This window comes from Bombus bifarius, unplaced genomic scaffold (assembly GCF_011952205.1).
Source record: "Bombus bifarius isolate JDL3187 unplaced genomic scaffold, Bbif_JDL3187 scf7180000008502, whole genome shotgun sequence".
NCBI classification, from domain to species: Eukaryota; Metazoa; Arthropoda; class Insecta; order Hymenoptera; family Apidae; genus Bombus; species Bombus bifarius.
The window spans coordinates 11,419-83,507 of NW_022884690.1; the positions used below are offsets into that span (position 1 = coordinate 11,419).

General features: G+C 38.8%; 2 protein-coding genes across 3 annotated transcripts in view; both read left to right on the forward strand.

Annotated features, from left to right (window-relative positions):
- Window positions 1-3,986: 3,986 nt before the first annotated feature.
- On the forward strand, window positions 3,987-20,870 carry LOC117213147 (putative fatty acyl-CoA reductase CG5065). 2 transcript variants are annotated; one of them, XM_033458497.1, is made up of 8 exons: window positions 3,987-4,075; window positions 18,412-18,674; window positions 18,777-19,093; window positions 19,193-19,440; window positions 19,678-19,861; window positions 20,124-20,309; window positions 20,402-20,656; window positions 20,728-20,870. In XM_033458497.1, the coding sequence occupies exons 2-8, from the start codon at window positions 18,429-18,431 to the stop codon at window positions 20,804-20,806; spliced, it is 1,515 nt and encodes a 504-aa protein (XP_033314388.1). In that variant the 5' UTR covers window positions 3,987-4,075; window positions 18,412-18,428; the 3' UTR covers window positions 20,807-20,870. The 2 variants fall into 2 exon arrangements, with proteins under 2 accessions (XP_033314388.1, XP_033314389.1); XM_033458498.1 differs by having other exon boundaries at window positions 3,995-4,082.
- Window positions 20,871-59,189: 38,319 nt separating this feature from the next.
- The window catches only part of LOC117213149 (phospholipase B1, membrane-associated-like), a 13,467-nt gene continuing 567 nt past the window's right edge, over window positions 59,190-72,089 (forward strand). Inside the window, exons 1-5 of the mRNA XM_033458499.1 lie at window positions 59,190-59,319; window positions 67,526-67,621; window positions 68,019-68,230; window positions 68,319-68,495; window positions 69,019-69,314. Coding sequence (XP_033314390.1) covers window positions 59,190-59,319; window positions 67,526-67,621; window positions 68,019-68,230; window positions 68,319-68,495; window positions 69,019-69,314 — 911 coding nt within the window. The remainder of the gene's footprint in view (window positions 59,320-67,525; window positions 67,622-68,018; window positions 68,231-68,318; window positions 68,496-69,018; window positions 69,315-72,089) is intronic.

Below are 72,089 nucleotides of genomic sequence, written 5' to 3' on the forward strand. Positions count from 1 at the left end.
CAACGGTAGTGCAGTGGTTAGCGCCTTAGGTTAGGAACGTGTTAAAATGAGAAGAAACATACAGCAGTACCTCAGCAGGCAACATCTATAGCCAGCAGCTACAATCATCACGGACAGCTCTTATGCCTCAGATACTTTTGAATGTGATAGATACATAGAGAAACTATCGTCAGCATCTGTATCAGGAATATCGAGATCATGTAATGAATCATGAAGATGAAAATTATGTAACTGTCGATAAAGACGACGATGCATCTTTCACCTTGGATATCAGTCCGTGTTTATCACAACATTTTAGACGTGCATATACTTTAAGTTTATGTATTACAATTGATTGCATGGCGGCAATGTATGAAAAATGTGATACATTGCTCTTAATTAACAACAACGTTATGTCCAAATGGAATGCATTACGGAAATGTATCACACGTCCCAAGTTTGTCAAAATAATGCAAAATACATTAAGACATACTTTGAACAGAACTTGCTATACGGGAATAGCAAGATGGAATTTTCCATGCGATCTCGTTGCAAATAATTTTTAAAATTCGTGAGAAACTTTAAACGCTAACATAAAGGGCACTGAATTTGAATATATCGGAGAGTATCTACAACATCTACTACCACTAGTAAAAGTTTTAGATATCATCCAGGGAATAAAGGGAGTAATTCTATAGCTCTCCTTAAAAGAAATATTTGTGGCGGCACGCGACAGTAAACATTCCAGCGGTTTCTGCCCCGTGGCTCGCCACACGCAGACCCTATTCTTCGAGTAAGATGATTGCCAAATGTCGATGCGTCTCCGCAGTACATGTTCGGCTAGCCTGAGGGCCCGTTATAAATCTTAAGATTTAGTTGACTAAAGTCATTCAGACAGACAAACAATCTTTGTCCCAGCTACGGGAAGGTAGGAGAGACCTATTTTTCAACTAGCGGCTTCTCCCACTAGCTACTTTCCCTCGAGGGCAGCTAGCATCTTTTTCTAACCACCGATATGGAGATTGACCAATTAGCAGCAACGCCAATTTCCCTTACTTTCTGGACGAAGGCTTTTCTCGACGAATCCGATGATCTCGTGTCCTTAGACACACCCCATTATAGTTTTCCTCTGTGGCATCATCGGGACGGGAAAGTCATTCTCTCTCACGATCTCATCGACGAAAAGAGTAACCCCTTACGACCAGTGAATTTTGTGAGCACGTTCATCTATCATCCCGTCGACCGCGGATTCGTTATTGAACCTAGGATCATTGTCATTAGTTTCTCGAGTACCTAACTACCACGGTTACTTGTCCGGTTCTATAATAATCGTATTTGCACTAATCAATGTCTTCTCTATTGCATAATGACAACGTGTAACCCAAACGAAGATTCGTTTCACGCCCCTAACCCTAATTCTAATGTAAACCCGACATATATATGCATAATACATAGTAGCATTCGTGATAAAAAATGCAACTTTTCTTTGTCATATGCATTGATACCACAACTTTTCAAATAGATATTACTGCGTGATTTCTTCAAACAATTTTGAAAATTTCTTATTAACTGTCGCATTTTCGTTCAATACGTTGAAATTCTTACTCACAAATATTTGTCTGTTTTTAACCGTATCCGAGATAATCCTTTAAGGGTTAAACTTTAGAGGATGGTTACGCCTCATAAATTTGATTTACCGCAACTAACAAAGGATACGTGTTTAATATTTCGCGCTGTTCTTCAAGTCTTAAGTTTTATTAAAATCTGAGTCTGCTTATTCGGGATCTTTTCTTGTTAGTGAAGTTTCGTTTTGATACCATTATGTTTTGCAATTATCGTGGCATTAAATTATCAAATTGATAAGTACTTTACTTAAAATATTTTTCCATGTTTTTAAGGATATCTTCTTTAAATGATTTTATGATGATATATGGTGAATCGATATTTTTCGTTTCAGGTAGTCATATGTTTTCAATAACGCACATATTGCGGAACTGTTCTCATGCGTTTCTAAACATGATACAGAATTAGGGCTCGTGTATTAGCATTGTACTTTATAGCATTGTGTATCGTGTATTATTGTGTTTTGGATAGTTGTCTTGTATCAGGATGTAATTGTCTTTCAAAATTCATATTATTACACATTGATGCATATAATTTTTATAAATATTTATACACGTTTTAACCTTCTTTTTTGTACGTGGAGAAATCCTCATGGACACTCTGCTGTTCTAATAATTGCGTAACAGTAGAGTAGTGTCGGACTCCTACCGACTAAAACTCCACGATGACCATCCTACGCGTATGACAGGAGTGCTCCAGGAATCTCTTATGAATTAACTTCTGTTGCGCCCCCTTCACGCGTTCTCTTGTTCTAGCAATTCCTACTAATTCCTGACTATTGAATTCGGCGATAGGGGGGGGGGGCATTGCCCCTAGCGCTATCGCTCCTTCTATTCGTGGTCCGCTGGGACGGCGATGGAGCGGCTGTAGATCGCTTGACTGCCATCCTCCTCCATCGTTTTATCATACAAGGGTGAGAGTTTTCCTTTCTCTCCTTTTCTGCTCGCTCCTTCGCGAGCATAACTCGCTCGCAGAAGAGGCGGACGGCCTCGTATTTCTGTGACCCTCTCAACATCGCCTCTACAATCGCTGGAGGGGGGGTCAATGTTCCTCCTATGGCGTGGCGCAGAGTGTAGCGGGGCAGCACCCACGCCGGACAGAGCTCCAGGGTGTGCTGCGCTGTGTGCCTGCCCTCTCCGCAGTGGTGGTAGATGTCTGTCGTCACCCGTCCGATTTTTCTCAGGTACTCGCCGAACACGCTGTGTCCAGTGAGCACCTGGGTCATCCTGTAGGTCAGCGGGAGGCCCCGGCGGCTTCTCCATGTCTCCCAGTTTGGGACAACCGCCTCCACGACTCGATGTTCGACTCCCTCGTTGATCAGCTGGGTTCGCCACTAGTCCCACGCGTCCTCCTCGGCGGTTCCTAGGTCGTTTGGGGTCGCCTGCTCGGTCATGTCTTCATACACCTTTTAACCTAGGAAGTACTAACTGCACGAATATATATTATACATATGTGGCGGCACGGGCCACGCAACTTTTCAACGGCTCCGGATACAAAGCGCGACGCCACCAAAGCGCAACACCGATGTGCCCAATCTGTCATCGATATCCTCACACTCTTTCCGCCGAATTCTCGAAAGAGCATACTGGTGCCAGCCCAGGCGGCACATCTTATGAATGCACGCGAGTGGGGATATCGATGGGCTACGAAGGGAAGGATCTGCGCGAAGAAAAACAAAAAGCATAGTCAGTCTGGCTTGCGTCATTAGAAGTGTAACTCCTCGGTCCCTTTCGATAGCAACGCGACGAACGACATCTCGGTGCCTATCGTTATTTGTTAGTTGTTGCCTGTTGTCCGTTAAGTGTTATTGTTGAGTATTATTTGTTAACTCTGATTGTTGATTAGTTATAATAAATTGTTATTCGTTAAAAACACCAAGAGTAGTTCCTTACGCACCTATCACTATCCCACCTCACATATATTTTTATCATAAGCTAGGTACTTATTAATATTTTCACAATAAGAAAATGTACCGAATTTTTTTTGATATTATTTTGGGGACTTGTAGGAATATGTATACATTTTCCATTTCCTAAGAATTTCTTACTAAACGATGTTGTACCATAATTTTTATTTTTGTTACAGCATTACATGAATACGTTTCACACTGATGGTGTGTTACTTAAACTCGGCGGAATAGGTACTTCGTAATATGAAATGGAATTTACAATTCAAATATTTTCGACATCATCTTAACTAAGAAAATGTTATATGTAATGAGAATGTCATTAAAATTGAAATGTTTAAATGTATTTTTTGCTTGGTTCTGGAGATAAAAATGTTAATCGAATCATTCATGTATGACGTTATACAGTTTCAGTAGTAGGGTGGTGTTATTAAAAGCATGAGTATCTAGAGGAGCGACACATCGAATATCGTTACAGTACAGTGATAGACTTATCGGGATCTACTGTCGTGAAAACGGATTACTGTACGATCTTTGGTAAAGAATACGCAGTGGAAGTAGCAGCAGGTAACAGGTGATTCCTTGTTATTCTGTGTTCAATTGTGTCGTCTATTAATTGTTTTCATCATTAAAAATGTCATATATATCAAAAATATTATCAGGTAATGTTACGCCATGCGGCTTACCATAGTTCATATTCTCAACTGTCGATCGCGGCACTATAATGTCGCAGACGGATGGTCGCGTCTGCCCGGCAAACAAACATTGTAGTGGCAAGCGCATGGTTCATTAAGCAGGGCGACTTCCAGAAACGTCGACTCCTGGCCGTTATTTTACCTCGCGTAAAAGAATGTGGCGTGATCCGAACGTAGTGGGGGTCGCCTTCCAGAAAAAACAAAAAAAATCGAAAGGTGTTCGGAACTTTTCGAGAAGTCGAACCGTCAACACATCTCATATATCGCGCATTACTTATCAACCAAAACGCAGTTACATTTTTTTTGTTCCATTTATATCTTTCTAGTTAATAAGTTGTTGAAATAAACATTAATTTATTTGTGTTAATTCTGTGGAATTTCATTGAACTACCCTTATTATCATAATCGAAATAAGGGGATCGATCAGTTCGTGGCGTCGATTATTTAATCGTAACGGGAACTTACAACTCTCGTTGACGTGCTATCTCGCGATCGCGTCTCTCCGCGAACGGTCGAAGCAGGTAATTTACTGCAATAGCTTAAATGAAATTTTTGAATTTTAGAATATTTATTTTGCATTTTACATTTTACACAGTAAAAATGGTTCATTATTGTGGTTATTCGGTTATATACAACCACTCATTAGAGTTGATCGAAACATTCGCCTTCGTGTGATAGTTGCATGAACCTCCGGATATTTGTTGGCAAAAGTTGAGTTTAAGAATGGTTTTTCATATTATTGTTAGGACTGTCTTCGATCTTTCGTGTTTATGAAAGGTGAAAATACGCTCCGCGGTGAATACATTAAACATACGAGATACTTGTCATATTATATTTTAAATGGTAAGAATCCATTGTTTGTAGTAAAATAAATTGAAGCAAATGCAAATGAACTGAAATATATGTCGGAGTTGAAAGGACATCAGAGCCTTCCCTCTGGAACTTCGGGAAAATCCCTTAACACCGTAATCTAGATTCTATCATAGGCGTAATTAAAGAATTGTCGTCATTCGATCCGATTTTATTTGATCGCGATTTGCGATAATGAGCTTGGGCTCGAGGCGACAGCCAGTCGCCGAACGTAGCCGCGGTCACGGGATGAACGCTTTGTCTAACAAAGGTATGGAGTAATCAATAACTCTCCTTAAAAGAAATATTTGTAGCGGCACCCGACAGTGAACATTCCAACAGTTTCTGTCCCGCGGCTCGCCACACGCAGATCCTATTCTTCGGGTATGATGGTTACCAGATGCCGACGCGTCTCCACAGTACGTGATCGGCTGCTCGAGGGCCGTTATAAACACTAAGATCTAGTTACCTAAAGTCCGTCAAACAGACAAACAGTCTTTGTCCCAACTCCGGGAAGATAGGGGAGATCTATATTTTTCAACGAATGACGTCTCCCACTAGCTACTTTCCCTCGAGGGCGGCTAGCATCTTTTTGTAACCACCGATATGGAGATTGACCAATTAGCAGTGAGGTGGTATGTCGTGATAGGGTCGGAAGGAAAACTCAGATTTATTGAACGATAAATGTTTATTCACTCTAATGTCAATGAGTACACTTGACGCAGGATTCGCGATTATATTCGGTTCGCGAATGCGCGGTTATTAGATAGAGCTTGGATAGCTGCGATTCGAGATACGCTGCGAGTGCGGACAATGATTGCACGAGATGTCGAGAGCTTAGATAATTATTCGGCTCGAACCGTGTAAGTATAACGATCGTGATATGTTGACTCGCGGTAATAGACTGACTTTTTGTCGCGATGCTGCTGCGGAGGAACACTCGTTGGGATGTGTCTAAGGATGCGAGGGCATCGGATTCGTTGAGAAAAGCTTTGGTTCGGAAAGTGAGGGAAATGTACGTTAATGTTTATTGGCTAATTCGTGTTGGTCGTTGGAAAAGGATGCTAGCTGCCCTTGAGAGGGTGTTGCTAGCGGGCAGCATCGTACGTGAGAGATAGCGGATTTCTCGTGTGTCCCCGTGGTAGGTGGTCGACTTCGAGACTGATAAACAAAGACTGTTTGTCTCTTTGGAGGACCTTAGCTAAAATAAATCCTAAGATTTATAGCGGTCCTTAGGCTAGCTGGAAATATTCGGTACGAATGTATCGACATCTGGCAATCATCTTGTCCGCAGGTATAGGGTCTTTATGTCGTGCGTCACGCGACGAAAACTGTTGGGAAGTTTACTGTCAAGTGCCGCCACAGCAGCAACGCCAATTTCCCTTACTTTCTGAACGAAGGCTTTTCTCGACGAATCCGATGATCTCGTGTCCTTAGACACACCCCATTATAGTTTTCCTCTGTGGCATCATCGGGACGGGAAAGTCATTCTCTCTCACGATCTCATCGACGAAAAGAGTAACCCCTTACGACCAGTGAATTTTGTGAGCACGTTCATCTATCATCCCGTCGACCGCGGATTCGTTATTGAACCTAGGATCATTGTCATTAGTTTCTCGAGTACCTAACTACCACGGTTACTTGTCCGGTTCTATAATAATCGTATTTGCACTAATCAATGTCTTCTCTATTGCATAATGACAACGTGTAACCCAAACGAAGATTCGTTTCACGCCCCTAACCCTAATTCTAATGTAAACCCGACATATATATGCATAATACATAGTAGCATTCGTGATAAAAAATGCAACTTTTCTTTGTCATATGCATTGATACCACAACTTTTCAAATAGATATTACTGCGTGATTTCTTCAAACAATTTTGAAAATTTCTTATTAACTGTCGCATTTTCGTTCAATACGTTGAAATTCTTACTCACAAATATTTGTCTGTTTTTAACCGTATCCGAGATAATCCTTTAAGGGTTAAACTTTAGAGGATGGTTACGCCTCATAAATTTGATTTACCGCAACTAACAAAGGATACGTGTTTAATATTTCGCGCTGTTCTTCAAGTCTTAAGTTTTATTAAAATCTGAGTCTGCTTATTCGGGATCTTTTCTTGTTAGTGAAGTTTCGTTTTGATACCATTATGTTTTGCAATTATCGTGGCATTGAATTTATCAAATTGCTGAGTACTCCACTTAAAATATTTTTCCATTTTTTAAAGGAAACCGTCTTTAAATGATTTTATGATGATATATGGTGAATCGATATTTTTCGTTTCAGGTAGTTATATGTTTTCAATAACGCACATATTGCGGAACTGTTCTCATGCGTTTCTAAACATGATACAGAATTATGGCTCGTGTATTAGCATTGTACTTTATAGCATTGTGTATCGTGTATTATTGTGTTTTGGATAGTTGTCTTATATCAGGATGTAATTGTCTTTCAAAATTCATATTATTACACATTGATGCATATAATTTTTATAAATATTTATACACGTTTTAACCTTCTTTTTTGTACGTGGATAAATCTTCATGGACACTCTGCTGTTCTAATAATTGCGTAACAGTAGAGTAGTGTCGCACTCCTACCGACTAAAACTCCACGATGACCATCCTACGCGTATGACAGGAGTGCTCCAGGAATCTCTTATGAATTAACTTCTGTTGCGCCCCCTTCACGCGTCCTCTTGTTCTAGCAATTCCTACTAATTCCTGACTATTGAATTCGGCGTTAGGGAGTGTCATTGCCCCTAGCGCTGCCACTTCTTCCAGTCGTGATCCGTTGGGACGGCGGTGGAACGGCTCTAGGTCGTCTGACTGCCATCCCTCTCCATCGTCTTATCCTACAAGGGTGAGAGTTGACATGTTTCGTTGTAACATAACTCGTGATCTCTCAGCTAATGCTATTGTATGCAACATTCCGCTGCATTTATTCACATTTGCAGAAATAACATTCTTGAATGATCTTTTTCTATATCTAGCGAAACTCGTCTTACTGAGTAAGTAATGTGTATACAATGTGATTATGCTATCTCATTTTTGTATCATTTTCGTCCATTAATTTTGCTGTCGGGAATATTCTTAATGCTGCACCAACTACAAACTCGCAGAATAGAGGAATTCTCCTTCGCTCGCATAGTATTTCTTATTGAGGAATTGTTATATCGCCAAATCGTAAATTATTTAATAGGTCCTTCTGCCTTATATTCGTGACGAGTTCGGAGATTGAAAATTGGTACCAAGAATTAATATCTGCAATGTGACTGTAATAATCGCAACTGTAGTTGTACGAAACAACAATGTTCTTTTACCGGGGGTAGTTATATGTTGTCACCAAATACAAGTACATTTATGCGACATAGTTCTTCGCTGGTCATAAATACTTACAGTCTGTGTTCTCAATCCTGATTTGCATAGTTTACCTTGGCTCGTTTACCTGTTATGTAGAGATGGATTTTTGCGGCTTCATCATGACATAACCTCGTCTATATCTAGATTACGAAGGTCTAGGCTACGTCGGCGCTATCGCAACTATCTGAATAGAAATTTTATTAGGTATAATTTGAATTTTATAAGAGTATCTGTATATACGAGGATACTCCTTTATGTAGCCGTGATAAAATTAATTAGTCATATACCGATGATAAATTGTATTAGAGACTGATGAATATTCCTAATTGTTGCATTAAATGAAAATAAATAACACGGAATTGTAACGATAAATAAACATGTAATTGAATTTTAGACACTTTGTATTAATTTAACTAACCAGTTTAACAAAACATTTAATGAAAGCCTCTAAAACACATTTAAAATACAATTACATTAAATAATTAAATCGCAAGCAGTGCAAAGTCATGGTATAGGTAGAGAATATTGAGAATATTTAAATAAAAAATTAAACGTTGAAATTAGATCACGTAGATGCTATTTTCGGCAGAAAGCAGAGCTGTAGACTCTTCGTAGATGCAACGACTTTAATGATACCTTATTCCTTCCATTGACTTCTTAAGTAGACATAAATTTTTAGCTCATCACGAATGGTGTGCTAATTTGATGTTTGATTTAGAGTAATACTGTGCCCGTAATTGCCCTGTAGAGATTTAAAGCCCATGGAAAACGCCGTACATAAGTAAATTTTAGTAATAATTATATTTGTAATATTTGTTATATGTGAATGGTGCTATAGTACGTAAATGATTATCTTTCATGTAAAACATACCATGCAATGACTGATTATACGAACCTCCCACTGTTTAATTGCTTACACTTAACTCTAGTTCTAACAGCAACTCATAGATGGCGCATGTCAAGTTTCGATTGTGGTAGCAGAGCGGAAACTTCGTCTCTGACAACACAAACAAAGTACAGAATAGGCAGGACATGCAATGTCTTTTCACGTAATTCATTCCGGGGATCACCTGAACTTACCTTTTTTGTGTTACGTGCAACGTTATCTATTGAATATAGCAGCAACTTGGATGAACATTAAAACAGAAAACATCTACAAAAATATAAGTAGAATATAGAGAGGATATCTTGTAATCACAGAGAAAATATAGAATTTTACACTTGCACGTACTTCTGCCTCAGAAAATCGCAACGCAACCTATGAACAACACAAAATGACAAATTACGCTCAGTGAAAAGAGCAAGAAAAACAGCAACGAGAGGTATAAAAGAGCAAGAGGATAAACAAAAACCTGCCTCTGTGGGTAAATATTTATTGATCGATCGAGTACATCATGAATGTACTAAAACTAGGGATCAAATTTTGCGTAATGTATCCATGTCTTGAGCAATACCTTACATTTCATACGATGTCTTGCGATATCTTGCGATATCTTGCAATATCCCACTGTGCCCCATGTGTGTGTTACTGACTTTGTAAAAATAATAGATAATATTATATTTACTCGTATAGTATCTATTATGTTATTATGTTTTACGTTGTTTTAATAACGAGGAACCAATTCTAGAAGAAACAAAACCAATGTATACCACAGCAATGAGGAGTGTTGGTACATGTGCTTCTGGCTTATCTTCAGAAAAAGAAATATATCTATTAATTTTTGTTTCTAGACAGAGAAAATATCTAAAAATCTTATTATTATAAGATCATGTACAAAAATTATCAGAATAAATGAGAGGAAGTTTTGCGAGACAATTAGGTCGGCTTGTAACAGAAAGATTTTTATGACGTTCTACATGGAAACCAAATACGCGTCTTCGTACGTATACTTACTTCCTAGTGAGACTTAAACGTTAATCGATAACAGGATGACGGAAGTTCTTATGGTCCTTCGCTCTTCTGTTTTCTTTGCCTCTTTCATATTTACATTCTACACTGTCAAAAATTTAAGCAAGTAAACTACACCAACATCTAGAAGTATCACGGACACACACCTCAAATCTTTTCAGTGGCGCCTCTTTTATTTTCGTATTATTTCTTCCATCATTTCGCTTGTTTCCTCGTTTTCGAAGTCTAGTCTATTCCTTCTGTTATTCATACCTTTCCTTTTGTACACTGCTCTTCACTTTGAATATTCGAGCTAGTTGTTCTACATTTCTCCACCCTCATCGGTAAGTGGTCTGATTCTATTATATCTTTAGTTCTGATTCTTCTAACTTGGTGTTTTATCATTGGCTGTATTATTACATAATCGGTTACTCAAGTGTCCTTCTTGCCGATGAAACTGTAATCCCCTACATCGTTTCCTACCATGTTCCCGTACAGAATTTCTCATCCGAACAGTTTCGTTCCTTCTGTGCATTTATTTTATACTTTGGCTTCCTCGTTTCCTCTTCCTCTTTCCTTGCTTCATAACGGACCACCCATTCTTATCCTTGCGTTGAAATCTTCTCCGCCGGTTTTTTCGTATCTCTACTCTACACTATTAGTATTCTTCAGATTTTATTCTGTGTTTTTATTTTACATACCTGTATGATTATGGTTTGCCCCAATCTTTCGAAATATTTATTAACTTTCTATTAACGTAAATTGCTTCCTTGCCTTTTCATCCTATTCTTCTTCACCATCATTTCTTTTCTTTGTTGCCATTTCCTTAATTGTATTATTATCATGCTGCTTCTGCTTTCCCATCCTATCTAGAACGCGACGTCTTCAGTTTCCACCTGCATGGTTTGTTTTATTGCTATTTTTACCATTCCCTTCGACCTATTGGCATATCATTTGCCTTAAGCATTATGTTATTGCTTCTAACTCTTCTCCCTGCTCTATCTATTTTAATCTTTCCATCAAATCCTCCTCTGGTTCTTTTTAATTTTCAATGTTTGTATCCTTATCTCTATTTCTGCCTCTTTCCTCGCCTCTTTGAATTATTTATTTATGATAGCAATTTATATCGCAATAAATCAATAATCCAAGGCATTATTGAACAAATTTAAAATATAAGAATATGGAAATAGAAACAAGGAACAATGAGACGTCCACTGTCACGTACCGCTCTCCCTGTGACCATACACCGTACAATAAGCAGCTCACGCCTAAGGATCAAGTACCGGCATCAGCAAGGTAACCACGTGTTTAGCAGAGTACAACCTAGTATCGGCAGAAACTAATACTGCAAAAAGAACGCGGTAACAAGGACTAGTTAAAGAAAATGGGAAACTTGAATAATACTTCCACGTAAATCACATCAGCTGCAACCCTAATATTTCTGGAAGGATACCAACAGAACCAAAGAAAGTAATCACGTACCAAAACTTCGCTCTAGCATTGAATAATCACGTAACAATTAGCCCATCATAGCCGTACTATAAATAAGTGTAGTCACTTAGAGACAGTAGTCAGTGAGTTAAAAATTTGTCCAGACTCCAGTTATCAAGACGTCACTCAGTTAAAAATTTGTTAAGGGTTCAGTCATTCAGTCAGTATGAGTCAGTTGAGTCGAGTACAAAATTGGTTGAGAGTTAATACGAAGCTGTGAATTGTTTTACAATAGTCTTTGAGTAAGGAAGTCAGGAAGTAAAACCAAGCATTTAAAATGAAAACAATCGTCAACGATTAATATAGTCAATCATCTAACAACTACACTACCTTCGTACGGTAGTCCAAGAGTGCGATCGACACCACATATAAGCAAGGTGAGAAGATAAACATTGTAACACTTTCCTTTTCGATTTCGGACTTGCACCACATTTACTGGAGTAAAATTATTTATTGACTATTATTGTCAACAATCAAGCAGATATTGAGAATATTTAATATTCCAAGAAAACTTTAATCCTTCCCTAGCTATTACTCTTGCACAGAGCGGCTAATCCGAAATTGAAATTGTATTTATCAATTCTATTGATACGCTAGTTAACGCTAACTATACAGTTATATTAACGAATTAAAACATCAAGGGTACAGCAGTTTGGAATCTAAAGTCCTGATCGGGGCGCGTGATTGGCACGAGACTCTGTACATCGGCGAAATCGTAAAGGCCTGCGCGACCCGTGTTGTGCGTGGATTGGGCCTGAGGGTTTCTCCTGCGAAGTCGGAGGCCATCTGGTTCTACGACAAGAAGAAGCGAGGGACTCCACCGCCCGGCCTATGCATAAACATGGCAGGCGAAATCGTCCGGATGGTATCGCAGATGAAATATCTGGGTCTCGTCATCGACAGCCAGTGGACGTTCGAGCCGCACTTCGACTCCCTGATTCCGAAGGTGTCGGCGGCTGCCAATGCCTTGTGCGGCCTGCTACCGAATATCGGCGGGGCGGGAGCTGCGGTGCGCCGACTTTACGAGGGCGTCGTTCGGTCCCGAGTGATGTACGGGGCCCCAGTATGGGCGGACGATCTGATGGCGAGTCGTCGCAACATCCTGCTCCTGAGGAGGCTGCACAGAGTAACCGCCATCAGAAACATTAGGGGATACCGGACGGTGTCCCGCGCGTCAGCGACCGCTCAAGCCGCGTCCCCCCAGTGCTCCGGGCGCTGGCGCTCAAAAGGAGATACGCCCGTCGGAGAGTATGACATCCGGGAGAAGATCTGACCGAGCAGGCGGCTCCAAGCGACCTAGGAACTGCCGAGGAAGACACGTGGGACCTGTGGCGATCCCAGTTGATCAACGAGGGAGGCAAACATCGAGGCGCGGAGGAGGTTCTCCCAAACTGGGAGGCATCGAGAAGCCGCCACGGCCTCCCGTTCACGTTCAGGATGACCCAGGTGCTCACTGGACACGGTGTGTTTGGCGAGTTCCTGAGGAAAATCAGACGGGAGACGACAGATATTTGCCACCACTGCGGAGAGGGCAGGGACACGGCGCAGCACACGCTGGAGCTTTGTCCGGCGTGGGAACTGTCCCGCTACACCCTGCGGCACGTCATAGGTGAAAGATTGACCCCCTCGGCGATCGTAGAAGCGAAGTTGAGCGAGCCACAGAAACTCGAGGTTCTCCGCCTCCTCTGCGAGCGAGTTATGCGGAGACACAAAAAAATTTTTAATTTATTCATCATCAAATAAATATTTTTTATTCATCATCAAAAAAATATCCTCGAACAAGAGGCCGCGTGAAGGGGGTGCAACGGAAGTTACTTCATAAGAGGTTCCTGGAGCATTCCTGTCACACGCGCAGGATGGTCATTGAGTTTTAGTCGGTAGGAGTCCGACACTACTCTGCTGTTACGCGATCATTGCAACAGCGGAGTGTCCATGAGGATGACGTACAAAAAAAACAGCTAAAAATATTGCCGAGCTTAATTGGATACGACAAGTTTTCGAATTTATTCTACTCAGTTGTCGTAGACATATCAGGAACACGATATATTGGTATATTCAAAATAGTACGACAAGTTTTTGAAAATATTCTAGTCAGTTGTTCGCCTTGTTTCAAAAATTAATGAACGAAATTCGAATTAATCGAAACAGTTTAACGAGTATGTCTGGTGGCAGCAACTACCGTTTTGATTTAGATATAATTCGAGAAACAGCAGATTGGACATGTAGAATTATACATAATAATTACCTACATCGAAGATCAACACCAGATCGTAACACTGTATACAGTTGAGTCCCCATTAAAGACTCCCCCCCGCCCTTAATCCGAGCACCCATTATCGCAATATTTTAATGTAAAAACGATTTATTATCCGAACATCACATTTTGCAGTAAATGATACTATTTTCTGTTTCAAATATCTACTTTGCACATATTTTATTAGCGTTTATGTACAATGTATTCTTTCCTTTATTCGGTTCAGTGAATAGTATGAAACTAATAGTGCTCCAGCTATCGAAACAAAACAAAACAAAAACTCGAAAGTGGTGTAAATGCAATAGAATTAACAAATATACATAGTGTTGGGAAAAGTCACATTTAAAGACGTCGGATATACTGATGTAATGATTTTGTTTATCTGCAAAACAGCAAATGAAATTGTAATGAAGAGATGCCTTCTCAATGATGAACCGCACGTGTATTCGAGAAATGGCCTCATTGGCTCAAAGTACAAAAAGAACGTAACTCTTTGCAGTTGTTTATGTTAAAAGTATTATGTAAATTAGCAGCCAACAAGATATAGAATCCATAAATGTTTAACACTAAACCTACCAGTGCTAGTCAAATTGACCTTTTTCAAACTTCTACACAAATTTAGCCATATTTAAACGTTATCATATCGTTTCAGAATTTCTGACATAACATGCTTCCTAAAACATGCATACAAAATATTTTTCGGTATTTACTTCTAGTTTGCTTTTTTCTTTTCTAAGAAAAACTTGTATTCTGCCCTACCTACAGCGGGCGATCAATTTGACCAGCCGATATAATATTTTATTTATTCTTAAAATAAATGCAATCAGTACAAAGGAAAGGCTATCTCCACGTCAGATGACAAACAAAATCAGTAATAACAAATAATAACAACTGTTACGCCCGTAATCTTGTCATAAACTGTAATCCATTCCTCGATCAAGATGGCCGCTAGGTATCAAAGCATCAACTTAGGCCCATAATAATCCTAAGGAACCGCCATAAAATTTAGCATCTTTTACGGTCAATTATTACAAACATTTTAAAAGTCAAGAAGTTCCTTAGGGTTATTGTTCATTGCGTTAAAACACGGTAAAAGTGGGTTTTTCCCAACTCCACCCCCGAGGAACCGTTGGTGGAGAACGGCCAATACTCATCGATATTTTCGCTTAAATATCGCCATCACAGACCATATTCTTACGCTATTGCTCTTTCGACCAGAATATATCTCAGTTTGTTAGTCAATAAGTCGACATCTAAACTTCTAATCTCTAAAACTGAGAGCAAGCATCTCAGAGCGTTTTGTGTAAAGTTGTCATAAAAGGAGAAGGAGGAGAATATATAATTTGACAACAATTTTGTATTCCTTTCATTGCATTATTCTGTGATAAATATTTACCCTAAAAATGTCAAGAGTTTCCAAAAAAAATTATTAAAAAAAATAACGGACATAGAAGAATGTTGAATGTGCGATGAACAAAAAACTTCAGCAAGAGAAAACAGCATGGAAACACATGAAAAGTTATTTATAAGCGAATGAATGTTCAATGTTATTATTAATCGTTCACGTTTAGAGCAAGAAGGAAAGAAATTATCGTTAACAGTAGAGACTGAGACTGATGTAGAGAACCAACGTATCGAAACTGGGCCCGATGGGACAGCTTGGAAAGAAATAGATGCAAGTCCCAAACCTGCCAAGACATCAGTTCATAATATTTTTAGAGATATGCTAAACGGCATATAATGAAAGGACAAGTAAGGACGACATTTTATTTTATCACTGATCACCGTATAAGGAATCATATAATAAAATATACGGAAGAAAAAGCATTTAGAGTATTAGGGACCAAGAGGGAGCTAGATGCAACAAATCTAGATGCATTTATTGTTCCGCTATATGCCCGCGGTGCGTATTAGGCAAAGAATTTAGATGTCTCATATTTGTGGAATGAAATTTGGGGGCCTGCATTTTTTCGAAAACAATGAGCAGGAATGACTTTGCTGAAAGGATAAGATTTATACGATTTGATAATGAAGAGCGAATGAAGCCAATAAATTTGCAATGGTATCTACAGTATGGTGACCCATTTATAGAGAATTCACAAAGTAGTTATAAACCTGGTGCATACGTTACCTTTGTATAAAGACTGTGGCAAAAAAACCACGTAATAATACTATCAATAAGTTCAGATTCATTACTACAATATCTTGTCAAATAAAAAATTGTAAATGTTACAAAATTACGAAAATGAGTTTAAGATGCGGGAAATATGTATGCGGCAAATGTACATTCGATAATAAGATAATTTGTACAAAATGCAGCGAGGTTGAAGAAGATATATCTCTACATAAATAAAAGTGTAATTTTATTTAAGTCTAGAATTGAAATTAAACAAAAGCAAATTTGGACGAAATTTTCTGAAAGTTCATCATTTTATATACATTGAGTTATAAATTAACCATTATCAAAACTAAATCATAAAAACTGTTATTTCTTTAATCACCGGTCATTTTGACCCGATAAGGTAGGAAGAGATGTACACGAAGTGTCGGTAGATTTAGTGTGAAAGGTACTATCAATCAATCTTGATGTGTATTTGAATAAATGAAATTTCATATGAAAGTAATTGCTTCATTAACCGTACAGTTTCGTCATGTTCGAAGAGATATTTTGACACAGCATCTAAATAATTGACAAGTATATTCATGAAGAAAGTGATAAATAAAATAAGGAAAATGTATGTGATCACGATGAACGATATTTTACTTGAACTTAATAATATAATTGCGTAGTACATATCTCTCCATTATCATTTCATGGTATCTTTTATACATATGTAATCAATGTTAGATTAGTATACTTCATTTCATCTGCGCATGTTTCGGTTTATTTTACTAAATACAAAGGATCTTGACATTTAAAATGTTACACAACTAAAATATATCTCGCATGGTTGATGTAATTAACGCTGAGCAGCATATTTTGTACTTTCATAAACACCAAAGATGTGGGAGATGAATTAGTTAACCGACTCTTTAACGCATATCATTATCCAGTTTCAGTAGTAGGGTGGGCTTGATAATAATATAAGAATCTAGAGGAGCGATTAATGGAATATCGTTACAGTACTGTGGAAGACGTGTAGGTATTCACTATCGTGAAGTGTACTTTTGATCGATCTTTGGTAAACAATACGCAGTGGAAATATTATCAGGTAACAGACGATTCCTTGTTATTTTGTATTGAATTGTGTCTTTCATTAATGTCATTATTATCAATTTTATTATTATAAATATGATATATACCAAAATATCATTCGGGTCTTTAATTATTACAATAGTTTAAATGAAGTTTTTGAATACTCAAATATTTTGTATTTTATATTTTACGCAGTAAAATGGTTCGATATTTTGATTTTTCAATAATTTACAACCAGTCAATAGAGGTAATCGGAACATTCGCCTTTGCGAGATAGTTGCGTGAGACATCGGTTAATTTTTGTCAAAAATTGAGTTTGGGGACGATATTTCACAAGTTATTGTTGGGACTTGTTTCGATTCTCGCGTTTATGGAAATTGAAAATGCGCTCCGCGGTGACAACATTAACCATGCGAGATATTTCAGGCGTTTTCCATTTTAACTGGTAAGATCCCTTGTTTTTAATAAATAAACTGAAATATACGCAAATGAACTGAAGTGTACATACATAATATTGATTACACTTAAAAGAAACGATGAAATGGCAGTAGAGGGTAGGAGGGCAGTAGAGAGTATGTTATTACGCAATTATTTTATTAAATTTAAGCAAAATACTCTACATGGTGATAAAATATATTTCTCTTGTTATATTAATCACATTCTTTATAATTATACTTATTAATTATTCAGATGCTGCGTCAAAATATCTCTTAGAATAACAATATAAACATCGTTTCATAAACATTTGTGAGTTAAAAGGACTTTATTTTCAGTATTTTACCAAATTGTTGTTAGTTGATTATATTAATTTTCTTCTCTTTTATACTATATATAAATGTGCGTGTACAATACTCAACGTATGATATCTTTATAACACTATTGTTTGTGCCATAAAAAGCTCGGTATTGTAAAGTTCAAGTCGAAAACAAATAATGCAACGTAACATACATAAGCATGATGATGTAAATTTTTTTTACATATATTATACATGAAAATTGTAATCATTCATGCAAGGCGAAATAATTGTTGAATTGCGTATATTTCTGTAGAAGGTAATATATATGAAAAGATCTCAACTGTAACCAATATGGTATATTATTTAACACATTTATCCACTTACTGTTTGTCGGGAATGGCAATTTATGGCAACTATTGGAACTGCAAGTGTTAAGATCTTGAAACATGGATACAATCAATCGAGAAACAAATGAAAATGGGACAAACGAAGGACTGAATAAGACGAATTCGCTCGAGGAATTCTACGCCGGATGTGGGATCCTTGTGACTGGAGCAACCGGTTTCGTTGGAAAAGGTCTCCTCGAAAAACTGATCCGCATGTGTCCACGCATCGCTGCCATTTTTATACTAATTCGTCCAAAAACTAACGAAACGATAGAACAACGATTTAAGAAGCTCATAGATGATCCGGTTCGTAAATATATATTTGTTCCTTTCAATATTTAACGCAGTCAGGAGCCAAATAGATTGACTTTCTTTTCTGGAATTGAGTTGCTAATTTTTCGTCTTTAGATTTACGATGCCATCAAAGCAAAACGCCCTTCAGCTTTGAACAAGGTTTATCCCGTGAAAGGTGACGTGAGTCTGCCAGATTTAGGTCTTTCGCGAGAACATAGAAATCTGTTACTTGAGGAAGTAAATATAGTGTTTCACGCCGCGGCCACTGTGAGATTCAACGAGCCATTACACGTGGCTGTTAATGTGAATACGAAAGGTACAGATCGTATCATCGAACTTTGGAACGAACTAAAGCATCCAATTAGCTTCGTCCACGTCAGCACAGCTTTTAGTAATGCTAATCTACATGAGATTGGGGAAAAAGTTTATACGTAAGAATAAGTTATACGTAAACGTTGTTCCATGACTTACGAATATTATATTCATAATTATAACGTGAATAATATGTTCACTTATTATCGACTTTGCAGTACGAGCTTGAAACCTTCAGAGGTGATAGATATGAGCGACCAATTCGACAAAAATTCGATAAACCTAATGGAAAAAGAGATTTTAAAAACTTATCCAAATACATACGCATTTAGTAAGAATTTAGCAGAGCAGATTGTAGCAAGCAAGTGCAAAGATCTGCCAGTTGCGATAGTACGGCCAAGCATAGTTGGTGCCTCTTTGCAAGAACCATGTCCTGGTTGGATAGAGAATATTTCTGCATTAACAAGTATTTTCATAGATATTTTCCGACAGTAATTTTTCAATACTCCTTACATTTCCTAAAAGTGGAGTTAATCGATTTGTTTGTGAGAGGATAAATGAGAGGCTCTCCACTTGATCATCATTATTATAGTTCAAATTTGTTGCTACTCACAATTACGAGAATTCTTACCAATCTATTTAGCGCTACATTTATGGTAATCAAAATTCACAAATAATTTCTAAACCAATTTAATGTTACCAGGTACCATTGTGCTAATCGGCAGAGGATGTGCAACAGCGATACGAGGTATAAGAGAGGCAAGATTGGATGTAGTGCCTGTCGATTTCGTAGTCGACATGATAATATGTACAGCATGGCATGTCACGCTACATCGTGATCATGAAGTTAAAGTATACAACTGCACGAGTAACGCATGCCCTTTTAAGTAATATTTCTTACAAGTAATTTTCAACTAATGTTGTTCGGTTGTTAGAGTATTCCAAAAGTTTCAGATTATTTAAGTAACGTGGACAATAGAAGAGCAAGCAAATAGAGAACTCAATATGTCATTAGTTTAGAAAAATGGCGATACAATATAATATTTATGTCATTTCCATAATATTTCCCGAGATACTCGTATGATAATAAACTTTGCTTTAAGTATAATTCTAGTAATTAATAATAATGTTAGTGTTTCAATTGACAAGGTGGGGTCCGATGATAGATGCTATAGTAAAATGTAGCATAGAAATGCCACTAAACGATACACTATGGTACCCAGGATGTTCAGTTGTAGCTAATAGGTATATTTACCACGTTCTGTGTGTAATTCCGCGTATTTTGCCTGCGGTCGTCATAGATATCTCTTTAAGACTTCGAGGTAGTAAACCAATGTGAGTGTTCCATCGATTCTCATGCAACGAAAAAAATGTTTCTGGGGAAATCTCTGTCTTCATCTATAATAAAAGTAAAACTGATATTTCAGAATGATGAAACTTTTAAAAAATTGCAACAAGCTGTTCACATCGGTAAAATATTTCACCACGCACGAATGGACTTTCCAAAGGGATAACTGTTCTGACTTAGTGAGAAAAGTGAAAATGTTGAACGACGGCGATATGGTCAAACTAGACTTACGAGCTATGAATTGGGAGAAGTATGTTGCAATTTACCAAATGGGAGTTAGGAAGTTTATTCTGAAACAAGACTTTAAGTCAACAGCCCGACAACGATTATCAAGGTGCGTATAAAAGTATCTTCGTATAAAAAAATAGGAATTAATATAAATACATGTATTTTCGGTTATTTCAGGTTGTACTGGATACATCAGATCACCAAAATGTGCAGTATAACGATCTTACTATGGATAATATACCGTGTCGTGTACTGACTATTTGAACCTTATTTTTCTGTTTAAACCAGAGGAATACAAATTCAATTTTATGAAGAAGGGATTCAACAGCCTTTTCATTTGGCCTTTTCACTCGTTTCCTTTCTAAATATATCCATTTATGACATTGCTTGATTTTTTTTATAAAATTTTTATAAGAATGCATGTATTTATACGCAAATGATTTCTGAGCTGTGAGCAATTCATCTGCTCACTGACTATGAACATTTTTCCACTGCAATGACAATATTATAATGACAGAAACCTCTATCATCCTTCGCCAAACAAAAGTTACGAGATAGCTGTTCGTTGATAATAATAATTTACCACTGAAAAATCTACTGAGAAATAAACAATGATGATAGAAATTTATTTATAAAATATATTTATTTTAAAATAAATATACTTTAAAATAAAATAGTTCTAAAGTAAAACTTTTCTATGAATCCTTCATTAGTTTTAAAGGCTGACTTTGGTTCTCAAGTTCGCTCACAAACCTTGTTGTTCTTTGACCAGTCGGCGTTAGAATATATGATACAATCAACGAGATAGAAACTAGATGTCACATTCCTGCTGGATAAAATATTATTTCACATAATAAGTAGTAGATAGGTTTCTATTTAAGTTAGATATACATAGGATGTAGGGTTTTATTTCATGTGTATGTATGTAAATAACGCAATATAAGTGATCTGTTACGACCACTCGCGGAGAGACGTGATCGTGTCACGACCGGCATACTTCAAATCCGATGGACTGACGATGGAGATAAAGATGTATCGCTGAAGTGCCTAATGAACCATCAACATCCCAACGGTCCCTCTACCGAAGGTTCTAGAAGGAAGAGCACGTGGCAACGGTCGCGGACGCCTAGCAAATGCATGGACGGCGGGGATGTTGGGGGATGACAAAAGAAAGTAATCGGATCCGATCGAAAGTCAAATCATAAGAATCAGTCTTAGAAAGTCACGCCTAGAGTTCGGAAGTGGATTGTAAAGTGGATTGTTGTTAGAAAAAAAATAAAGTTTTCTTTTTTTTATTTTGTTATTTTACGTGACAGTCGTGAGGAAAACGCGTCAGCGAGAGGCGTAAATTCTCGCTACGATTCTACTAATCGACGCCGCGAAATAGTCGTTCCCCTGTTTCGATTAAGATAACAGGGGTAGTTCAATGAATTTAACACTGTATTAACAGGTTAAGATAAAATAGTATATTTGACAATATTTAACAATAATATGATGAACACACCACAGATTGTTTAGCAATGAATACAGTAAATATGTCACAGAAAGTGGACCCGATTTTACGATATCCCTCAATGAATTCGTTAGACTATGCGACTTTAATATTGATCGTCAGACCTCTCGATGTATAACGTTTGACTCTTCGGAAGGCACTGGTTGCCCTTCGATCATTTCTTTGTCTTCTCTGGGAGACGACCCCCACTACGCTCGGGTCACGCCACCTTTCGCGCCTATGATCGCGTATGCCACCTTCTTTATGTGTATAACATAACGGACGGAAATCGACGTTTCCAGAACTCGTTGCTTGGTGACAACTATGCGCTCGCAACGTCAATTCACCTCAGAGAGCAGACCATACACCGCGGACAGGATGGCACCCACATGTCTGCACATCCTTGGCGCGTACCCTCAATAGCCTTAAATACCCACCAGGGGTCTTGGAATTTTTATAGTTTAGGTCCTTCGTCAGTTCGCTTTTGAGTGCCGAAGCATGCAGACGTGTGTCTAGTGCTCTGTGAAGTTCGTAAAACAAAACGTGTCGCCCATCCGTCGAAAGTGAACACAGCCAAGTGTTTCCTACCCTTTAGGGAGAAGAAAATCCCACGCACCTAACCCCAAGTAACCCCAGTAGTGTCGGACTCTTACCGACTAAAACTCCACGGTGGTCTGTCCTGACACCTGAGTCGGTGATGCACCCGGGATCTCTCCCGAATTACTACCGGTTACCCCCGGGCGTCTATCTCCCTGTCGTTATTGAAGGGAGGCTTCCTTGGGCCGTTAGGGGGGGACCACACCCCCTAACGTCTCTTCCTGGTTCATCACACTCCTACGGTGGCCGCGGCGGCGCCGGTGGCGGCGTCGCGCCTCCCTGGCGCGTGGTGTTCCTCCGATGTTGTTGTTGCGTCGTCCTCGAAGGATGCCGCGTTCTCACCCTGTTTCTTTCCGCCCGCTCCTTCGCAAGCATCATCTGCTCGCAGAAAGTGCGAACGGCGGCGAACTCCCGACGCCCTCTGAGCATGGCCTCCACCAACGCTTCCGGGGCCAACCTCTCGCCGATCTCGAGCTGCAGGACGCGTCGCTGTTCCGCCCACGCCGGGCAAAACTCCAACGTATGTTGCGCCGTGTCCTCCTCTTCCTCGCAATGGTGACAAGTGGACGTCACCTCTCTGCGAATCCTCAGCAGGTACTCGCCGAACACTCCGTGCCCGGTGAGCAATTGCGTCACCCGGAATGTCAGCGGTACCCCGCCTCGTTCTCTCCAGGCGTCCCAGTTGGGAAGCACGGCGCGAACGGCTCGGTGCGGCCGCGCGGCGTCCTCTTCCAGCAGTCGAGAGCTCCATCGCTCCCAGATCTCCAGCTTGGCCTCCTCCCGGATGTTCGGGGATAGCGGCCCGTCCGAGCTCGAGCCCCTCAGGCGTTCGTACACCCGTCGGAGCGCCAGGGCCTGCAGCTCGAACGGGGGCGACGCCGCCAGCACGGTCGCCGACGCGTACGACGTCGTCCTGTACCCCCTGGCGATGCGAATAGCCGTCGTCCTATGCAGTCTCCTCAGCGCGATCAGGCTGCGCCGACTCGCCGCCAGGTCTTCCGCCCATACCGGGGCCCCGTACAGTACTCGGGACCGGATCACCCCCTCGTAGAGTCGACGAACTCCCACTCCTCCTCCGCCGATGTTCGGCAGGAGGCCGCACAGAGCGTTTGCCGCGGCCGTCACCCTCGGAATTTTGAATTGACTAGCTCGATGATGGCCCAGCAATCGCGACCAGGCTCTCCTGAGCAAATCCACAATTGCTCCGCGCTACCTCCTTCGTGGAAAAAGTGCAACAGATCTCCCCGTACAGATGACGCAAAAACTCTAAAAAGCGAAAAATAGAAGCATCAAAAATAAACACAAACGCCAGCCAGAACGAACAGTCAACAAACCAAGTAACCATATATGACAGATACGCAATATTGGAATTCACAAACGACTCCGTGGAAATTGCAGACCCACGAACATACCAACACACCCAAAAAAATCCCCCCCCCCACCAATATTTGTTGATGATGTCATCGACATGCAAACGATGATTAGGTCCATAGAGAGAGATATCTGCAAAGAGGACTACAACTTAAAAACAAACAACAACAAAGTAAAAATCCTGCCAACAAACCCTGACGCATATAGAAGACTCACAAAACTGCTGAAGACCATGAATGCCAACTTCCACACATACCAACCTAAACACGAAAGACCTTTCCTAGTGGTTCTACGCAACATCCACCACTCAGCAAACATAGATGAACTGAAATTCGAACTCTTAAAACACGGCCACGAAGTAATCAACGTTAGTAACATAAGGTATAGAATCTCGAAAGACCCGTTATCTTTATTATTTATTGACATAAAACAAAAGCCTAACAATAAGGAAATATACAACATCAGTCGTCTAATGAACTCAATAGTAAAATTCGAACCACCGCTTGTCAAAGAAGAGATAGTGCAATGTAAAAGGTGCCAAAGGTAAGGTCACACACAGAAATACTGCAACCACACCCTCCGCTGCGTTAAATGTGCAGGTACACACTCCACCGACCAGTGCACTAAATCACCGGAAAACCCAGCGAAGTGCATCCACTGTTAAGGTGACCATCCTGCCAACTATAAAGGCTGCTCAGCCTACGAAACCTTATATATAAGTCGGTGATGAGAGGACACCGGGGCCTCCCCTTCGAAACTTCGGGAAAATCCATAAAAATTGTAATTAAAAAATTTGCCGTTATTTTACCCAATTGTATTTATTTGAGATTAGTGACAATGAACTTGGGCTCAAGGCGACAGTCAGTTGCCGAACGTAGCCGCGGTCAACAGGACGAACGCTCCGTCTAACAAAAGTATGGAGTGATAACATAGCCCTCATTAAAACAAATACCCGTAGAGGTACTCGACAGTAAAAAAAAGGTTCCAACGGTTCCCTCGGGCAAAATGATTACCAGATGTCGATGCATCTGCACAGCATAAGTTCAACTAGCCTGAGGACCCGCTATAAACCTTAGGATTTTGTTAACTAAGGTTCTTCGAACGGATAAGCAGTCTTTGCCCCAAATTCACCACTTAACAGCAGCGTCAATTTCCCTCACTTTTCAAATGAATACATCTCTCCACAAATCCGAGAATGTCGTGCTCTTAGACACACCCATCATAGTTTTCCTGAACAGCGTCACCGTGACGCTCTTCACTTTTCGCGTCACTTTTTCGCGGGACGCGCTCTTGTACGAGTTAACTAACGTCTTGCTGGATAACCATTACAACTTAGACTTGGACGAAGAAACAAGCCTACAAACCCGTTGACCGCGGATGCATTATCGAGTCTCAGACCAGAGTCACAAGTGTCCACATTTGTACCAATAAACATTAGCTACACCCGCGATGGTAAAGTAAGTAAAGGTTCATTGAACGCCCCCAAAATTCCAACCTGACTCCGACATATATGTCGGGTTATGGTTAGAATTTTGGGCCCGTAACAACTCTTCACGTGAATTAGCCATTGTTTTACAAAGCCAAGATTATATTTACACGTATATACGAGACTACTACAAAGTTTAACGAATATTAGAGTTTAACGAATAATAAGTTTAACAAATAATAAGTCTAATGAATAATAAGTTTAACGAATAGTAAGTTTAATGAATAGTATGTTTTACGAATAATAAGTTTAATGGACGCTATTAACAATGTTTTTTTGGGATCAACCGAATCCACGGTCAACGGGATAACTCTTTACTAAGCGTAAACTAATCTTAGGCGCAAAAATACGATTGTTGAAAATGCTATCGCACAAATGCTAGTCTCGTGGAGATTTTTCTCGCTGTACGATTGCATTTGTTTTCTATACCCGTTTGGAAACATCGAGAAGATTTCAAACGCCGCTGCTAGGCAGTTTCTGGCTGAAGTTTGATACACACTCGTTGGAAGCATCGAGAAAGTTCCAAACGCCGTTGCTAGGCAGTTTCTGCCTGGAGTTTGATTATTAATACAATGTATGTCTCATTGTATCGGCACCTCCGAGGCAACATCACACGTGGCTAGGCCCGCTCCCGAGGCCGCATGCCGCCACAACCACATTTCTCGGAAAAACCATACAACCACTCCAGACCTCCGTTAGGCAAAACGTCCATCCCGTGATCGTGGCTACGTTCGGCGACCAATTGTCACCTCGAGCCCAATCTCGCTATCACAAATCTCCAACAATTACAGCTATGATAAAATCTAAGCTAGAGTACTAGAGAATGTTCCCAAAATTTCCAAGGAAAGACTTCGGATTTCCTTTCATCTCCAACACATAAATAAGTACGCTAAACTAAGAGCCAAAGAGACAACCAATCAAATACTCAGTCCTCCTAAATTCACTTCGATCTCCTATGCCCAAGCAGTACAAGGAAACCAAAATAATTCGAATAGCCACAGGGACCATTCTGAAAATAGTGTCCCCAATTCACAAAACATAGACAACGTCTCTAGACTTGAAAACCTAATAGAAAAACAATTTGAACAAATAAATAATTTGCTATCACTATTAACACTCGTCATGGATAAATTAATACGCCCCGACGCAAAATAAAACCAAGACGCATAGCTCTTTTGAATGCCAATGGTCTAGCTCAACACAAATTTGAACTAGAACTCTTCCTTAAACAGCAGCAAATCGACGTAATGCTCGTATCTGAAACCGACTTCACCGACAAAAACTATCTGAAAATAAATGGTTATAACTTCTACAATACCTAACATCCCAGTGGAAAGGCCCACGGCGGCGGCGGAATCATAATCAAATCCAGCATTAAGCACTACAGACTTCCATCATTTCAGAAAGACTACCTCCAATTAACAAACGTAGCAATAGAAGACTGCCATGGTACAATCACCACTTCAGAAGTATACTTTTTTTTTCTTTTTTTTTTTTTGTACGTGGAGAAATCCTCATGGACACTCCGCTGCTGCAATAATCGCGTAACAGCAGAGTCGTGTCGGACTCCTACCGACTAAAACTCCACGATGACCATCTTATGCGTGTGACAGGGGTGCTCCAGGAACCTCTTATGAATTAACTTCAGTTGCACCCCCTTCTTGCGTTCTCTTGTTCGAGCCGGCTATTGAGGGGGAGGTCGTTGCCCCTAGCGCTGTCACTTCTTCTGGTCGTAGTCCGTTGGGGTGGTGGAGGGGCGGCTCTAGGTCGTCTGACTGCCATCCTTCTCCATCGTCTTATCCTGCAGGGGTGAGAGTTTTTCTTTCTCTCCCTTTCCGCTCGCTCCTTCGCGAGCATAACTTGCTCGCAGAAGAGGCGGACAGCCTCGTATTCCTGTGACCCTCTCAACATCGCTTCTACAATCGCTGAGGGGGTCAACGTTTCTCCTATGGCGTGCCGCAGGGTGTAGCGGGGCAGCTCCCACGCCGGACAGAGCTCCAGGGTGTGCTGCGCTGTGTCCCTGCCCTCTCCGCAGTGGTGGCAGATGTCTGTCGTCTCTCGCCTTATTCTCTTCAGGAACTCGCCGAACACGCCGTGTCCGGTGAGCACTTGTGTCATCCTGAATGTGAGTGGGAGGCCGTGGTGGCTCCTCCATGCCTCCCAGTTTGGTAGGACCGCTTCCGTGCCTCGATGTTCGCTTCTCCCGTTGATCGGTTGGGATCGCCACAGGTTCCATGTGTCCTCCTCGGCGGTTCCTGTGTCGTTTGGAGCCGCCTGCTCGGTAGGGTCTTCTCCCGGATGCCATTCTCTCCGGTGAGTGTATCTCTTTTTGAGCGCCAGCGCCCGCAGCTCCCACGGGGGGGGGGGGGGGACGCGGCTAGGGTGGACGACGACGCGTGTGTCGTGTAAAATTAAGGTAAAAAGTAAGGAACTTGTTAATTTCCGAAAAGGAGATAAAGTTCTTTTTATTTTTTTTACTCAATTTATACAATTTTTTCGGTTCGCGATGATACACTTTCGATACTTGGATTAGTTAAGAATTTTTTTATTAGACTGACTGGATGATTTTGAAGGGAGCATTTATATTCTTCCATTCGTTGGAGTGAGAGAAGGTTTTGTTTATACTTAGTGTAAAATTCGGAGAACGGCTGGAGTGATCGAATGCCACTCAGGCGGCTGAGAACGGGTGCTGACCGGACGGTCACACGCGATAAGGCGTTCGGAATTTCGGTTTGTTATATACAGTTGCTCGAATTTCGTCTGTGACATTCCCCCCTTCTTAGATTGAACTTGATCCCTCAAGTTTTCTTCAGAAGACTTTTGTGGAATCGGACTTGACGTGGCTTGAAAATTACAGCTGATTCCTCCTCTTCATCTGAGTGGTATGTGTTGGTTGGAATATAGATGTTGGGTGTTGAGCCCAGGGTGAGTGGTACTGGTGGGGCTGTCGCATTGTGGCTGTTGATTACAGTTTCATTTCGGCAGCAAAATAAATTGATACATAATTTGTTCGGTATACATTTCCTGATGCATTTGAATACCCCTATTTTGTTTAATCCATATATACCTAGTATGCCTAATGCTATGTACCCTAATATCTGGAGCGTGGTTAGTCCCCAATACTGTATATTTTTAATTCTGTGTTCGAAATTAAGAGTTTCTATCTCGTCGCCTATTTTATCGATCGTTGTTTTATAGCCTTGTAAATTATCTATTATTTTCGGTGCTCGCTCGAGTTTATCTAATCGATGAGTGAAACTATCGTTTGTTTTGAGCGCTAGGGTTTTTGTTTTGATTTCGTATATGACTTCGTTTTTTGTTTCGCCTATACGCATGTGTTCGTCTTTATACAATATATCGCAAGAAGTGTTGGCTCTTATGATGGAAGGCTTGTCAAGTTTTTGTAAGGTATGTTTCGTTTGGCAAATTGTGTCTATTTCTATCGGATTTGCTGGTATCGCAATGTAACAGTTGCTAGTTTTGAGCGGTATAAAGCTAATGTCTTCAATCTTAAGCACAGTTATTTGACAATGTTCAATGTGTGGTTTGAAATTTATTATTTCGCTGCGACAATCGGTTTTTGAATTTCTGTCATGGATTGGTAGTGTTTGTTTGCATATAGTGGTTCCGGCTCGATTCTTACATAGTTTGTTGAAATACTCGATATCAGCGTTTATAAATGAAAGACCTGAAGTTAAATATATCTGATGTTCGACTACTGGAGCCAAAAATACTCCATTTCTTTTACTCGGGATAGGATATACTTGTAATATGTTCCATTCTGTGTTAGAGACTAAAGGTACTATGATTTTGAAAAATATTTTGTCATCTATTGTGAAGATTTTAAGGTCACTGATGTCGAGTATGAATTGAAAATGTTCGGTTTTGGCAGAAATCGCGGTGTTGTACATCTGGCTACCTATTGCCTTGGCGTAATTTTCTATGAATTCATTGGGGTCAAGTATTTGTGGACTAATTATTCCTTGTTTGCCTAATATCATGACGTTAAGTATTTCATCTAATTGGAAGTGTAAAGTTTGCATCGCGGTGTCGACTTTCATGATCATCTTAAGCATAGATCTATCGATATTTGCCTGCTGTTGTAATTTTAATATATCACTATATGATCTCTCTAAGTGGTTTAGGTTTTCTGAGTTTACAATTTTTCTAATAAGTGCTGTTTGATTAGCTATTATGGTCTTGATTTTATTATTATCATCGAATAGTTTGTCCATATTTTTGTTTATGAGCGTAAGATCATCATCGTCGAGAGTCCCGAACAGACTTTTCGATACGGAACCTATGATGTTAAGCAAACCTCGTGTGCTCCGGGTATGTGTTAACGCTTTCAAGTGTTTTGCGAGTTGTTTTAGGTTATTGATGCGATTTTGTAATCCGCCTAACTCTTCGACGTATTGTTTGCTGATTGCACGTGAGTCTATCGTTAATTTATATGATTCTATTGCGCTTATCTGTTCGTATATGTCGCTAGTGTCTAATCCTACTATTACATTGGCAGTGTCGCTGTATAAATATCCTTTTCCTATGTTTTCTACGAATACAGAGTTTCCTTCTAATGGTGTAATATTTATTTGCGCGGATACTATTCCGGCAAAGAGGAGCGTCGACCTGGAAAGTAAGGTTTTAAACGATTACCGTGTATCTTTTTGTCTTGAATCAGATAGTATGGAGTACATACTTTATCAATCGTGTACGGTCCTAACCATTCCACATCAAGTTTATGCCTTTTATGATCGTTATGTATTAAAACGGAGTCTCCTTCTTTGAAAACTGATTGAGGTTTTATAATTTTACGTTTTTGATCGCGCTGATATCGCTGTTTACTTTTGATCAATGTTTCGCGAGCGTGTCGGAGTCTAGAGTCCCATTCCTTTTTGCGGAACGTGACTTCGTCTGCGTATGTGCGTTGGGGATTCTTGGATATTGTGGAGGGAAGATTGGCTTGGTGTCCGAATGTAAGTTCGAATGGCGTGTAACCAGTAGAGTCGTGTATCATTGTGTTATATGCAAGGCATACAAAGTTAAGTTGATCGTCCCATTCTTCATCCGAATTTCGCTGTATCGATTTTAACATGTCCGTTATTACTGCGTGTGTCCGTTCTAACGATCCGTTACTTTGTGGGTGGAAGGATGTCGTTTTGATATGTTTGATTTTGAACGCGTCTTCGTACTGTTGCATTAAACTAGATATAAAATTCTGTCCGCGGTCAGTTAATATCTTTTTTGGAGCGGAAAAGATGTAAATGTAATGATTCAAGAGTGCGTTCCAAATTGTTTCCGTTTGCTGAGTTTTTAGTGGTACGAGTATTAAGTATTTTGTCAATTCGTCATGTATGGATAGAATGTACTGATTGCCTTTTTTCGTCTTTTTCAGTGGGCCTAATAAGTCCATAGCAATTTTATCGTTTGGTTCGAGGGGTGTGTCGGTGATACAAGGTTCTTCGCGCGGTCTGATACGTGTAGTTTTAGATGTTTGACAGGTGTCGCATGATTCTATATGTTGTTGTATACGTTTCATCAAATCTGGTACTCTGTGCCGTTCACGAATGCGATCGTATGTCTTTTGTATACCGGGGTGTCCTACTAAATCGTGATTTTCTTTCAATAATTCGTCTATTTCTTCGTCGCTATATGTTTGAATTGGTTCCCATGCAAAATTTAATTCTTTTACGGTGTCGTTCAGGAATAGTAAAATTTGTTTGATCGCGTTCTTTTCGGTCTCTGTGAAACTGTCGTCGCCTATACCTATCTTTTCGTTTATATGAATAATTTCGTTTAATTTAGTTAACCATTCGATTCTGTCGTAATTTCCTAGCTCTGTTTTGGATAATTGATAGAAAGATTTACGGTTCGGAGTCATTTTGAGAATTTTGGGTAACGCGTCGGTAGATTTTTCCCAATCGTGATATTTTTTATCGAGTTCTATGTTCAAATTTTCGCGTCGTCTGGTCAGAACATGTATTCTAGATAGTGCGTCGGCTGCAGTATTATCTTTTCCTTTCGTGTATTCTATGTCGTATTCGTATTCTTCTAGTTTTAATCGCCATCTCATCAAGCGTGATGAGGGGTCTTTGCAATTCTGTAACCATTTTAGTGCTTGGTGATCGGTTCGGATGAGGAATTTCCGTCCTAACAGATATTGTCGGAGGCGTTTCACGGCCCATACTATTGCTAAAAGTTCTTTTTCTGTAGTGGAATAATTTCGTTCCAGTGGGTTTAGAGTTCGCGAGATATAACAACATGGATGTCCGTCCTGTGATAAGATTGCACCTATACCTTCATTACTGGCGTCAGTCGTTAATGTGAATGGTTTCGCAAAGTCTGGGAATTTTAGTACGGGTGATGAACAGAGTTTGTCTTTTAATGTCTGGAATGCTTCCTGGGTTTTATCTGTCCAATGAAATGGTGTCTCCTTTTTTGTAAGTTCGGTCAATGGTTTCGCGATCTTAGAAAAGTTTCTGATGAACTTACGGTAATAACCTGCTAGTCCTAAGAACGATTTGATGTCTGTGGGATTACGTGGCTGTTTGAAATTGCTAACGGCTTCTAATTTTTTGGGATTTGGCTTTACACCTTCGGCGGTTACTATATGTCCAAGATATTCTAATTCTGGTTTGAGAAATTCGCATTTGTCCGGCTGTATTTTGAGTCCGAGTTCGCGTAGGCGTTGCAATACTATCGCGAGGTTGCTATTGTGCTCTTCAATCGACTGTCCGAATATTATAATGTCGTCTAAATATACGAAGCAATGTTTATTTATGAGTCCTCTTAGCGCGGTATCCATCATGCGTTGAAATGTTGCAGGTGCATTCTTTAAACCGAATGGCATCCTATTGTAATGATAGTGTCCTTGTGGTGTGGAGAATGCTGTGTACTTTTTAGAGTCTATGTCCATTGGGATTTGGTGGAATCCGGAGGATAAATCGAGGGCTGAGAAGAATTTTGCGTTGCCTAGTTGGGATAGTATGTCGTCTATGTCAGGTAATGGATATGCGGTCCTGGTCAGTTAGTTCGTTTATTTTTCTGAAGTCTATTACAATTCGCCATTTCTGTTTCCCTGAGGCGTCTGCCTTTTTTGGTACTACCCAGACTGGTGAATTGTAAGGAGAATCAGATGGTTCTATAATGTTTTTTTGTAGCATTTCGTCCATTTGTCGTTTGATTTCTTCTTTATGGCATTCAGGCGGTCGGTAAGATTTTGTGTTAATGATTTTATTTTCTTTTAACGTTATTGTGTGTTTAGCAAGATTAGTGCATGGTAATAAGTCGGTCTCTAGATTGAATACGTCGAGGTAGAACAGCAATATCTTTTCGATTGGTTCACGGAGGGTTTTCTCTATATGCGAAAGTCTAACTAAATCTTTAAACGTGGAGACTTGATCATACGTATTTGAATTTTCGATAAAATTAGTCATTTTGGCTGGGCACTCACCACCATTGATAAAGCATATCGTTGTCGGTTTTCCTTCCAGGTAGACTGTTTTTGACACTGCTTGTTTTGGAGGTACGTCGCTTTCCTGTTGCAATAAAAGTATATTATTGTCAAGTTTTAATTGTTGATTCGAGAGTTCAAATTTGAATTTAGATAGGGCTGGCAAACCGAGTATGCCGTCTTCTATAATTGGAAAGTTGTCTTCTACCACAAAAAAATAGTTTTATCAAAGCGTGTTCGTTGGTTTTAAATTTAGAGTGTCCCATCGAGAATTTCCGTTCTTTTGTTATTCTTGGTCGTAATACGCATCTTCGCTTGAGTATATTAATTCCTGCTCCGCTGTCAAGGAGGAATTTATGTCGCTGTCCGTCGGATCGTAAAAGTACTGTGGGTAGTCTTCCTGTTGTGGCGTTAATTCGTAGGTCTGGTCTATTGGTTCCTCTATTTCTTCCTTGTGTGTCTCGAGATTGTGAACTGCTGGTGGTCTCGGAAATTGGCTGGGTGTTCGAAAATTTTTACATTGACTGGAGACATGTCCGATTTGGTTGCATTTGAAGCATTTTAATTGTGTCCTTTGGGCAAGTGGTATTTGTTCGGTTTGTCGGAAGCTTCTTGGCATTGGATTGGGTGTTGGAGTTGGTTTTTTAATGATCGGATTAGGATTATTGGTTGTTAGTCGTTGCTGCTCAGGGAGTCGTAATCGTTCTATTGGTTTTGGTCGTCGATTTCGATCTTCCCTGAAGAATCGCTCGATGTCGGTGGCTTTCTTTTCGGCTTCAAGGATATTGTATGGTGGATTGGCGAGTAGTAATTGTCCTATTTCGCCTTTCAGGCCTCGGATAAAATTGATCACGGAGTCTTTTAAAATCCTGTTGTTCATAGCTCGTCTAGTAATTTCGTCACAGTATTCGTTCGTTATACTGTATTGTAACTTATTGAGCGCTCTGCGGAACCTGATGATATAACTTTGCACACTTTCGTCGTGACGCTGTCTCGTTTCGCGTAGCTGGTCTTGATGTTCTCTAACAGAGTCTTGGGTGGCTACGTTTCGTCTTAGGGCATCGTACAGGTGTCCGTATTCGTATATCGATATATTGCAGATGGCCATTGCGGCTTTACCCGTGATTTTCCCGATTTTAATCATTTTTAATAGTAACGTGGGTTCGCTACACATGGCTCGTAATTCGCGTACTTCGCGTATGAATTCTTCTACTCCGATATTGTCTTCGCCGTTTAATTGCGGAATACATACTATCGCGTCTTTGGCCCGTAAGCTCGGAGAGGCGAATTGCGGTGGACGGTCTTCGTAAGAGGGATGGTTGTCTTCTTCTGTTCGAATTGGAACGCATGGTGGGGAAGTTCTATCTCTCGCGGCAACAGATTCGTCCATAGTAATAAGGGAGCCTAGTTCTGTAGTAGCGTCGCGTCCTATTTTTATTTTAGAGATATTTTTGCCTAATAGTTCTATTTCCGCTGCACGCTTCTTATTTTCACTGTCGGCCGTCCGTTGTGTCTCTTCTACACGTTGCGCAAGAATTTCAATTTGTTTTTGAATTACGTCGAGTATGGCACGAATCGAATTGTCCGTACCTCCGTTTGTAGAAACGGTTTCAATAGTTTCGACTTTGTCTTTTCGTGATGTGGGCATGATTCTAATTGAGCTTATTGAGTCTGAACTACTGTTGCTATTTGGACTCGAAGCGCTTGAGAAACTGGGTTTTCTCACACGGTATCGTGAAAATGAATCCAGATTTTTCAGCTTACCGTAGTAGCTATGACCGTTGAGGAGTCTCAGGGATGTTTCCTCTCTGGTTGGTTCTAGATTCCGAATCTTATTCGTAGGCTTGCTCTGCGCTGACCGTAGTCCTCTCGTCTAGTTTCACCGTAGTGGAACGTTGAAAGTTGCTGCAGGGCTTCGTAGTAGCAAAGATTCGCACTGGGTCCGTTGATCCTTCGATCTTCAATGATGCGCGTACGCCGAAATCGTAATTTCGTTTGCACTGAAGTGAATAGATCCTGGCACGGATCGCCAAAAATGTCGTGTAAAATTAAGATAAAAATAAGGAACTTGTTAATTTCCGAAAAGGAGATAAAATTCTTTTTATTTTTTACTCAATTTATACAATTTTTCCGGTTCGCGATGATACACTTTCGATACTTGGATTAGTTAAGAATTTTTTTTAGACTGACTGGATGATTTTGAAGGGAGCATTTATATTTTTCCATTCGTTGGAGTGGGAGAAGGTTTTGTTTATACTTAGTGTAAACTTCGGAGAACGGCTGGAGTGATCGAATGCCACTCAGGCGGCTGAGAACGGATGCTCACACGCGATAAGGCGTTCGGAATTTCGGTTTGTTATATAGAGCTGCTCGTCTGTGACACATGCATTGTGGTATGTCTTTTTTTATGTCTGGGTGGCTCAACTGTGATTATTGTTTTGAGATTTTTTTAATTGCAAATATTTCTTTGTTGTTACTTTTCGGTTCTAGCTCTATTAGGAATAGCGGTAGTGGTTGCTTAGTGCCAAATCTGGTTATATTGTTGATCGTTCTTACCTGATGTCCGATCTTGGCCAATTCCTCGCATATTTTGTTTGTATTTGTTTTAGGGTGTAGACCTCTGATTACTGCTTTGTAGCTTTTGTCGGATTTGGGTTGGTAAGTGTGATACCCAGCGTTTTTTCCCTTTAGCGCTTTTGTTACTTTCCTATGGATTTCTGAGTTATTAGTTTTTACTTTTACCTGATCCAGTTTGAGCTGTTTAATGGTGTAGTTTTCTATTCCTGCCGTGCTGTTTAGCAGATCAATGAGGGGGTCTATTATTTTAGCGTCTATGTAGATTGGTGGTGGCTTGGGAGTGTGTGTTCTTGGTTTTTCTGTAGGGTCTGTGTCCATCTCTTCTGTCAGTGAGCTGAAGGAGTTTTGTGTAGGAATTTCTTGTAGCCATTGATGTCTTTCTGTTTCTGTGGTCCTCCTATCGTTTGTGTTTGTGTTTATTTTTCTTTTTTTGCTGGGAGTTACAGTCTTCCAGCTTTCGTTATGTTGTGGTAGATCCTTGTTGGTATTGCTCTTTACGTCGTCTTTTTGTATTATTTCCATCCCTATTTCTTTTGTATTTGAGCAGTCCTGTACTTCACTTGTTGTTTTATTTGGGCTCTGTTGGTCTACTGCCCTATTTATAGCGTATGTTTCTCCTTTGTTTAGTATTCCTATCGATGGTATTTTTTCCATCCTTGATTGGTTCTATTGCTCTACTCTTGTCGCACAATGTCGGAGCCACTAGATTTCACGCCCGCATAGCTCGACTGCTCGGGCAGAACTCGTTTTTGTCGGTGAAGTGGGTTTCCGATACGAGCATTACGTCGATTTGCTGATGTTTTGGGAAGAGTTCTAGTTCAAATTTGTGTTGCGCTAGACCGTTGGCATTCCAAAGAGCTATGCGCCTTGTTTTTATTTTGCGTCGGGGCGTATTAATTTATCCATGATGATTGTTAGTAGCGATAGCAAATTATTTATTTGCTCCGATTGTTTCTCTATTAGCTTTTCAAGCCTAGAGACGTTGTCTGTGTTAGGTGAATTGGGAACGCTATTTTTAGAAAGATCCCTTTGGCTATTCGGATTATTTTGGATGCCTTGTACTGCTTGGGCATAGGAGGTTGAGGTGGTGATGAATTTGGTAGGACTGGGTGTTTTTTTGGTTGAGGGGATTGGGGTAGTCGTGAATTTCGGCGGGCTGGGTGTTTGGTTGGTTACCTCTTTTGCTCTGAGTTTAGGATACCTGTTTGTGTATAGAGTTTTATAGGCTGAGCAGCCTTTGTAGTTGGCAGGATGGTCCCCTTGACAGTGGGTGCATTTCGCTGGGGTTTCCGGTGATTTGGCGCACTGGTCAGTGGAGTGAGTGCCTGCACATTTAACGCAGCGGAAAGTATGGTTGCAGTATTTCTGCGTATGACCGTACCTTTGGCACCTTTTGCATTGCACTATTTCTTTTTCACAAGCGGTGGTTCGAATTTTACTATCGCGTTCATTAGGCGACTGATATTGTAGATTTCCTTATTGTTAGGCTTCACGTCTGTATGAATGTGCATTGTCGTAGACAACACGTTTGCGAAAGAAAGACATTTTCCGGGCAACCTAATATTAGGTTAAGTTTCTTTCGTTTTATGAGGAGAAGATAGACGTACAGTGTTTTTTGCTTTATATTATTTTGTCGAATTACGTACGACGTACGTAACGTGACATTTCACAGACTTGGCTTCACGTCTGTATGAAGGTGCATTGTTGTAAAAAAGCATGTTTTCGAAAGAAAGACATTTTTCGGACAAGCTAATATATAGATTAGGAGTATTCTGTCACGTAGACGACGATTTTCTTTCAGGTAGCTATAACAAAATTCCGTCTATCCTCATACTGACAGTCGTCGATCAAATGGAATCATGCAATACCCACAATACGTAACTAGTGTAGGAATGTAGTGTAGTATCGTGGACGGATTGTTTGGGGGATATCGGGTTTGTGTTGTCAGCGTTATCATGGAGTGTTTTCAGCGTATTTAAAAAAAGAACCGTTGTAACGAAGTCAGTTAGTGACAAATAGTGATTGCATAAACATAGATTGACGGAGCTTCAAACGATATTGTAACAATCATACCGTTATCAAACCTACTAGCTCTATATCATTTTTCTACACTAGTGTAAAAAAATTGGCTGGGAAGGTAACCGCTGATACATCCGCGTGAATGGACGAAGAAAATTCTAAACTTTCTATTAGATATACCTTGGAACACGATGTAATTCATCACGATGAATTATGAAAGCACGTGGCGTGCCATTGAGCAAGTAAGCATATTGATATATACATATACATATTCAATTTAATCCAAGAAATATTAGAATTTTATAGGACACGAAGCCGCTGTTCAAATGGCAAACACGAGGCACGAAAATGAAGCAATCAAGGACTATCGTATCTTTGGAGTGTAAAGTGAAGAAATCGCTGGACCAAATCGTGAAACTGGTGAACCTGGAGGCACTGGCCGTGTCGGCAGACCACATTTTGCGTGAGATGAGATCTTGACGATATTTTCTCTGATCGACTGTGATTCTTATGCTATTTCGACGGTGTTCAGAACATCGGATAGACCAGATGGTGAAAATACCAGACGTAAGCAAATAACTGGCCACTTTTAATTGTAATTTCTAAAATCGGAATTCTTAACTGATGGATCGTGATCTCCATTTCCATCAATCAATTCTCCATCCATCCAATTCTTAGTGAAGCATTATTTTCTTTTTAAGATGTTAGCAAACGGTGAAATACAAGGAGGTAGAGCGCGCCAGTTTTCTCTGGAGAAGCTGATGGAACTGGCCAAGGAGAACAAGGCTATCAACGCCTCAAACGAGTGACCTCGGATACATCTTCCCATAGAACCTGTACAATCTCTGTGTTGCCTAACAACGGCCCTGAAAGACCTAGTAATAAGAAAAAGCGTTAGATAGGTGTGATCTTTTTTATCCGAAATTAATTTTCTGGCTATTCAGATATTCAGAAAAAAATGTCTTCACCACTCCAGTAAATTATAATTGCAGTTGTGCGTCTGTATTGCGCTTGAATTAATTTTTTCATTTCGGCTGCAAGCCATAATATACAAAATGATATTAAGTGGCCGGCGATAGCAGCAAGATTGTCGTTGACTCACGCTACAATCGTTACAGTTATTAATATTAAATTAGAAATGGAAATAGGCAATATATTTGTAGTATTTTTAATTTTGCACCACTTTGGAGAAAGTTGCGATGTGTTTAGTATGTTATTTCATAAATAAATTGTTAATATAAACTTTATTGCATACGTGCCTAAATAAAATGCAAATAGGATGAAAATTATTTCATAATTTTTGGCGCTTTCAAATCGGTCATACTTTCTTGACAAAAAATCTTTTATTTCACATTTGTTCGTGAAGCGATCAATATTACAGAGCCAACTAAACAGTAAAATTGTTTTTGTAGTTATTAACAATTTATTTCTGTTTATTTATTATGTTACGTTCGGTGATTTTCTACCTAAACCCCTTTCGACGGCTAAGATTGCCACCAGATGTCCACACACCTTTACTTTGTATGTCCTACTGGACAAATTGTAAAATGTAAATAATTAAAAAAAAAAAACCTTTACTTTGTAGCCTCAATAGTCTTAAGGATAGACTAATCTTGACATTTTCATAGTTAAGGTCCTTCAGACTAAACAAATATCTTTTATTACAAGTGTTCCTTAAAGCATTCCTTAGGCTTACTGTTCGTTTTTAAAAATCAAGAAGAAAGTTTATTATTTGTCTGCCAATTTAACCCTGTTGAAGTGGTTACCACTTCTAAGAAAACTCTACATCTGGTCTGTTTTAGTTTTCTCAAGCACTGAAGCCATCGACAGCGTGTAGACAAAAGACTGCGACGAAGTCAGGCCATAAACAGAAGACAGGCGACGTTGGCTTCGGGGTTTTTTCAGTTATTAGGTAACACAGCTAGCGTGCGGATCTGGACCAGCTCAAACTGTATTTTTACTTATTACACTTCTATTTAAATATATTTTTCTACCTTACAATTTATCCACGTGTTTTCTCTGTTTACACACCGAATAACCTCAACAAACCCAAATAATAGAAAATTTGCAAATGGGGAGGAATAAGAAACAATGTATTTCTGCTATCGTTTAAATGACTTTTATTTAAACACAAAATTTTACCCTTATTATAAGTGAAATTGTATACTTATTTATTATTTCGTATGTAAATAAACTTCTGACCAACACTGCCGTGAAATAATGAAACACTGTGCTCGTGCTTGTAAATTTACATTAAACAAACTTGATAACCAACGAATAATTTACAAATGAACACAAACTTGTGGCGACACTCGACAACAATGTATATCGCCGAAGCAAAATGCCTAATGAGCCATCAATATCCCAACGGTCTTCCCGTCGAATGTTCGAAAAGAAGGCGTGCGTGGTGTCACGTAAAATAAAAAAAAAGAAAATCTCAGATGAAAAGAAAAAATAAAATATAAGAAAATAAAAAGAGAATTTATTTCTAAACACTTGGTTTACGCTAATTACGATTTGGTTCTGAACTTCAGTCGTGACTTTCCAAGATGAAGCTCTTACAATTTGACTTTCGATTGCATCTGTTTCTTTTTTTCTTCGTCACCCCTCAATATCCCCACTATCCGCGACCGTTGCCACGCGCGCCTTCTAGAACATTCGGCGGAAGGACCGTTGGGATATCGATGACTCATTAGGCACTTCGACGATACACATTGTCGCCGAGTGCCGCCACATCTTTATCTCCATCATCAGTCCATCGGGCTTGAAGTGTGCCGGACGTGACAGTGGCAACAAACGCGTGGATAGCGGGGATATTGAAGGGCGAGAGAAAGAAAGGAATCGAATCTGATCGACAGTCGAGTTCGAACCTGGAAGTGAGTAAGTCGTGTTGTAACCGCGCAGCGAGATTGACTAGCGAAACCGAGAGCGATACGCGACGCGGTCAAAAGAAGGCACTTATTAATAAATATATTGTTGACCTAAACACCGAGTGATTATTTAACGAACTACACCCAATATTACCTTAAATTTTAACGAAATAAATTTCCAAACAAGTAACTCTATCTTATTAACTAATTACAAATTGAGAAAAGATTCAAACCATTACACTTTTTGCGCTTTTAAGAAATACATCCGGATATTGAGCTTAGTCAATACTAAGATAGTAATAGATAATACAAGAATTGCAATCAATTCTTTTGTTTTCTTGTCGTTGCTCGTCTATTTATATCTTCTAATTTTACATAACAAAACGTGATTTATTTGTAATCTAATAAGAGAAATGTATCCTCCCTGCCTTGGCTAGCATTTCCTAATTTTAGCAAAAACTTCAAAGAGCTATTCAACGGGATAAATATCGGTTCGTTTAGCTATCGGATAGCTTTGGTAAAATACCAAATATTTGGTCTAAGATAGTTGGTCTAAGTCGCAGGTGAATGCAACAGCAATGTAGCAATGCCTCGTACAATTGGAATATCACGTTTTACATTTACTTTATCCTTGATGAGAGATTTGTTGCAATGATGGAAAGTAATTAGCTTTCAATTATCTAACAGACTTATCTGAGACTTATTTTTTTATATTTTATTTTTTCTTTTCATCTGAGACAATTATCTGAGAATAACAGGTCTCACAGTTTTGCGAATTTGTTCGCTCTTTTTGTCTATTTTCATCCTCTGAGAAATGTAAACTTGGTTGAAACAACTGATGTTTTTCGTTTCATGAGAAATAAAAGGGTGGGTAGAATACTTTGGTGAAACATCATCTGAATAACACATTTCCTAAGCGCAGATGAAGCTGGAAACGGATAATGATTCTTTCTCAAAACGTGATAGGCTTCTGGACTCACGGTGCTTAATATTATGACAGTACACATAGTTGCCACACTCTACGTTGACGCTTTTTTTTATCATTTATTAGAACATCTATTTGTTTTTGAATGAATGTCCTTTTCAAAATATTACATACATTTTGTTTGATTATGTTTTTGTAATTTGAGATGTTCCCCTTTCTAATCGATTTAATTTTATTTCAGCATTTTCTTTACTCCTTTTCTTTTATTACTCGTTTAAATCGTTTGTATCTTTCGTTTGACATTTGAAAAAAATACAAATTATTGAGAAAACTTTTTATTTTTCTGTTTATTAATGGGTTATAATAGTATGAAAATGTGAAAATATCAAATTTTATAGCACCTTAATTTCATTAGAATAAATATCTTTATTTATTTAAAGTAGATACTTTGCTATTTCTATACATAATTTACAAGGTAACGCTGTAGAGGTTTTTCAAATTTGTTAATTATTTTTATTTTAAAATAACAAATTAGCCGCAAATTTTCGCACAAAATCGCGTTTTTCCCTTCAAAGTGTTCCAAAAAAGTGAAAGATTGAAATTTCGAAAAAACCTTCGCAGCGTTACCTGGGGAAAACTATTGCCTAACGAATGAACTTTAACTTTTTGATTTCTGATGATCCAGCACGAAGTTCTGAGGGGCACCGCAATTATACTTTTTTCCTAGACACGTCCGAATAATTGCTGCCATTGCCGTATTTTTTAATATTTCTCCGTGAAAATTTTATACAATATTCTTCGAATGTCATACTTTAATGTACTATTGGTTTTAAAAAAGAAATTTTAACTGTATCGTCAGAAAAAATTCACAAAAACATGCCTTTTTTTGTACGAATTAACCTTACCCCCCTCCCCCCCTTAAGAGCGACGTTCTACATCAGCAACAGCGCAGCACTATCGCGATGACTACTGTTCTCTACTCTACCTCATTAGAATAAATCTTTGTGATTCTCGGTTAGATTGCTCAGAAGATGTATCACTCACTTTCTATCGATGTGTTAATTACATTAGTTGTAATTGAATTGGGACTGTTTTCACTGGTGAAAAAAGAAATTTTAGATAGAATGAATGCAGTACTAGTAGCATATATTAATATCAATAATTGACAAATTTGCTAAATAAGATGATTTTTCTTTGTATTTTCAGCATGGAGAAATGTATAGAGCCTACACGAGCTACAGGAATGTAATTAATTGAACCATTACTAATACTTATACATAGAACAAGTAACCGCTCATATATTATGACCGTGAATACCATTTTGAAAGTTAATTTTTTTATTCTAGGCTTGCATCCATCTCAGAGCGATTTCCTTATTTTTAGGAAAAGAGGAAAACACTCAATGACAAACCTAATAACATTACACATGGCATATCTAACTATTTATATAAATAAAATAATTTTGTTTCGCACAGAATAATTATGTAAATATGTATATCTGTATGCATTAACTTTGTCGGGAACATTTTTCCATAAAATAAAAAATGACACAGTATAACAGGGTTCGTGACATCGTCGCTGTCGGTACTAGACCAGCTCCAAATCCGTGACATTGTCGCTGTCGGTACTAGACCAGCTCCAACCTCGTGACATTGTCGCTATCGGTACTAAACCAGCTCCAACCTCGTGGCATTGTCGCTGTCGGTACTAAACCGGCTCCCAGCTTCGTGACATCGTCGCTGTCGGTACTAAACCGGCTCCCAGCTTCGTGACATCGTCGCTGTCGGTACTAAACCGGCTCCCAGCTTCGTGACATCGTCGCTGTCGGTACTAAACCGGCTCCCAGCTTCGTGACATCGTCGCTGTCGGTACTAAACCGGCTCCCAGCTTCGTGACATCGTCGCTGTCGGTACTAAACCGGCTCCCAGCTTCGTGACATCGTCGCTGTCGGTACTAAACCGGCTCCCAGCTTCGTGACATCGTCGCTGTCGGTACTAAACCGGCTCCCAGCTTCGTGACATCGTCGCTGTCGGTACTAAACCGGCTCCCAGCTTCGTGACATCGTCACTCCCAGTGCCTGACCGCACTGAACTCCGTCCCATGGCCGCACCTGGGCTCATATAATTCTACGATCCTCTGGGATCGGGGTACTCACATCGCCATGGTCACTGTTCTCGTCATCACAACAGACATCCAACTCCGCAGGAATGCGACTATCCGGCATTTTCCTTAACCTGTCATGACTGTACTTGTATGACCTTTTCCCATCCAGTGTTTTCAAGGTATATCGGTCTCCTTCCAGGACCTCCGATATCACAAACGGACCCCTGAATTTTGGATCCAATTTTGTCTGGTTCCTTTCTTCATTTTGGCGTAGTACCAAATCACCAGGATTAAACCTAACTACTTTAGCTTTGGTTTTATCGAATCTCTCTTTGTCATACCTAGCACTAGTTTCCATCTCTTTTATTGCCTGTTGTCTTACACTAGAGATATCTATTTCTTTTTCCTCGATGTTATCAGGTAGTAATAAGTCATACGGTCTTGCTGCTCTACCAATCAATAACTCTAAAGGACTCGATTTGGTTACGCGGTTGATGGTGCAATTCAAAGCCAATTGCATCTCCCCGATCGCGTCTTGCCATGAACGCCCGGTCGTTTCTACCGTTGTGAACATATTTTTTAACGTGCTCATAACACGTTCTACTTGCCCATTGGCCCTACTTGCACCGGTCGCGATCAAATGAACTTTGATTTGTTTGCTTGCACAGAATTCTTGAAACTCCCGGCCCGTGAAACATCTACCCTGATCTGCTATTATCCGACAGGGACTACCGAACAAAAACACGGCGGACTTAAGTGCCTGGATAACGCTGAGCGAATCCAATTTGCGTGTGTGATATAAGTGCACGAATTTCGTAAAGGCATCGATCAAGACGACGACATACTCTTTCGAGTCATTCTTGCCACTCAGCTTGCCCGTTATGTCCATATGCACCGTATGCCACGGTATGCCGGTCTTAGGTATAGGATGCAGTTCAGCCTGTATTTTACCTGAACTAGCCTTCGAAACTCTACAAGCATGGCAGTTCTCGACAAACTTGCGAACATACTTCGCCATTCCCTCGAACCAATAATACTCATAGAGCTTCTCGAGCGTTTTATCCCATCCTAAGTGCATAATTGACTGATGCACATGGTTGATGACGGACCATCTAAAACCTCTCGGAACAATGGGTAAGCAAAGGGTTCTGCCCTTTCGTTGTACTTTACGGTAAAGTGTACCGGATCGCAGTTCGTAGGTATTCGCGATATCTTCCGCGAGCTCTTCGTTCTGTAATTTATTAACGATTTCGGAGATTTGCGGATCGCGACGTTGTTCCGCTAATAGCCAGTCTTCGGAGATCTCGGCCAGATTAATCTCTTTCTCTGCGACCTTGTCTATCATACGGCGATTCAAGTCTACGGGGTTTCGCGAAAAGAAATCTACGTGGGCCATTCGTTTACCCTCTCGATACATGATGTCAAAATCGAATGTTTGCAAATAAGCCCACCACCTATAAACCCGGTCGTTTAAGTTTACTTTGTTGCTGGAGGCTTTCAAAGAATTACAGTCCGTAACTACTAAGAATTTCCGTCCATGTAAGTAGTGTCGGAAATGCTTAACGGCGCTTACTACTGCTAGTGTCTCCAGTTCGTACGAATGATACCTAGATTCCGCGGGACTGGTCCTTTTACTATAATATTCGATGACTCTGTTTTCCTTTTCGACTCTATGCATTAAAATAGCTCCATACCCCTCCGAACTAGCGTCGGTATGTAGCTCTATGGGACGATTGGGATCAAATATCGTTAACACCGGCGCGTCGGTCAGAACGGAAATTATCTGTTGTCTTATCTTTTCGTGCCTGTCCGTCCAAGTTATGTGCTTGTTACTAGAAGTGAGTGCGTACAAGGGTTTCATCACTTGCGAAAATTTAGGAATGAATTTTCGGAAGTAAGAGGCCAAACCTATAAACTGCCTAAGCTGTGTGACGGTCGACGGTGCAGGTAAAGAATTCAAAGCTTGTATTTTTCCCGGGTTTGGACGAACTTCTCCGTTACGAATTACATATCCCAAATAAAGTACCGACGTCTTCAGAAAAGAACATTTAGCGAAATTGAAAGAAAATCCGGCGTTTACGAGAGTGTTTAGTACAGTGTGCAACCTTTCTAGAGCTTGATCTATTGAGTCGGCGATTATTAGAACGTCGTCCAAATAAACAACGACATACGAATAAGCGAGGTCGCCTAAGGCCTTGAAAATGGCTCTCTGGAAAACGGCTGGTGCATTTTTCAACCCAAACGGCATCGTCACGTATTCGTATTGACCGTCGGGGGTAACGAACGCAGTATATTCCGTCGAGTTAGGGTGAATGGGGATCTGGTGAAATCCGCTAGCCATGTCCAGGCTAATGAAGTACCTCGCACTCTGCAATCTCGCGATTTGGTCAGCAATAAGGGGTAAGGGATACCGATCCGCGACCGTATTTTTATTCAGCGCTCGAAAATCTACGCACAATCTGTCTGAGCCGTCCTTCTTCTTCACGAGTATTATAGGGCTCGCGAACGGCGAATTACTAGGTTTTACAATTTGTGCTTTAATTAACTCGTCTATCCTCTCACGTACTATTCTTCGCTCTTCCACGCTAAGCCTGTAAGGGCTTCTCTGCACGGTGACGTTGGGATCGATTAGCCGTATTTCCAACTGGCCAGTACTGACGCGAGTACGCGGGAAACCCGTAATGAATGATTCTTTAAATTGTTCGAGAACAGAGATTAATCGATCTTTATAGTTACCGATCACATCAGTGTCAACCTCGTTAATGTTGACCGCATCTTCCGCGACTTTACCACAAGCGTTAACGACCTTTGTTTTACAAATAACAAGGCTATCTTGCGCGATATTTACGTCGAATCCCTGGCTCAAAATCTCGCGACCAATCATGATGTCGTATTTTAGGTAATCGTCAGCAAGGACATGGAAAACTATCTCCAATGTAAGATCGTTAATACGAACGGTGGACAAAATCTGAAGTGTACTCTTAACACAAGTATTCCCGATCCCCCGCATCACTACCACATCGGTTATTCTTTTACCCGAAAATTTCGAGGCTAGGGACTCTTTGATTAACGAACACTCGGCCCCAGAATCAAAGTAAAATGGATACGACTCACCCAGATGGCTTAATCTACCAGCCGGAGCTTCTACTACACAGGAGTCGATCCGGCGTTCGTCAATGGAATCGTAGTTTCTTTTCCGCGATGATGGGCAATTAGGCGCGATATGTCCCTCCTCGTGGCATTTGAAGCAGGTCACCTTCGACGATGCGGCTGGTCGTTTTTCCTTCGGGTTTCGTATATCCTGCTCCTTCCCCGTTTGTGTTTGCAGGCGACACTCCGTTCTCCTATGCCCGTGAGCACCACAGCGGTAGCACTTAATCCGAGGAACTGATAGCCTGCTGCGTTTAGCTTCAGGTTCCGTTAGTGAATTTCTTGGCGAAAATGTCGGCTGATCGTTGTAAGGGAGAATCCTCATTTCATCATGAAATTGGTCCTCCGTCCTGATATTATTCGCGAGCGTTAGTCGCCGAAAGCGTCGATCTTGTGAACTCAGCATATAAAGGGCGAAGGCATTGATCACTTCGGGCATCGTTAGATCTTGCAACTTCATCTGCAGCATGGAGCGGAGGCGACTACCGTACGCTCCCGGAGATTCAGTCTCCGACGGTCGTTCTCTGGATATCCTTATTAACGCCGAAGCGGCTGTCTCTCTGCCACCAAAACGCGAAAGAAATTGTTCCTTGAACGTTGGCCAGGTAAGCTTTCCACCGCGTACCATTTGTGAAAGCCAATGCGCAGCAGAACCCCTTAGGGCGCGATTTAGAGCGGAAAGTAACGCACTCTCTTGCATCGGGTGGTCTTTCAAAATCAGATCAGCATGAGAGCACCACGCGGATGGATCGGCGCCCGCGCCTTCGGGGTCAAAACGTGGTAACGTTGCATCCTTAGATTCCGTACTCGGTCGTTGCTCCCCCGCTTTGTGCGCTAGCGTCTGAACTAACTCGCGCACAAGGTCCATTTGCTCTTGTAGCACTTTAAACGGTACTGATCCCACTTCTGATGTCGGATCAGGATTCGAATTGTGGGCGCGCGACGACTCTTCATGTGGACTAGCCATCGTTTCACAAAGCCGAGATTTTATTTACACGTATATACAGGTCTATCACTAAGCTTAACAAATAATAAGTACAACTAATAATAAGTCTAACAAACACTAAGCCTAATGAATAATACGATCTACGAATAATTAAATTAAATAATACTATTAGCAATGTTTGAGTTCAAACGAATCCACGGTCACCGGGATAACTCCTTACTAAGCGAAACTAACTTGGACGCAAATGCGATCGTCGAAAACGCTCGATGTATCACTCTCCAAGGCAATCGCAAGAATGCCAGCCTCGTGGAGATTTTTCTCCCTGTACGATTGCATTTTGTTTTCTATACCCGTTTGGAAGCATCGAGAAGGTTCCAAACGCCGTTGCTAGGCACACTCGTTGGAAGCATCGAGAAAGTTCCAAACGCCGTTGCTAGGCAGTTTCCGCCTGGAGTTTTGATTACTAAATACAATGTATGTCCCATTGCATCGGCACCTCCGAGGCAACATCACACGTGGCTCGGCCCGCTCTCGAGGCCGCATGCCGCCACAACCACATTTCTCGGAAAACACATACAACCACTCCAGACCTCCGTTAGATAAAACATCCATCCCGTGACCGTGACTACGTTCAGCGACCGATTGTCACCTCGAACCCAATCTCGCTTATTACAAATCTTAAACAATTACAACTATAATAAAATCTCGGCTAAGGTACTAGAGGATGTTCCCAAAATTTCCAAGGAAGGGCTTCGGCTTTCCTTTCATCTCCGACATATAAATAAAATAATTTTGTTTCGCACAGAATAATTATGTGAATATGTATATCTGTATGCATTAACTTTGTCGGGAACATTTTTCCATAAAATAAAAAATGACACAGTATAACAGGGTTCCCACTTAAACGTCCCACTCTGTATATTGAACATAGTGTTTACATGGCGCTCACTTGGATCAATTGCCATGACTACGAAGAAATTTTTTATCCTTCTACAGAACCACGGTAAAATGTATAACGTAATATACGATATAAAGAACACAGTTTGTTTTCCTTCCATTATAATATGGCTTACTTGCTTATCCAAATAAATTGAAAAATGTTTGCGCCTTGTGTGATGTTTGCACGGTTGCAGGTACAATGTATGTGTCCTTTAATAAAATTAGAATTTAATTCTATTGTAACACAAACTTACTTAGTTCTTAGATTTCAACACGGAATACTACTATACTTCTACGACATAAATGTAAATTGCAATGTAATTGATAAAATATAAAAAGTAATACATGTATAAATATAAATGTGATCTAATGTTAGCTACATGATATGTGTATGCGCAAATTAATGATATAAATATCTATATTACCTTCTTTCATTACTAACATTTATGATGTTAATAAGGAAGACAAAAACATAATTGAGTCTAGAACGGAGTAATTTATCCTATACATGTAAGTATAAATTGGTATAAGTATCGATAATTTATGCCACAATTATTATGCGATATGTAGTAAAGTAACGCATGGAAATGGTTCCCCGGCTGAGAATATATTTTTGATATTGTTGAATTATGATAAATAATAACATATAATAAATAATGAAATATAAAATGAAGAATGACGTATGGTATTGCTTACGCAAATTAATTAGAAAAACTTTTAGGATACAATGATATTCTGTAATTATTCATAAATGAGGCTGTACATCAGATTTTAGTGAAATCTAAATTTGTTGTAAAGTTCAACATTCTGAACTCTTCCCTGTTCATAACCGTCGCTCGGCCTTAGTTTTCGAGATATTTGCAAAAGATTGTTGCTACTATCACATTGAACCTTGCCCATATATGCATGCCCATGGCAACGTACGTGTTCGCATTCTACGTCTACTTAACTATTGCTTCTAAAAACACATCGCTGCAGCCTGCAAACAACTCCTATAGCGCACAAACATTTCAATATTTCTTTCTTTCTTTTACTAACCTGAAACTACTTTGAAAATGGAAAAAGGATCTTTTAGACGCATAGATCTGACATGTGTTGACAGCCGCTATTAAATGGTAAACAAAAGAAAAATGAAAAATACTGACCAATCCGGCTGTCGTGAAGAAGTTGGCTATCACTTGACATTAATATCATTTTGTTCACTAAGACAGTCGAATTGTAAAAAAAATAATCCATATCCAATACAGATAATAAATATTTTCATTTTTTTGTAACAAGGTTTGGGCTTATGTAGATTGAAATAGCGAGCGTCAACCTCTGTGAGTGTCACACGCTCAGAAACAGTAACAGGGCAGACAAAACATCCTGCATGCCACACCATCGAAACAATAACCAAATAGTAACAGAATAGCCGTGTCTGATATACACCCGACGATAATTCCTCCAGAGGGACCAAACCTTAGTATAAGAACCCTCCCAAATCAGCACTCAGCACTTTTTTTGTTATAACACTCTGAACCGTCACTCTGTTGTATTCGTGCAATAAATTTTACTAGCATATCTGAAGTTCAAATTTTTTACCTTACTTGTGAAACGTTCGGACTAAGACGCGATCAGATCACCGGTGATCTGTTAATTTCGCGATTTCTTGTGTCTCCTACGTAACATGAGCTTTGCGTATTCAAACAAAGTATTTCTCCACGACTTTTGAACCAATCCACATTCGATAACTTCTTATTCCTAACTGCAATCATTGCCCTTTAAAAAGTATTTCTAGTCTATCTTTTTGAAGTACCTTGTGGACGAATTAACTTGTTATACAGACAGTTTTCCGGCGATCGCGATGTGTTTATAGAAACAGTAGATAAGCGGTTGCACTATGCCGACGCAAACGTTGCCATGAACGTGCAAGTATAGGCAGGATTCGATATAGTATTAGTAGCAGTAATTTATTGCAAGTACACGAAACTCGAAGTCCCGCCGCGATCGAGTAGCGTAACATGCTCCAATGTCAGATATTGATGTTAATGACAGATGTCACAATGTACTAAAGTACTAATACAAAAGCAAAACTTATTTTTATTGTTGACTTTTTAAAAATGAGACTCCTACTAACGTATTTGTGTGACATTTCTGATTAATATGAGACCAAACATGATATAATTTGAATTATAGTTACTTATTGATATGTATTTAATTATTATTTATTATGTAAGCTAATATGTTTCAAATTATATCGTCTTTGGTGTCATTTTAATCATAAAAATATAAGGAGCATATTGGTAAAAGTTTCAACCATCACGAATCAAAAATAAGAAAGTTTGATCTTTTAATTAAAGAACTCAGGTTATCGCGGGCATTTAATTAATATTTACTGAATGTTTCGATATTCAGTCTCTGTTTTTCTTCGTTTCCTATATCTCGGAAACTAAGGTCGAGCGACGTGTGCATAACAAAAATGTTCTTCATAATGATTTTCACAACATATTTAAATTTGATCGACGTTGAACGCTTAGCCTCTTTTACGCATAACTATCTTTAATGCATTTAGCTACCAAAGTTAGAATTTAATCGTAATAGCAGAATTTTCGAAGCAATCATCACTCAAGATTAATGCCCTACACAGAGTTCACAGGGATTAGAAATAAAAAAATAGACATTACAGGAAAATGGACACAAAGAACAGATAACAACCGATGAAAAGAATATACAAAGCAGGTAATCGCTATACAATACACTTGGTAAAATATAGGCGTGCGGTCCAGCATGTGGGACCAGAGTTCATTTAAAAATAACCTATGCTAATTAAAAACCGAGCGCATACAATTAAAAAGTTTTTAGACTAGATTTACGTCATCGCACCAAAGATAGTTGTTACGACCGTTCGCGGAGAGACGCGGTCGCGAGGAAAACGCGTCAGCGAGAGGCGTAAATTCTCGCTACGATTCGGTGAATCGACGCCGCGAAGTAGTCGTTCCCCTGTTTCGGTTAAGATAACAGAGGTGGTTGATTGAATATGACACAGTAGTAAGTTATATTTCACCGTTTATTCCAACAACTTATAACGAAGACAGTTACGCTGATGCGTATGTACGAGATGAGCGAGTGACTGATCTGCGGGTGTGTATACCCGGTGGAAGGATGTTGACCGTTCGAAGGATGTAAAATCAGTACTGTACTGGGAGACGATGATGTGTCGGAGGAAAGCTAAGGATGGGTGTGTCTAGCGCACGGGACCATCGGATTTGTTGGTGCCGATGTTATTTAGGAGAGTGAGGGAATAGGCTTCGTTTCTAATTGGTTAAACGAAGGGTCTTAACCGCCCTCGAGAGAAAGTGGTTAGTGGGAGGACAGTTGCAGCGTACGTGCGAAAAACCAACTTTCCTTAGTTAAGCCGTGGTAGACAATAGTCTTTGGAAATTCTTCCGAACCAGATGTTTGTTTTGTTTGAAGGACCTTTCCTAGGAAATCTATGAGATTTATGGAAGGTCCTTGAAACTATGGAGGATACGCTGCGAGTATCCGAAGACATCTGGTTGCCACATTGCCCGCGGTGTGTGGCCTCGGCTAGGTAGAGTGTTACGCGACGTAACAATAGTACTTAACGGCAGGTTTGTATGTACACAGCGACCTCGCGATTGTAAGTGCGCGAGCTGACAGCGGCTCATCGATTTATAGCGCTGCTTACTCTCATCTCATCTCATTGAAGAAACTAGATTTTTGAAAATTTAGCGGCTGAAACTATCTCGGTGTTCGAATTTGAAAATGCCAACGGTGGCTGCGAGACGAAAAATAATAACCAATCGCCGTTGATTGTCTTGACAATGCGGCGAGCTGTTACTATGACCTTGAACCGTCGAACTCTGACGGAACCAGCGGGGAACCACCCCTAGAATTTTTTTTCTTTTCTATTATTTAATTTGCATTTTACAGTTTGTCCAGCTGGACATTTGGTAAACTTTTCTAACTTTTTTTTATATTTTACGTGGAGGAAATCCGCACGGACGCCAGGCCGCTTCTGGGAAAAGCGGCGTGGTAGTGTCGGACTCCAACCGACTAAAACCTCCACGATAACCGTCCCGGCTGCGATCGAGAGCCTCGGGAACCGCTGTGAGCGTCGCACGGGGCCTCCCCCACGCGCCTGATACCACCGCTGTTGGAGCGGTGTCACACCGCGCCTCGTCACCGGAGCCGCCGTGCCAGGCAGTCCGATTACCCCTACCCAAGCTCGAACCCCACGGGGGGGGGGGGGGGCCAGCGCGTTTCGCCAACGCCACACGGAGACCCAGGCGATAAATTTTTCTAACTTAATTGCTAAATAACTGTGGCGGCACTCGACCACGGAACGTTGCAACGGCTTCGCGACACAAAGCGCTATACCTTCAAAGCGTAAGGCCGACATGCCTAATGTACCATCGATATACCTGCGGTTTGTTGACTGCTGATGGTTAATAGTTTAATAAACCTTTTTGTTGAACATCAAGAATATTTCTTGTGGGCACCTTCATCAACAACCACCTCATAACATGTGGATGCCTGCCCTCAGCGGGATACCATCTTCGAATTTGACTATTTTATTTCTTTCAGTGGGGTGTTTTCTTTTTAGTCTTCTTTCTATGAGAGTTTTGCTCGCTTCAGCAGCCAGCTGGTTTGGATGTTCTGCCGTTCTTTCCTTGTATTTTTCTCCGTACCCTTTTTTTTTCGCACGTGGAGAAATCCTCATGGACACTCCGCTGCTGCTAATAATCGATAACAGCAGAGTAGTGTCGGACTTCTACCGACTAAAACTTCACGATGACCATCCTACGCGTTTGACAGGAGTGCTCCAGGTACCTCTTATGAATTATCTTCTGTTGCACCCCTTTCCCGCGTCCTGTTGTTCGAGCCAGTCCTAATAATTCTCTGACTGTTGAATTTGGCGTTAGGGGGGCCATTGCCTCTAGCGCTATCCCCCTCCCCCCTTCTAGTCGTGGTCCGTTGGGACGGTGATGAAGCGGCTCTAGGCCGCCTGACTGCCATCCTCCTCCATCGTCTTCTCCTACAACGGTGAGAGTTTGTCTTTCTCTCCCGTTCTGTTCGCTCCTTTGCAAGCATAAATCGCACGCAGAAGAGGCGGACAGCTTCGTATTCCTGTGGCTCGCTCAACATCGCTTCTACAATCGCCGAAGGGGACAATCTTTCGCCTATGACGTGCTGCAGGGTGTAGCAGGGCAGCTCCCACGCCGAACAAAGCTCCAGAGTGTGCTGCGCCGTGTCCCTGCCTTCCCCGCAGTGGTGGTAGATGTCCGTCGTCACCCGTTCGATTTTCCTTAGGTACTCGCCGAACACGCCATGTCCTGTGAGCACCTCGATCATCCTCTAGATTTTTCTGCGTACCTGTCGATCTCTTCTTTGATCATTGGTATGTTTAAGGGAGGGTGTTACGCCACGAGGCTTACCACAAGCTGTATTTTCTAACCGTCGCTCGCGGTCCTACAACGTCGCAGACGGATCGTCGCGGCTGCCCGGCAAACAAACATTGTAGTGGCAAGCGCATGGTTCATTAAGCAGGGCGACCTCCAGAAACGTCGACTCGTGGCCGTTATTTTATCTCGCGTAAAAGAATGTGGCGTGATCCGAACGTAGTGGGGGTCGCCTTCCAGAAAAAACGAAAATAATCGAAGGGCGTTCAGTTCCTTCTGACGAGTCAAACATGACACTTCGACAAATCTGACGAGCAAACGAATTTATCTAGAGATCAAAGTCGAGTCAAATTTCTGTAACATCTTCATCATATTATTGTTAAATATATTGTTCTATGTTAACCTGTTAATACAGTGCTACATTCATTAAACCACCTCTGTTATCCTAACCGAAACAGGGGAACGACTATTTCGCGGCGTCGATTAACATAATCGTAGCGAGAATTTACACCTCTCGCTGACGCGTTCTCCTAGCGAACGCGTAACAGAGGGGTAAGGTTAATTCGTACAAAAAAAGGCATGTTTTTGTGAATTTTTTCTGACGATACAGTTAAAATTTCTTTTTTAAAACCAATAGCATATTAAAATGTGCCATACGAGGAATATTGTGTAAAATTTTCACGGAGAAATATTAAAAAATACGGCAATGGCAGCAATTATTCGGACATGTCTCGGAAAAAAGTATAATTGCGGTGCCCCTCAGAACTTGGTGCAGGATTATCACAAATCAAAAAGTTAAAGTTCATTCGTTAGGCAATAGTTTTTGCCAGGTAACGCTGCGAAGGTTTTTTCGAAATTTCGATTTTCAACTTTTTTGGAACACTTTGAAGGGAAAAACGCGATTTTGTGCGAAAATTTGCGGCTAATTTGTTATTTTAAAATAAAAATAATTAACAAATTTGAAAAATCTCTACAGCGTTACCTCGCAAATTATGTACAGAAGTAGTTTTCAAAATTTCAAAAGGATCGGTGCAGTAGTTTTGAAGTAATTGGGGGCACCGACTTTGAAAACGTGAGTTGTCGGGAAAACGCTTTAAAGTTTTGAACACTAAAAAATCTGGTATACAACGTTCATAAGCAAATTTTATCGGCTTACCTCTTCACTAGCGTAGCAATTGTTGAAAAAACTAATAAAAAGTAAATTATCCTACAATATTTTTCACGATCCTTCGTAACTTGATCTTCAACGGTCATTTTTATTTTTTTCGTTGACGCGCTACTTGTTGAAGTGCCTTCGTATTTACGTTTATGCGGAGATACAATTTTTCTAGGTCGATATAATCTCGAACCAGTTGATTGTCTATCAGATCTAGTAACTTTTTTAGGCATTTTAGTAATAATTTAACACAAAACTTAATGAAAATGGAATATTTACTCCTACACTAAATTTTTTACTCTACACTGACAAAATATACAGTACAGGTATAAGGAGGTTTGTACTTAAGTCGTTAAGTACTATAAATAGATCTGGGTGTAAGATTAGGTATTATATAGAGAAAAAAATGTCTGCGAAGTAACAATAGCACGCTCGGGTCGGGTAGGTAATATCATCCGACATGTATAAAAATACTCGTAACTTCCTCAATTTTGTTTCAATCAACTTGAAATTTTGACACAATATTCTTAAGATGTTATGCATTCAATTAAAAAAATAAAACAAATGCAAAAAAAATTTTAAAACCTTTCCCCCCCCTTAAGTCTTTGCGTATATCCTCGTTTCTGACATACCATGGGGCGTTGACTATTGTTCTCAGTATCTTCGATTCTAGCGACTCTAGTTTATTTATGTGGCTCATTGCTGCTATCCACCATAGCGGTATTCCGTACGTCCAAATTGGTTTTGTTACCTTTTTTTAGTTTATTTTCCATGCTCAAGTTTGGAGTTTCGACTAATTAGCTAGTTCATCTGTCTTCTTTTTATTCGTATTTTGCCTATAATTGATTTAGTATGTTGTTTCCATGTAAGTTGTGTTTCTAAGTGGAGTCCTAGATATTTAGTTTGCCTTGTTTGTATTATGTGCCATTCAATTGGATATTTGATGGTTTCCGTTTTCTTAGTGTAAATGTAATATGGTTGCATTTATTGAGGTTTGCTTTTATTTCTTTATCTTGTAGTCATTTTTCTATTTATGGCGGCATTCGACAACGGAACTTTCCGACGGCTTCGCGACACCAAGCGCTATACCATCAAAGTGTAAGGCCGATATTCCTAATGTACCATCCATATCCCTACAGTCCTAGCGTCGAATATTCAGAAGAATGCATTCGCGGCAACGGCCGCGGACGTTTAACAAGCGCGTGCGTAGTGGGGATATCGGGGCTAACAAAGAAATAATTCGTCAGGTTTTGAACAGAAGATCCATTCCGTTTCGAACAGTGAAGTGCGAAGGGTCTAGTGTAACAGCAAAGCAAATGCATTCGAGAAGCATGAGTATTGATTGTTGATTGTTGACTGTTAATTGTTAAATAAACTTTATTGTTGAACTTCGAGGGTATTTCTTGGGCACTTGCATCCAACAACATCCCAAATTTTTGTGATGTGCTCTTGTAGTAATGTGGCTGCTGTTTCTGGATTAGTGTGTCTGATTAGTACAGCTGTGTCGTCCGCGAATGTCAGTATTTTGCTGTTGGTAGAGGTTGGTATGTCGGCCGTGTATAATGTGTATAATATTGGGCCTGAGACGCTTTCTTGTAGTACCTCTGTCTTGATGTCTTTTACTTCAGAATATACATTCTTTATTTTTAGTACAAAGGTTCTGTTGCCCAGGTATGATTTGAGTAAGTGGTAAATTTGTTCCGGGAAGTATTTTTTGATTGTTTGCAAGAGGCTTTCATGATTCACTTTGTCAAATGCTTTCTCAATTTCCATGAAGAGGGCTGTACAGTATGAATATGTAATAAAACTAATTCATTCTTGTTTGAGATGCATAAGAGAATATAGCGATGTTCATTAATATTTTAAGCTATTATCTTACATATAAAATAGTTATTCTGTTATATATAAATTTTGTATTTAATAAAACGTTATATATTATTACTTTAACAAAAAGTTTTATTGTTGCATTGTTGCCTCGTCGATATCGACAATGCGAGTAAAAGGGAAGGAGGAACTGAGAATCGAAGCGATCGACAAATATTGGGTTGGCTAACTACTGATTGATTAAGTGATAATGACAAAATTTGCATCTCTTTATCTTTTCTCATAGCCCCACCACGTACGTGTTTCATAACCGTCTGTGGCCATGGCCTTCTTTCGTATAACTATTCGACTGGAGGATCAAGGACATGGGATGGGCAGCTCGGCCCGTTGAAGTTTCCAGACCCTTTTGGCCTGTCGGCAATTAGGCTTTCTCGCAACATTGTTTATGGTTCACCTGATATTTTCTTAGGCAATCATTTTTCGTTATAGGTCAGACTGCTGTTTTGGTGTCACCTCGATATCCGTCTAATAATTGCGGAGCAATTACTAAACATATGTAAATGAAATTGGTAAAAACAAATTACAATTATAATAGTTAACAATGAACTTTGCGATAAGAATAGTAGTCCCAGAAGATGCATAAGATTTTATTCCGATAGCTTAATTTAATCTTTAGTAACCGATAAAAATACGTAAAAATTGAATTTTTACAAAGAAAAATAATTTACAAAACACAAATGCAAAAAAATTTTCTAACTGGACCAAAGGGAGAACATTCCGTACACGATGAATAAAGTTCCGTTTAGTCAAGTCATTTCAAAGAAATCGGCGGACATACATAAGGGAAAAGGAAAAATACATGTCAAATTGAGATTCCTTCCTTTTTTTCTGAAGTCGGCATAAAAATAGAAGTTATTTCATATTTTGGCGCACTTAATTTGTGTAAATACAATAAAAGTTATCTTTCAATTTTTAACGCATTTGGAAGTCGGTAATATTTTTCTTGGAAAACAATTTTTTTCAGATATTTTTCTTGTTATACAATTTCTATAGTATGCTTAAAGTACAATTAGAAATAACAGTAATATATACACATTATACAATATGTAAATCATATTGCATGTTACGTCGGGCCACCCTCTACCTAGATCAGGCCATACATCGCGGGCCAGACGGGAACCAGATATCCGCTCATTCTTGCTGCGTACCCTCAATAGTCTTAAGGACCCATCGTAAATCTAGGGAATTTTCTAGCTAAGGTCCTTCAGATCCAACAAACATCTTTTTTCTAAATCGCTTCTTTTAAGAGTATTATCTACTACGGCTTGACACGGGAAAGTCCTAGTTCACCAACCTTCGTTTATCCAATCAGAAGCAATGTATACTGCCCTCACTTTCCTGACCAAAAATGTCATGAACAAATCCGATGGTCCCGTGCGCTAGACACACCCATCGCTAGCTTTCCTCCGACACAGCATCGTCACTCTACTTTACTTCTTCTACACCGCTAGAAAAGTCAACAACTAAGTACAAAATTTAACGCCTAACGTCTAAGTCTAAGCATAACGCTAGAGGAGTATAACTCACATCAACTAAGTCGGTTCTCGGTATTGTCGAACATTCACCTCCCCTATTAAGTATCCTCTAGTGCTACGTCCACTAACATACTAAGTTTAATTATAAGAGCCTTGCTCTATTGTGTATACCTATCTTATATTCGTGCGACAAGTTGTTATCTACGATTTATATCTACTCAACAGTGTAACTTAAGTGTTGGAAATATATAATTTATAATTCCGTGAATCACAGTGTTATACTAACTGAATCGCCCCTATTATCTTGACCGAAATCAGGGGATCGATCAACTCGTGGTGTCGATTATTATAAACGTAACAGGAATTTACGACTCCCGTTGAGGTCTCTCCTCGCGATTGCGTCTCCCCGCGATTGGTCGAGAATACATTGCGCAAGCGTTGCCTATTCGTATTCATTAGTTTTCTTGACCTTGTTGACCATGTAAATGCTAATAAATATGTAAAAAATGATAATTGAGATGGAAGTATCTGAATCAAAGTATATATTTTGTCTCTTATTATGATCATGTATCACAGCAGTTTCAAATCTTTTACGAGTACGAACAGTGTTCCTAACGACCGCTAAATAACAACAGTTAAGACTGGATGCGGTGCTATCAGGAGCCCTCGATAATACGCGTAGCAGTTAGCAGTCATCGAAAAAATTTATATCTTTTTGTTCTTATAATCAATAAAAATAAAAAATCACTGTGGAAACGTAAAAGTGACCATTTGATTGTGCAAGAAAACTTACGATGAAGAAGCTGTATCTGTGCCTTGTATTGGAATTATGCGTGCTGGCCATGTCGCAAAGAACTGCCTTGGATAAATCGATTCTCAATTACATCTATCGTGGATATCGTAATTGGTTAACGCAATCCTACGGTACGTCTGTTTTAGTTTATTTCGTGTTACGTCTTTATGCAGTAATATCGTTTTCTTTTGGTTAGAGAGATGCTTTTTGGAGGAAAATTGAAATATCGTGAATCTTATTTTTCATAGACTAATGTTTCATTGTGAATATATATATTTTCGCGATAAAATGATAAGTTGACGAAATTTTTTTCGGTAAAAGTAGACAAAAGCTTGCACAGCACGGATCATTTTTCTTTTAACATATAAATATTGTAGAGATTATATTTTCAAGTAACATGCGCTATGAATTCTGTGGCACCCTCTTCTGGTTCTTGAGATGGGGAATTTTGTAAACAGTACTTATTTCGAAATTCGTAACGAAACTAAACAGCAGTCCTGAAGTGTATTAAAAGTGACGAACTGTTAGGTAAATGTGAAATCTAAAGATGTCTGTATAGCATTTCCATTTGTTCTTAAAATACTGGTCAGTCTTGTTCTACGAGTATAAGAGGCAGCAACCTGATTGTGATTTCAGATGGAAATTGGGTTTTAGTTAGATTAGCGACGGGTTGCAAGGGGTGGTGTTGTTACCCCTCGTCGCCGAATGTATTTACTTTATAATAAAAATCTTGAAAATACACAGTAGCTCATGAAAGTTTTCACGTGCTATTAAAACTCTAGACAATTAAAATACGCACGTTAAATTTAAGAAGTGAAAATAATGCTCTTGTTACTATAAGATACAAGTACCAAGATTATCTGTATATTTAAAATTTGGAACAAATCCGATAACGTTTGTAAAAATTATGAAATCTTTCATTGCAAGGATGTACAGAAACAGGATCGCAAAAGTAATCGAACGTTTAGATGTTAAGCGATGTTAAACAATACTTTCGTATACTAAGTGACAAGAAAACGTTGGCAGACACAGTTGATGTAGAATTAAATTATGCAGTGAGTTTTGTGCTTCGCTGTGAATAATATTAATCTCTGTAGTGATAATAAGTGCCAAATAATCAGAAATATAGATATTCGAAAGGAAATTGATATGAAAAGGACATAAAGATGAAAATTATAACAGCAGATCGCTAGAATCTGAGATAGATATGTTACCTATGATATGTTATATTATCACAAAGTCAGAAATCGAAGAAACAGTCACAGACAAATATCCTACAGGCAGACCAAGGAAACTAATTAGTAGAGAAGGACAAATTATTATAATTTAATGAGTGAAATAAAAAGTCACTCAAACAATTGCCAAGTGCGTCAGTAAGAATGTTTATGTGGAATTTTGTTGCAGTAATATTTATGTATCATTCTGCCTATTCATTTCTATGAACGTTTCATAACTTTTACAAACGTTACCAGATTCGAACGAAACTTTAGATATAAAGTCCTGATACTTGTATCTTATGGTAGTTATAATATCATTTTCAGATCTTATCTTTAACGTGTACATTTTAATTCGAATTCTTTCGTGAACTACCGCATGCCAAGGTTAAGGTCATCGAGATTAAATTTCTCTTTCTAAGAAAACTATGTTTATAATACTTCAAAATCGCGTATTTCAAGAATCACAAGAAATAACATCAAAGTTGAAAACGTTTCCTACTTAAAAATAAATCGCCTAAGATATATGCCAAAAAAAAAAAAACAGTCCGTGCTTTTTTAAGTGTTTTTATCAACTTTTACCCTTTTGCCGAACGATCGAATAATAGTAACTATTTATGCAACTATAAAACAGAAATTTATTAGCAACAGCCTGTCAAGTCGTCAGAGCGATATAATGTTTAATACAATTGATTGTTAGTAGTATGTTACTAGTTAGTAGTGACGTTACTATAGTAATACACACCTGATAAGAACATAGTTTGGTTTCATTTGTCTGCCGTCATATTTTTGATTCTTCTAAACCTCATAAGATTTATTGATCTGTTCGCAAATAATACCATGTACGGTAGAAAAATATTAGATGATAGTAAAATTCAACATTTCATCAAAAAGAGTGAAAACTACATAAAATAATTAAATATTCTGCGGGATCTAATCTTGTGGCAAACGGTTGAATGAAATTCTAGTTTCTCTGCTCGTTAAATAACAGTAGAAATCGAACTAACAAACAATTATCATTAAATTTAAAACTGTGATTAAGGGACGATGACATTTCCATTAAATCTTACCTATTGTCGATATATACCACGGAAGAAAGAATAATTCTTACCGGTTTCATCAACATCACTCTTCATAAACTTTATTGTTTATTTTCATATCCATTATGCTATATTATATTGCAATTATTTACTTAAATTAAGACACCTCCTTTTTTTCCAAAGTTGGTATAATAAATAACACAACTTTAATGTGAATATTTCATGAATTTTTCTTTACAATTTATAACTTTTTTTTATACAGACATATTTATCATTATGTATGAATTCAATAAGACGGGTTACATCACTTTTTGTGTAGCTTACAAAACCTTAATTATTCCTGTACATTAGTATCGTTCTTACCGGCCATCAGTAGTAATTTTGTTTTTTTTTATTTAATTCATTTCATTCACAATTTGTCCAATTTGGACATTTGGTAGAATTTTTTAGCTGTTTGATTATCATGTGAATGGCTATCCCCAGCGGGATACCATCTTCGTGTTTGTTAGATTGTGTCCTTTGTGAGGTCTGCTGGGAGTTTCCTTTTCAGTCTTCTTTCCATGTTTGAGGTGTTGATCGTTTCCTCAGCTAGCCGGTTTGGGTGTGATTATTCTGCGTATCTGCTAATTTCCTCTTTGACCGTTGGTATTCCCAGGTATGTCCTCCTTTCTAACGTACCATGGGACGTTTACTATTGTTCCATTTTGTCTCTATTTTGTTTATATGGCTCATTGCCGCTGTCCCCCATAGTGGTATTCCATACGTCCAGATTGGTTTTATTATCGTTTTTTAGTTTATTTTCCATGCTCAAGTTTGGAGTGTCGACTAATTATCCAGTTTATCTGTCTTCTTTTTATTCGTATTTTGCCTATAATTGATTTAGTATGTTGTTTCCATGTAAGTTGTGTGTCTAAGTGGAGTCCTAGGTATTTAGCTTGTCTTGTTTGTATTATGTGCGTGCCATTCAATTGGATATTTTTATTTTGTTTTGTATATTTTTAATTTATTTTCTATGCTTCAGTAGTAATTTGGTAACGAAATATTACAGAAACAAAATTGTAGATCAGTACATCATCTATAGCAAATAAACATAAATTTTATTAGCATTATTTTCATCACGAACCACACGCATCGCCATATTTTCACCGGTTATGAACATATAATTTGTGTATTAATAAAAAATCAATACATATATCCAATTTTTTATGTGCGATTGTGACAACACGTGCTTGTCACGACCGGCACACTTCAAGCCCGATGGACTGATGATGGAGATAAAGATGTGGCGGCACTCGGCGACAATGTATATCGTCGAAGTGCCTAATGAGTCATCGATATCCCAACGGTCCTTTCGCCGAATGTTCTAGAAGAAGGCGCGTGTGGCAACGGTCGCGGATAGTGGGGATATTGAGGGGTGACGAAGAAAAAAAGAAACAGATGCAACCTTTTTTCTTTTCTTTTTTTTTATTTATTTGTTGAAATTACAATCAATTCTCGCGTTGAGAATTTTCAGTAATTTTTCTGGCGTGGCGCAATGAAAGAGGAAAGCAATAAGAGCAAGGAAAGCGATAACGGGACAATGTCAGAATTCATAAAGGAAAATATGAGAGTAGAGGTAGAGGTAGAGAGGACACAGAAGGTAAGGGTGGGAGAAAAGAACACAATAATAATCGCAACGTTGAAATCGTGGGAGGAGAAGACGAGGGTAATGAGAGAGAAAAGTAAATTGGGGAAGGGGATATACATAGATAACGACCTAACGAAGAAGGAAAGAGAAATTCAGCAAAGGTTAAGAAGAATAGCTAGAGCAGAAAGGGAAAAGGGGGAATACGTAAAAATAGGTTACAAGAAGCTGAAGATAGAAGATAGATGGTGCAGGTGGAACGAAAGCGAGGAGAGACTAGAAGAAGAAAGAAAGAAAGAGGCGAGAGGTTGAGATAAGGAAAAAGAAAGGGGGGAGGGGGACACAAAGGGGTTGAAAATGTGCTTCTGAAACATAGCAGGGATAATGAACAAGGACAAAGAGGTATGGGAATATTTGAGGACATTTGACGTAATCGGACTCACGGAAACATGGACAGAGGAAAGCAAATGGGAAAGGGTAAAGCATTATATTGATACGTCGCTAAGCAGAAATAAGAAAGTTCCATTTTTTCTTTATGCTGTGTTATACAGTGAATCAGAAAATGTTTGTATACCTACCTTTTTGACTTTCAAATTCTGGTATTTATTGTATTATTTTTTCTTTTCACACATTATGAAAAATATTTCATTTGCACACTATTTCCGTAATAGTATTTGTTGGAGTATCGTTTGTTTGTTTAAAGCTCTTCGGGCATTACATTGAGAAGGGCACATCTTTCAATAAATTTGGAATATGTTGTCAAGGTCAACTTTCTGATCAACTTTCTCCTATAGTCATGTAGCCACCGCACGGCCTTCGTTCCCGAGATATTAAGAAGGAATTTTAATTAAATTCAATTTCCACTACTGCTCATTCCGGCTTAATTGATTGCGGTATCTTTATGTAACTTTATGTAACTCGGTGCTTAGGTCAACAATATATTTATTAACCAGTGTCTTCTTTTGATCGCGTCGCGTATCGCTCTCGGTTTCGTTAATCAATCTCGCTGTCCAGTTAGGACTCGATGTTATTTGATTTCATGATTTGTTATTTATTAGAAACACATTATAGATATAAAATTTCTTATTTATTGTTAATATATATTTATTTATTGATATTAATAATAATGATTTAATTATAGTTGTATTTATATATATATTATTTATAATTAAATAAGTAAATAAATAAAATAAATTTATAAATAAAATATTAAATAAATTTATTTAATTTAAATGGTTTACAGTTTAGAGTATAATATTGAAAATATTAGGGAAATTAAATAAATTTTTAAATATTAAAAAAAAAATAAATTTAAAGTTTATATATACAGGGTGGTTGGTAACTGGTGGTACAAGCGGAAAGGGGGTGATTCTACGCGAAAAAAGAAGTCGAAAATATAGAATAAAAATTTTTCGTTTGAGGCTTTTTTTTCGAGAAAATTGACTTTGAATTTTCGTTCGGTACGCGTACGATACGTTATAACGGATCTCACTGCAGATCGTTGTCTCGATGGAAAAATTAAAAAAAAATTTTATTCTATATTTTCGACTTCTTTTTTCGCGTAGAATCACCCCCTTTCCACTTGTACCACCACTTACCAATCACCCTGTATAAGATGATAGAGGAGGATATACAGTTCATCCTGTACTAACATTTGGTGTAAATAAATTTCTTAAAAGTAATATTAAAAGAGATGGAGGAAGTAGTCAAAATCTAATATTATTTATTCGTGGAAAAGCTATATCAGGTGATCCTAGTATTAAAGGAATTAAGTAATTACCAAATCCTCCAATTATGAATGGTATAACTATAATAAAAATTATTAAAAATGCATGACTTGTAACTAATGAATTATAAATTTGATCATTATTAATTCATATACCAGGATGACTTAATTCTATTCGAATTAATAATCTTATTGATGACCCAATTATTCCTGATCATATAGCAAAAATAAAGTATATTATTCCAATATTTTTATCATTAGTAGATATTAATCATTTTTTTATTAAGATTTATAAATTTGATATTATATATTTAATTTGGAAGATTAGTAGTTTTTAATTAACTTAAAATCTTAATATTTATATGTCGGAGAAGGATCACAAGGAGGGTTGTGGGCGTTTGGTAGATCTTCCTTGAAATTGGCCATCGTTGCGGTGTCACACGGGTACGGTCTACTAACACGAGAATGAACACTACCGACGCGACAATCAACAGCGGTGGTTGGGCACTCGCGAAACTCGTGACGTTGGTCTTAGGCTCGATAACGAATCCACGGTCAACGGGAAGATAGATAGACTTGCTCTAACTCAAACGTGTACTGATCTAAGGCGCTACTCCCTTCTTCGATGAGATCTCAGTAAAGAATGAATTTTCGTCCCAACGACGCCACCGAGGAAAACTATGGTGGGGTGTCTAAGTACACGAGATCCTCGGATTGACGTCGCTGTCGATTGATCAATTTGGGACAAAGGCTGCCTGTCCGTTTGCAAAAATCTTAATTGCCGAAAAAATCCAGGTTTTATAGCGGGTCCTCGGGCTAACTGGACTTGTGCTGTGTACGTGCCTCAACATCAGGTATTCATTGTCCGAAGGAACCGTTGGCATGTTTTACTGTCAGGTACCTCTATGGGTATTTCTCTTAATGAGGGTCATATCATCACTCCACACCTTTGTTAGACGGAGCGCCCGTCCCGTTGACCGTGGCTACGTTCGGCGACGGATGGTCGCCTTGAGCCCAAGTTTATTATCGCAAATCGCAAACAAGTATGATTGGGTAGAATGACGGCAAATTGTTTAATTACCACTGTAAACTTTAATTACAATTGTACGGATTTTCCTGAGGTTCCCGGGGGAGGCTCCGGTGTCCCTTCATCTCCGACATATATATATAAATATATTGAATTTATTATTATTATTATTATTATGAATTAAATTTTATTAAATAATGTAATTCATATAATTAAATAAATTAATGAATTTAAAATAAAACAAGTATTATGTCTGAAAAAGAAATAAATTGTAAATTTATTAATGAAAATTAAAAATTTTTTAACACTATTAATTTATAATTAAATTTAATTTAATAATATAGTTTAAAATAAAATATTAAATTGCAAATTTAAAGATTAAGTATAAAATTGATATTAAATTAAATTAAATAATATAAATATGAAAGAATAAAAAGAAAAAAAATATAAAATAATTATTAAATAATATGAATATGATGAAAAATTTCTAAAATTTGAATCACTTACATTATAAAATTCAAAAAAATGAGAAAAAATAAATTGGGATAAATTTGATAAATGCAGAAATAATTAAAATTTGATTTCATGAATTGTTATGAATTGTCGCCCCTCAATATCCCCACTATCCACGCGTTTGTTAGGCGTCCGCGACCGTTGCCACGCACGCCTTCTTCTCCAACATTCGGCGAAAGGACTGTTGGGACATTGATGACTCATTAGGCGATATACATTGTTGCCGAGTGTCGCCACAAACTCAACCTAAATTTATCTCATTGACGTTAATCGTCTTTAACATAAATAAAAATCTGTAAATCAGTGGATTATAGATTGGATTGGATTAATATCCTAATATTAGGCATGACTTAATTTTTCTTTCACACGATTTTGTAAACGTATCGCGAATTCGATTACTACTTATTTGTATTATTATTATTTGTATGTTTAAAGAAAAATATGAATTTTTATCAGTACTTTGCGACTACAAAATTCTGAGTTAAGTGCCGTCCGGTTTCTGACAATCCGCTTAGCAAAAAGCATCACTGCCTTTCCCACACAGTGGCCAGATCCTTTAAACAATATCCCTGCGCTCTATTCTTTATTCTTTGACAATGCAATGTCGGATCGCTTGCCATTGATTTATTTGTCTATCAACTTATCCTTCGTCAAACTGTTTTACATATCTCCCGAAACAGTCTTGCCATCGATACCTCATAGTTCAGTTACTTCGATTCGCCTAGCATCGGCTGTCCAAATATTAGCTCAAGCACCCTACCGAGGTTCTTACAGAGTCTTCGGTCCAGTCAGAAATTATCGTAAGACTAAACAGCGGCGGGCTATCTGTATTTGTAACGGTGAGAAGGTGCATTGTCGCTATCAAGTATGTACATGACGAACAGACAAGTGAGACATAGTGCAACATTTCGTATAGCAATAAATTCGCCGAAAATTATTTCACGATAGCATTATTCCACTACTCTGACCCAACCCATAACCCATTTATTTTTCTTTCTAATTTACACAATATTAGAAATGGTTACCCCGACGCTGACATTAATTCACATGGATTGAACTTTGTCTGATAGGCGAGCGGTTGAGATTTCGATATACCTTTTGCATTATTTGATCGGAATTTTGACATATAGCGTGCAACGTTATATCACAGATGAAGTATTTTTGTAAAATATTTTAAAAGGACTATTTTGCAGGTACAAGAAATGAGGAACGAGTGTCTAAATTACGGAATAAAAATAAATTTCAAGATGAAGTTTCAATAGACGTCTCTTTTCCTTGCAGCGTAACAGGTAGTTAACAAAATTTATGGTTATTGTTGTCAAATATTTTATGAAATCACTCGTAAATATTATATTATGATATTTATTCTTTAAAATTATTACTCAATTTAAACCACAGATTTTTTTTATTTCCTGTAATTTTTACAATTTGTCTTAGGGAACAATTGGTAAATTTCTGTGGCAGCAAACTACAGTGAAGAACGCTGTTCTTCACAATTTGTAGTGGCTACAAGCATTTCAATGTGATTTTGAGTTCATTCATAGTCTTGTCCTATTAATATCATTTTTTAAGATAGATATGTAACATTACAGGCTCTTCACCCTACTGTAATTTAAGAATATTAAAATTGATGCTTATTTTTTGAAGTTCACATTTATTCTAATGTCTTTACTTTAATCTGTTTAGCTGGCAGGTCTTCGAAAGTTCCCGAGTCGGTTCACCATTTAAGACCAGGAGACATAGATGTCATTGCTGCAATGGGCGATTCTTTGACAATCGGCGCCGGAGTTACTTCGTTTACTATAGCGGAAGCGAACATTGAAGATAGAGGCATAGCAGGCAGTATCGGCGGTCAAGGAACTTGGCGACAGTACCTGACTCTCCCCAATATTCTTAAAGTTTGTTCATTTCTTACATCTGCATTGTTTACGCATACCACAAATGCGAATACTGAAATCTTTCATAGTCCGATCTACCTATACGCAGGAATTCAATCCTAAATTAGTAGGTTATTCACTTGGGGACGCTATAAGCACTAATCCAGCTGCGCAGTTAAACGTCGCTGAAGGCGGAGCTATGTCTAATGATATAACTTTCATGGCGACATATTTGGTCAATAAAATAAAACATGACCCGAAAGTAGATATAAACAAACATTGGAAGGTTCGTATGTTGGTAGACAAAGTAATAATATACAATACATATTTACTATATGGGAAGTGGTGTTTTCATATGCATATGATCATTGAAATTAACAACCGATTAATAGATTATAAATTAACATACAATCTAAATTATTAGCAACATTATTTCTTGCGTTACTAAATATAATCTACTATTATTAGCAATGTTACATTTACTATTTATATTCAAATATTAAAATAGAAATTACCCAAGGCCTTTATATATTCATTACTAAGGAAGAAAGGTCATAATGAAATTATTGACATTATAATTAGAAAAGTATTTCTATGCAGTTCTGGTGAACTATTTTTAAGAGTTAATTACATTACCTTTTATTTACTAAAAACACAATTCAAATATAATTAAAAATTATAACTGCAATTAAAAAAGATTAGATACCAGTATGAAATTGGACAACTTTTTCTTTCTTTAATTAAAAATTATAATTGCATTTAATATTTAATCGTTTACGCAATAGCATCTACATTTTTATGTTTTACAGTTAATTTCGTTGATGATTGGAAGTAATGATTTTTGCTCTAATACGTGTGTAACTTCTCCATGGACTATGTTAAATGATCACAAAATGGATTTAATTAATACTCTTAGAATATTAAGAGACAATTTACCAAGAACTTTTGTTGCTCTTATACCACCACCTCACTTAAAGGAACTGGTTGCTGCACACAAAGGAAGAGAGTCATTGCGGTGCTATGTGTCATCCATAGTTGGATGCCCATGTTTGTTTGCTTTACATTTTAGAAATCAAAGACCGGAATATTATAAAATAATGGAGAGGTTTGTATAATTTATTGAATTTATGAAGCATTTTAGATATTTTGTATTTACATATGCAATTTATAAGGGTTTTGTTATATCATACTTTATATTTAATCTTAGTAATTATACATAAAAGGGGCTACTATTCCCATTTTAATGAAGCTTAAGTATGTTGTGAAACTCAACATTTTTCCTATAGGGAGTAAACTCACTTAGTTTCCGAAATATTTAGAGAAAGCTGCTGCTACTACTATGTTGAATTTGACTTCTAAGGCAACGTTTGCGTCAGCATGGTGTGACAACTCATCTACAGTTGTGTGTTTATAAACACATCGCTGCGACCTGCAAATAATCTCTATAACGGGCGAACTGTTTAGTACTTATTCTACCTAACTACTATTCTAACTACATCGAAAACGTAGAAAAATATTTTGAACGCACAAGTCTTACATGTATTGGCGGTTGTCAAAAACTATACAAAGCCGAACCCTATTCTAGAAAAGTATTAATACTGAGCAATCCAGTCGTCGCACCGTGAGGAGGCTGATTACCATCAGACTTTAACGACGGCCTAATTGAAAGACTGATCTACATCCAATACGGATTACGCTCTTGAACACGCATTTAGTTTTGCAACCTTCAACAAGTGATTCATGTACACACTTTTGAGCAAATACGAATTGGTCAACCATTTTTTGCTAGAACGCACAGCTTTTGAAAAACTCAATTTTGAGAAAAAATGTAAGAAAAATTCAAATTCCCAACTACGCGATTGCTTTGTTTTTTTACATTAGTAGCTATCGAGATGTGTTTTGGACAAAAAATACTGTTATTGTATAGACATTTAAATATGTGTAAATAATGATTAAAGCGAGAAGAACGCATAGAAAGCGTCATTCTTTTGTTTAGATTTTCCAACTTATTTCAAAAATTAAATGTCTACAACACTATCTAGAATCCAACACTAGCACGCGATAGAACAAACATTTTTGCTAAGGACAGCTTCAATAAAGCCAGAAAATCATGTTTTGTTTTTAATGTAAATGCGAATAAGTTTGACAAAACACGCGGTGACGGCAATGGTACTCAGTGTTACCGAGTGTCTCACCTGTCACTCAGTATAATAGAACCGCAGAACGCGTGAGGCTATTAGCCGTCGACATTGACTAGCATTGCCTTCGTCCCGTATTTTGTCAAACTTTTTCGCTTTTCCAGGAGTTCATCCGTTATACAGATCGTTTCACACCAGCTATGATGTGTTTATAGAAACAGCGGATAAGCGATCGCACCACGCTGACGCATACGTTGCCATGGACGTGCATGTATAGATAAGATTCAATGTAGTATTAGCAGCAGATTTTTGTAAATATCTCGGAAACTAAAGTCGGGTAATGGTATAATGTTTCTAGCATAACGTTGTTTTGAATGATGAGTTTTACATTATAGTTAAATATCATCAAAATCGGAGGTGCAGCCGCTTTTGTGCCCAATTACCTTAACTTTTATTTTATATTTAAGCGTATTTCATTCTCGTTATATGTTGGTGAATAACTTTATTGAAAAGAGTTATTAGAGAACGACATAGATTGATCATCTTTGAATTCAATTCACATTAAGATCTTATTGACGACTCGGGCAATGTCGGGCTCGATTTTGGATGAAAAACACTGATAAGTATATTTATAAATTTATATTATGAGCGTCTATTCAGACGACGAGTTCGTATTTCTATAACACATATGTAGTGATGTGATCGATGCGGTATCGATGTTATCGACAGCGATCTATGAATTTCAACCTGTTATCGATTAATATCAAAGGCAAAGGTATTAGTTATTGTTAGGTTTTCTATTGTTTAGGTATTGTGTGTAAGGTAAAGGTATTAGTTTCTGTACTTGAAACACCATAAACGTATCGATACTTGTCATACCGCAGGTAAGTTTCGGTACAGATTATTAAAGCTAAAATAAGATGAAAATCGAGAGCAAAAGAATTGCGCTTTGTTTTTTACACGAACGAATGTAGATCCGCAACTTACCTCGTACAAGTCGTAGAGAAAGAGATTATGTCATCCTTGTAATAAAATCATAGGTTAGACATCAAATCTGCTTACTCATTAAAATCCATAACAGCAACTCGAAAATCGTCTCATTAAATTTTCGAGTGGACGGAATGAGATACGCGCAGGACGCGCCTAGTGAGATCTCGCGTCCCGCGCGAGTTTGCCGATCGAGTTTACGCGTAGCAATAAATATGACAAGGTCCCCTCACTGATCAACCAGAAGCTTGGTGTTACGCAGAACCTCTAACATTTCGTTTCTCTTATCACAAAAATCGGCGAGATCCTTACTCGAATGACGCGTGAACACAAAAATTATCGGAAAATTATCGATATGGTGTAAATACCCCAACTTTCCTCCTTCTTTTTCTACGTAAATGAATCATCGACAATTCTCCTTCAGTGCGAAACAGTTTAAATTCACCTCTAGCCTTTACTAAATCAATATGGCGTCTATCCCTATTAGGAATGCGGCATTTACCCTAATTATCTTGAAAAAGTGTTACACCTTTCCATTACCATACCGTGTATCGGAAATCGTTAATTTTGGCAGTGGATTATTCCACATAATCTCCTACGTATAATAAAAATTATGCTATAAAAAACTACGAACTTTTAGTTACTATGATAATCCAAATGATCACGAAGTGTAATTACGAAGCCAAAATGTGATATTCAGATACTGAAAAAATGCGAAATCTTGGTAACTAGCAAAGGAATTTTACTTCTGTCTC

Coding starts and splice junctions, on each gene's coding strand:
- LOC117213147 (XM_033458497.1), top strand. CDS start 18,429: ATGGATACAATCAATCGAGAAACAAATGAAAATGGGACAAACGAAGGA. Junction 19,441..19,677: donor GAATATTTCTGCATTAACAA/GTATTTTCATAG, acceptor TAATGTTACCAG/GTACCATTGTGCTAATCGGC. Junction 19,862..20,123: donor AGTAACGCATGCCCTTTTAA/GTAATATTTCTT, acceptor TCAATTGACAAG/GTGGGGTCCGATGATAGATG.